General features: G+C 39.8%; 4 gene segments (V, D, J or C); all 4 read left to right on the plus strand.

The window, feature by feature from the left end:
* Positions 1 to 16,285: 16,285 nt before the first annotated feature.
* LOC134477201 (Ig heavy chain V region PJ14-like) lies at positions 16,286 to 16,825 on the plus strand. The segment is given in 2 exon segments: positions 16,286 to 16,343; positions 16,425 to 16,825. Coding segments are annotated over 2 exon segments (447 nt in total).
* A 22,664-nt stretch (positions 16,826 to 39,489) lies between these two features.
* On the plus strand, positions 39,490 to 40,071 carry LOC101787101 (immunoglobulin heavy variable 3-23-like). The segment is given in 2 exon segments: positions 39,490 to 39,597; positions 39,707 to 40,071. Coding segments are annotated over 2 exon segments (411 nt in total).
* Positions 40,072 to 63,490: 23,419 nt separating this feature from the next.
* On the plus strand, positions 63,491 to 64,074 carry LOC134477202 (immunoglobulin heavy variable 3-11-like). The segment is given in 2 exon segments: positions 63,491 to 63,638; positions 63,746 to 64,074. Coding segments are annotated over 2 exon segments (405 nt in total).
* A 7,095-nt stretch (positions 64,075 to 71,169) lies between these two features.
* LOC100732541 (immunoglobulin heavy variable 3-21-like) lies at positions 71,170 to 71,689 on the plus strand. The segment is given in 3 exon segments: positions 71,170 to 71,215; positions 71,322 to 71,365; positions 71,450 to 71,689. Coding segments are annotated over 3 exon segments (330 nt in total).
* Positions 71,690 to 72,089: the final 400 nt, after the last annotated feature.

Raw genomic sequence — 72,089 nt, forward strand, 5'->3', positions numbered from 1 at the left:
AAGATAAAATGAGATTGTTTCATAATATTCACTTTACTTTCTAAACATTCTCAAATCTGTGGCTTTATCCTTTTTTATTTTATGTAAGTTCATTCTATGTTCATTATTCACAAATCTTTTCCTAATTTTTGCAAGATAGATACACTTCTGTACTGACTAACACCATCCTTACAGTCATGATGTTCTGTGAAGCATGTGTCTACTGAACAGGAGGAAAATATTTGAAACACCCGATCCCCGCACATGCAGGCTTCCTGAAAGCAGAGCTGAGATGAACACTTCACACATGGATGTCACACATATCCGTCATGTGGCTGTGGCCTCATGGTCATCCTGGGAAGCTAAATCACCTCCACCTCCTCACCCAGCATTCACCTCACCTGGGCCATCACCATCACTGCCTCGCCTTAGTTTCAGGAATGAGAGTTTCTGTTTCTAATGGGATTCCACATGCACCTTTTGTTTCTAGCCCAGGTGAGAACACCTTTCAGAACATGGTTTAATTGGTATGTAATATTTTTTGAGATTCAGATCTTACACATGTTTATCCTTGAGTTCATTAGGGTAACATTAAAGGTTGTAATAAACCAAATTTTGGAATTATGGCATTTAAAAATATGATGTTTTAAAACTAACTAGGCAACATTAGATATGCTGCCAAATTTGTACCCACAGTTAGATTTAGCTCATTAGCATCAAGATAACATGGCACAGATAATAAAATGTAAGACATTAACCCAGTTGTCTCCCCTATATTTGCATACTGCCATGTGACTGAGTCACATGCTCAGGCTTTTTCAAGAGAAATGAGCTGATATTATTTGACTAAATGACCATGAAATAAAACAAGGCTCTTTCTATGCTTTACACTTATTAAAATATAAAAAAAAATGAAAAAGAAAGACAAAATGGCTGTTTTCATCTTCTGTTTCTAGATAAGCACCTGAAACAGTCATTTAATGACAAGAAAGATGTCTTCTTCATTTTTTTGTTTAATAATAAAAACATTTTCTGGTCCAGAGATCGAACTCACAACCTCGTGCTTGCCACGCAGGTGCCTGTGCAGCTGAGCTAAGTCCCCAGCCCAAAATAATAAAATTTCACATTTCCAAATATCTATATATTATTTCTGTACTAGAACCCTCATTTAGTAAAAACATCTGCTATTAAACATTTCTTTCTATACACTCCACTTTACCTACAGTTTCATTCCAAGTCCTCAGCCCAAGAGCACACATAAAAGAAAATGAAAGGTAGTTTTCTGTCAGTATAGGGGATCTCTCCATATAAGACTTATCCCTGGCACTCTTATTTCATGTATTTTCTCATCTCTGAGTCTCAGCTAGGCAAGTAGATTTTGAGTAGAAGAGCCCATTCTCAAAGGACTCCAGTTATCACTTGTGTCAAAATGACTCTTCTGTGCTCATCTGGCCCAGGTCCCAGTGAAGCTCAGGGAACCGGGTAACAGTCTGGATGGAAGCTGGAGCCACAGTGAGGGGCAGGCAGTGAAAGCCCAGCCACAGCCCTCTCCTCTGCAGGGATCAGGAACGACAGACCCTGCTCCTCACAGCGCAGATGTGTGCCGACCTTCAGAGGAAGCTGAGGAGCACTCATGGGGATCGTGTTGCCCAGGAGCCAGCCCTTCAAGGTCCCAGTACAGGAACACCTACACAGAGACCCTAGGGGGACTAGAGCTGTTGAGGCCTCAGATGCTGCTCTCTCTTCATCCTTTTGTGACCTACTTCCTTCTATGTGAATTGAGTAATAATTGGGCCTTTAATTCTGTCATCTTTTTATTTTAAAGAGCATAAAACAGAATAAAATCAATCAAAACAAAGCAGTGTAAGACATACAAGACATCAAAACATTATGAAATCGAAAACAGTTACCACAATGCCTTTTGATGTCTTTAAAATAGCTGCTTTTACTATGTCTTTGAGCATAGTAAAAATCAAACAAAACAGAATAGAATCAAAACAATAAAAAATAAATAATGAATACCGTAAAAGATTTCAAAACAAGCCAGTAGTAAATGTAAAATTGCTGCCATAATATGTTTTGCTATCTTTGAAATAGCTGCTCCCGTTATTCGATTTTACAGAATCAAACAAAACATGAGAATAAAATGCAGCCTAACAAAGCAATGGAAATGATATAGGAGCTTGAAACAAGACCATAAGGAATCATCAATGGCTACAACGCTCAGAAGCAGATCCTCCCTAGATGCCACATTGTGTACCGCTATCCTCTGAACCTATGATGAGAGCACTGGCCCTAGCCCCCAGCCCCCAGTGTTAGTGAAACACCAGAGCACCACAGGCAACCTGTTGCATTTCACCTCCGTAGTTTGTCACAGCCTGTGTTTCTCCAGATAAGTTGGTCAATTACAGGGTTGATACCCCTTGCTTGCCAGCCCACTAACTAGAAGGGGGCTGGGGTCCAGCCATTCCCAGTCTGGTGCTGGTTCCCACACATAGTGCTGGTTCCCAGACTGGGCTTGTTTGCTGGTGTGGCCATTGTTCTTTGCCCTCCTCTTTCATTATATCTTCTTCATACAAATTTAACTGTATATCATTTTAAACTATAAATCTGTGAAAATTCAAAAACTTATTGAGATAATTTAGATATCAACAATTCAACTAAAATTTCAAGTGCTCATGTTTTGTGAGTATGTGCCGTTAGACCTGCAACCACCAATACGATGTCAGTCTAAATCATTTTCCTAAATTTTAAGGGATACAAACATTTTTTGCTGACCTTTTGTATTCCTGACATTCCCAGACACTGACCCAGTCACAGTTAGCACAAATCAATTACTAAACTATGGACTTGCCTGTTGTGGAAAATTTTCTTAAGTTTTAAGGAATAAAGAACACTTCTGTCTACATTCAAGGCTTAGCCAAATAATTTTAGATGTTTACATTTTATGCATATTGTATGTTTTGGATAAAAGTGACAGGGAAGAGACATACCGATGAAGATGTGGTAAAATTAGAGCCCTAAAAATGGTGATTGTGTTGTTCAATTTCTCTGCAACTGTACAAAGAATTTAGTATCCTTTAAATTCAGCAAATTAATTTTTCATATGATTTATGTCAGTGTATAATTAGTAGTGTTGAAAGTGCACATTTGTGCAAAATTGTGTGAGGTGACATTCCTATAAATTTTCTTCACAATAACTAAAATAGAGAAACTGCCTAAAAGCTGCTAGAGAGTTTCATCAAAGAAATTGCATCCACATATGGGATACATTTCCTTCAAGAAATAAGAATACTGTTCTTGTTATTGTGTGAATATGCATTGAAATTTACTAGTGCATGAAAAAATCACTTCTTGTATGACTCTGGTGACAATATCATCTTCATTGTTCGTATCATTGCACACAGGATATAGAGCTATGGCTTCCAGGGACTATGATGACATGAATTAGACAGTGAATTGTTAGCAATAGTCACCAGTATTTTATGGTGAGAAACATGCAGTTTAAGTATGGAATGGTAGAATCACAAATGATTTAATTCACGAAATCTCATTCAGTTTCATATTTCAACATTGATCTTACTGCATGAGGGTAAAATTCATGCAGAATTCATGAATATTAAAAAAAGATAAACCAAAAGCTATGACACACAATACATTTCTGGAGATAAGGAACAGTGCAAAAACATAACTTACAGTTCAAGACATATTGCAAAATCTCAATAATGCATTGATGTGGACACCATGCAAAGGTGATAAATACAGTACAGCAGTAAAAACATGGTCTGCAAAAACAGCCCAAAATAGTTCATTTCTCACAATATAATGGTTGCAAATAGCAGCAAGATAAGGTACAATATTATCTCAAAGGAAAGGAAAACTCATCAATTTGAAAATTTCCCAGACTGACCAAATGACAAATGGCACTAAGACTTATTAGCGTGAACACTGAAGTCAACTGAAGGGAACACATGGAAAGGAGAGCAGCAGAGACTGAGAGAAGCCAGATGCTGCTTGACAGAAAAATATAAAACTGACAAAAATGGCACTGAGAGCCTTTCACTCCCATCACAGGCTCAGGGTGCAGGGATATGAGAGAAGACAGGTCATTGATTACTGACATGTGACCACAGTCTCACTTCTTGAGAGTCAGCAGCAGGTCTTGGGACATCTTATCACACTAAACCACAATGGTGTCTCCTGTGTGTTCAGGGAATGTGTGGGCTCAACTGCTGCTACTGCACAGACCACATACGTCCAAGCTGTCCCCCAACACTCACTCCACAGATGTGAACATTCCAAGAGGTGTGGGCATGGATGCCACCATCTGGCATTCAAAGCAAGCACTAGACATCTGCAGGCACAGACAGGAACCACTGCAGGAGGGAGGACACTGCAGAGACCCCACAGAGGCAACCCCAGCACAAAGGTGGGGTAAGAGCCAGCACAGAGAGGTGCTCAATCACTGTGCATCAAAGACCCCTGTTGCTATATTTGGCACAAGACCCCTGACCCGAAGAGCCTGAGCATGAAAGCTGGTGCAGGATCCAGCAGGCCTTAGATCATACCAATATGAAGTCAGGTGACAGCTGCAGCCACAAGGAATGTAGATGAGACTGCCAGGCCCTTCTCACCTAGTAAAATAAAGTCACAGTGACAGGAAGTCACAGAGGACTCCCATGGTTATTAAGGATACCTGCTGCTCTAGCAGGGTTTTGGTGGTGTGTGGGACTTGTTACTCCTTTCTGTCACCTCTGTAGATTGGGAGTGTCCACCCAATGCCAGGGCCGCCACTGTATTCAGAAAGCACTTAACATGGCTAAGTTTAAAAGTACAAACTGGGACAGTCATACCCCAAAGCTGATGGAATGTTTAGTTGATGCTATTTATTTTTTGGTAGTGGAGATCGAACTCATGACCTCTCGTTTGCCAGGCAGACACTTATGCCACTGTGCTAAATCCAAGGCCCCCTATCGATGCTATTTATATCAGTCTTTTTAATTGCTACAAGAAAGATCTCAAACTTTGGGGTCACTGTAAGGGAGTGAAATCACTTTAATAAGAGAGATGAAAACAGGATGGGGGTCAGGATAGAAAGCTGTGATTTGAGAGCATGAGCCCTCAGTGTTTCTGTGTTGGAGCTCATGCGCTCCCTGGAGGATATCATTAACACCAGGTGACTTTTTGGCAAATTTTCCAAAGGGTTCTGAGTTCCTCCATGAGATCAGGGCTCTTGAGACCTGAGCTGATCCCTTATTTTGCCTCCCTGCGATGGAGGGACACAGCATGCATCTCTCCTGCTACCTGAGCATTCAGAAAGTTGAGAATATTTGGAAGCATAGAGCTACCTCTTGTAGAGACCAACTCTATGACTGCCTGGTTTAAGACTCTTGGGGTAGAGAAATACAAGGAGAACTGTATTTGATGGAGGTTTCTCCTTGTGAGATATTTTTACAGCTTCAACAGATGTGTACCCCCAAAGTATGCACATCTGTTATCCTCACACTCTGATTCTCTAGCAAACTCAGCCTTCAGTAATCCATAAATTTCTTCCAACTTAATTTTCTGATCACATGGCCTAGGGTAACTTCACCGCAGGTAGTGAGTCTTGGTCCTGTTTTATTATGTCAGTTTGGTACCGCCAGATTCCATATTTTTATTGAAATGTAATGACATTCTTTGATGTTCTCATGAAAAATTATTAATTTACACGTAATCTAGTGTGGTTTTTTGTTTATGGTTGCACTGTTTATTGTAAAGAAAGAACAACACATGCAATAAATTCAGACAAAACAAAATGGTATAAAAGCAATAAAAAATGAAAGCATTATGGGCCTTTGGACCAGACAATAGGAAATCAACAATGCCTGTCACAATATCTCTTGTTCTTCACTTTTCATTTGCTTTTAGGCATTGTTTAATTTCTTCTTTAATTTCACCTGTGACCCACTGATTAATCAAGAGTTGCTTTTCAGTTTCCATGTGTTTGTGGGATTTTTGCAGTATCTTTTATCATTAATTTCTAGTTTCATGGCACTATGATCCGATAACATGCAGGGGATAATTTCAACTCTTTTGCATTTAATTAAATATGTTCTGTGAGTTAATATATGGTCTCTTTTAGAGAATGACCCATGTACTGCTGAGAAGAGTGTGTATTCTGATGCTGTTGGATGGAATACTCTGTATATGTCTATCAAGTCAATTTGTTCACAGGTGTGATTCAGTTCTGTTATTTCCTTGCTGAATTTCTGTCTGGTTGACCTGTCCTTTGGTGTAATTGGTGTGTTAAGGTCTCCTGTTATAATTGTGTTACTGCTAATTTGGTTTTTTATTACTGTTAATACTTGTTTTATACAACTGGGTACTCTAGAATTTGGTGCATATATATTTAAGATTGTTATCTCTTCCTCCTGAAGTTTTCCCCTGATCAGTATGTAGTGATCTTCTTTATCTCTTTGTATCATTTGAAGTTCACATTGTCTGCAAAGGGAATAGCTATCCCCACTTTTTTGGGGTTTCTGTTGCATGAAGTATTGTTTTTCATCCTTTGACTTTCAGTCTATGATTTCCTTTTGGGTTAGATGGGTTACTTGTAGACAGCATATGGTTGGATGTTGTTTCTTGATCCATTCTGCCAGAATTGAGACCATTTGCATTAATGATTATAAATATTATATATTGTTTTTTTGACATGTTATATTTCTGCTATTGTGTTTTTACCTTTCCATTCTGTTTGTCTGCCTTGCTTAGTGGTTTTTCCCTATGTGTATCTAGAATGTCTGTCAGTATTTGTTTCAGGGTTGGTTTGGTGATCATGAAGTTCTTCAGCTGTTCTTTGTGATGGAAGTATCTTATTTCTCCTTCCATTTGAAGGATTGTTTTGCAGTGTACTTCAGTTTGGTTTGGCTGTCATATTCCTTTAGGATCTGAAATACTTCACTCCATGCTCTTCTTGACTTCATTGTTTGTATTGAGAAGTCTGCTGTGATTCTTATAGGTTTTCCTTTGTAGGTGATCTATCTTTTCTAAAGGCTTTTAATATTTAATATTTTAATTTAATTAAATTTTAAAATTTAATATTCTGTTCTTACGTTGGCTTTCTTAAGCTTTAAATAAAAGAGAGTGCTTATATTTACATTCAGAATTTAGCACAATATTTTCAGTTTTTGGCATTTTATGCACCATGTATGGTTAGTGTAAAAATGACGGACACAACACATACTGATAAGGATCCACTGACATTAGAGCCCTCAGCAATGTGGATGAGATTGAGCAATTTCACAGCTGCTCTGCAAGTAGTTTAGAATCTTTTGAAATCCACAAAATGAATTCTTCATAAGATTTACATCTTTGGGAGTTAATTAAGAGTGTTGAAAATTCATATTTGCACAAAATCATAGAAGCTCACATCCCTATAAAAATTCTACATGGTAGCCAAAACTTAGAAACTACCTATAAATCTACTAATTCAAAGATGATAATCAATGGAATTTTACCCAAACATGAGATATTCTTTACCCTTCAAGAAATAAGTTTAATATTCTTGTTTCTGCATGAATATGCATTGAAACATCCTAATGAATAAAAAATTCTCCTCCTGTGTTCCTCTGGTGACATATAACATCTAAACTTTTCACAGTAATTGCACACTAAAAATACACCTACAGCTTCCAGGGACTATGAGGATATGAATTATGCAATGAATAATCAGACATAGTCCTAAGTTTCCTTATAGTGATGAACACGCAGATTAAACATTGTTATAGTAGAATCAGAAAGGAGTAAATATGCACAATTTCACTCAGTTGTACATGTAAACTTTGATCTTACTGTTTGTGGGTAAATTTCAAGCAGAGTGCCATTAAAAAAGATAAACTAAAATCTGTAACACTTAATGCATTTTTGGAGAAAACAAACAGTGCAAAAACCTAATTTACATTTTAAAACTTACTGGAAAATCTCAGTGACTCATTGATGCTGACCCAATGCATAGATTTATAAATGTAATACATCAGATAAGACCTGATGTGTAGAAACAGTACAATAGTGTTCATTTCTAATAATACAGTGATTGGAAAGAGCAAAATGACAAATGGAATAAGAACTCAAAGGAAGGAAAACTTAGTAATTAGGAAATTTTCCAGACTGGCCAAATTATAAATAACACAAGATTTACTAAAGTGAACACTCAAGTCCTGTGAAGGGATCATGTGATAGTGAGAGCAGCAAAGGCTGAGAGCAGCCAGATGCTGATACACAGGAAAATAAGAAACTGACCCAAATGGAATTTAGAGCCTGTCACTCCCACCACAGGACCAGAGTGCAGGGACTTGAGAGACAGACAGGGTCATTGACAGTCAACCTTTCATCTCCTTTCTCATTTGTCTGGGTTTTCTCAAGGGTCAGCCTAAACATTTTTGGGCCACCTTCTTTGCTGCCCTCATGTGTGACATCTGTATTTCCAAGAGAAATGTTTGCCACACGGAAAGACACAGCAGTGTACACAGACCACATCTCTTCATGGAGTCCATGGCACATTCCCTGTACAGGGGAACAGATTCTAAGAAATTTGGTGCATGGATGCCTCCATCTGGCTTTCAAACCAAGCCATAGACTTGCAGGAACAGGCTGGAACCACTGTAGGATAGAGGACACTGCAAAGACCCCACAGAAGCAACGCTATTACAATGGTGGGGTGAAGGCCAGTATAGAGAGGGGCCTGTGCACGCTGCCTTGTACACCTGTGTTGCTTCATTTGCGACAAGACCCCTGGCTTGCAGAGCCATCACTTTAGAATGCCGGTGTGGGAGCCAGCAGGTTTGAGCTTATACCCATATGGAGTCAGGTAACAGCTGTGTTTATGAGTTTAACAGAACTATGTTAAATTGTGACCTTGTATCACAGTGTCATGACATCAAAGAGGATAACTGTGGTAATGAAGTACAAATGTTGCTCTAGCGGGGATATTGTGCTTTGTGGAAGTCGTCACTCTGTTCTATCAGCTCTGTGGATTGGGAATGCGCACCCTATACCAGGCCCAACACTGCATTTTGGAAGCACTGACTACCATTTATTTTATAAGTACAAACTGGGCAGATTCATCCAAACCTGATGCATAGTTCATTCAGATGCTATTTATTTCCGACTTTTAAATTAATATTTCAAACTCTGGGGACATTGTGTGGAAGTACAATGGCCTTAGTAAGAGGTAATACAGAATGGGGGACAGGACTGTGATTTGAAAACCGGAGGCCGGCAGAGCTTCCATATTGGAGCTCATTCGCCCCCTGGAGGATACCCTGACTAAGTGATGTCTTCTTTGAGAAGCTTTACTGGGATCCTGAACATCTAGATAAGATCAGGGTTTTTGAGACATGTGCTAATCTCTTGTTTCACTCCCCTGCAGTGGAGAGACAAAGTGTGTATCTCTCTGGACAACTAAGGGTTCAGAATGAGAAAAAACATTTGGAGGCACACAGCTGCCTCATGAAAGACACCAATTCTGTCATTGCCTGTTCTTGAAATTTTAGGGTCCAGAAATACAAGAAAAAAAACTCCCATTATTTCATGTAAGTTTCTCTGTGTGGTGCATTTTTACAGCCTCACAGTAGACATGCTCACCCCCTATTATGCACATCTGTTATCCTCACACTCTGATGCTCGAGCATGGACAGTCTGTAGTGATCCACCAGCTGCTTCCAAGTGCTCATCTTCTGATCCCATGGTATAGAGTGACCCCAGTACCAGGTAGTGAGTCTTTGACCTATTTTATTATGTCAGCCAGGTATACTTAGGTTCCATGGTTTTATTGCCTTGTTTCTTCAATGTTTTAACAAAATTTATTAATTTACTGTTAATCCAGTGCTTTTGGTTATGGTTATACTGCGTATTGTAAAGAAAGACCAACTTTTTCTGTGTCTACATTTGCAAGATGATGAGCAGCTTTCTTTCACCAGAATCTTAGCATATTTAAATAACTACTAACAAACCCATTGAAGAATTAAAATCAAATGTTTTATATCTGATATTTATTTGATTTTTCATTTTCTGTTTGTTTTTGCCTTACTGTGGATGGAAAGTCCTCAGAGTGAATAGTCCAGAAACCTGGCACTGAGCTGTATCTCCTGCTCTGTTTTCATGCATTGGGAAATGAATCAGCATAAACCCCCATGAGTTCTGACACATAATCTTATGAAGATATTTATAAACAAATGTTTTGTTTCAAACACGACCACAGTTATAGGGTGTGCACTCTTTGTATGAATGTTGAAGTAGAAAAGCAACACAGGTCTGCTCATGAGCTACCTGGGAATGGGATGCAGGAGGGAAGGGACAAGAGGGAGGGATTGCAGAGGAGCCTCAGGACACACTAAGTATGATATGTGTGCTCACTACTGAGGCTGGGTGGAGGTTTTGTGCAAGTATCCATATGTATTAGTATTTCTCTGGTGTACACTTTATCAGCACTTTATGTATTATATCTGTCACAGATTGGCAGTATCTAACTATAGAAAAAGAGAGAAAGCATTAATGACATTTGAAAATAAGATTCATTATGAAGCATCCACACAAACGCTGTTTTTTTTTTAATTTCAGCAACCCCAGAATGCAGCAAAGTCACACATGATCTCCCTGCATAAAGAGGGGAATAGAATTATGACTAGATGTGTGTGCTCTGTCCAGGACCTGGAACAAGAAGCAGTTTGATCATAGCTTAGGAGAGCATAGGCCAGACCGTAGGGAAGACATTTATGGCACAGCAGCTCTCCTGTAGGAAAAGTAACTGTTTCTGACATCCTTAACTTTCATGAAGCAGATAAATTGAATACAAAATGGATTTTATGTCCATAGGAGAATCAAAATGACATGAAGAGATAGAGACAATATCTCACGATGAATCATCATATTGTGTTGAATGAAATCATTGTTGCCAAACTCCCTCACTACAGTCACATCTGAGGTGGGCACAGCCCTGTGTGAGAGTTTTCATGCCCAGAGCTGTCTATATAGCAAGATGCCAAGCAAATAGGGCCTCCCTGTGCTGATGAAAACAAGCCCAGCCCTCATCCTGCATCTGTGCTGAGGAGCCCAGTCCTGGATACGCAGCTGTTCCCACTTGGTGATCGGCACAGAGCACAGATGGCTCACCAAGGAGCTGGCCCTGAGCTGGGCTTTACTGTGTGCTGTTTTAAAAGGTAAATTATTTAGAAGAAAATATGTGAAGGGCACCAGTGAAAATGCATGGGTTACACACTGGACCTGTGGGACAGTTTCCTGTGCAGGTCATCCCTGTGTTTGCAGATGTCCTTCTGTGAGGAGCAGCTGGTGGACTCCGGGGGAGGCTTGGTGTAGCCTGGGGGTTCATTGAGACTCACATGCATATTTCCGTGGTTCACCTTTAGTAACACTGTCATGAACTGGATCCACAGGCTCACGGAAGGGAATGGAATGGATCTCAGCTATCAGTAACGGTAGTAGCACATACTATGCAGACTTCATGAAGGGCCAATTCATCATCTTCAGAGACAATGGCAATCACACGCTGTATCTGCAGATCCCTAGCTTGAGACCCGAGGATAAGGCCCTGTATTGTGAGAGAGACAAAAGGAGCAAAACCTCAGTGAGAGTCAGTCATAAACCTCCTGCAGGGGCGCTTCGGACCAGTAGGCGGCGCTGGAGATACAAAACGCAGAATCTACCACAAGAAGACATGTATTTTGCCATTTTATTTTTTAAGGTTAACGTTATGGTGTTTTAAAAAATGATGCTATTGGACAATAGAAATATCAAAGAAACATGTTTTAAAGTCAATATTACTTAGAATACCAAGTAAAACTCAGAATAATGGATTCATTTTCTAAAACCCACAAAAGACAAGAAATCCAGTGCAACAAAATAGTGTAAGACAGTTAGTTATTGTCTGCTATTGAAACAGTGGGTTTTGCATTTTGTAGCCTTTCCTCAAAATGTAGAAAGTCTTTTTCAGAGTTTTATAACGTAACATAAGACAAGGTATTAAAATACAGTTTAAAATGTAAGAATGTGTATAAATAGATCATGTTATATGTCTCTCACAAATAGACAAAAAAATCTGTCAGATGTATTATTACATACAAGTCTGCCTACTCACAATGAAAAATCACATAATACCTTCAGAAAAGGGTCTTCAAACTAGTCTTTAATTAAAATTTAATTCAATAAAAGCCATGATACTATGTAAAAGTAACTGAGATATTTAAATAACTATCAATTTTTTTCAGTTGATCAAAACTTCTGATAACTACCTTTTATAAAGTATGCTCTAATCCATTGTTAGTAAAAATGGCACACATTAATATTTACTTTTTTCCCCATGAAATCGCTCAAGGATAATCATCTAAAAATGTCTGTATAGCAAAGTTGAGATTACACTGATTCGTTTGCATCATATTTATCATCTGAAGTGTTTCAATGTTGCAAATTTTTTCAATGAAACAAATAGCATAGAAATGAGAATACTTCTGTGTTTTCAGGTGTCCAGTGTGAAGCACAGATGGTCCAGTCCAGGAGGGCAGGCTTTGTGCAGCCTGGAGCATCCCTGAAACTCTCCTGTGCAGCCTCTGGTCTCACCTCCCTTCACTGCTGGATGAACTGGGCATATCAGCCCCAGGGAAAGGGCTATCAGCACTTGCTGTGATGGTGACACACACTGTGCTGACCTTGTGAAAGGCTGATTCACTATCTCCAGAGTCAGTGCTAAGGAACCACTCATCGACAGATGAGCAGCCACAGATCAGGGGACACAGCCATATGTTAGCAAGCAAGAGATATGGTGAGGCGATAACAGTATGAACCCAGACACAAAGCTTCCTGCAGGGCATGCAGTCTCTCTCTCTCTCTCTGATATTTTGAGACCAGATTTCTTGTTTTACTGAAACACTTGAGATGATAACTCAATTTGTGTTGAACTCATTTGGTAGCCCAGGCTGGCCTTAAACTCAAAACAATCCTTTACCTTTAGGCTCTCCAGTGTTGTTCTTATAGGCACATGCCACCATGCACATCTCTTATCCCTTTGCAAGGGACACACATCCATGCACTCAGCCTGACCCAGGGTACGGTTTTGCAACCACTGTCCCACACCCATAAAATCCATTTCCCACTTTCTTATTAGACCTCTGCTGATAGGAGCTAGAAATCTAAGATGTTCTTTGCGAGAATAGTAGGCTGCTTAATGGCTTAATGGCTGTATTGCTGCCCTTTACAAACCTTTCAGGATTCGAACACGGTTACAGGCCTAATGGTCTGAGTGGATGTTGAGTGTGGGACCTGAGGAGTGTCAGCATTATCATGCGTGGTAACACAGGTTGAGTTTCCTTGGTAAGAGAGGGAAGGCCAACATCACAGGGCATGTGTGGGAAAACCTTGGGCCCTGTGATGAGGGAAATTTCTTCAACTGGCAAGGTAATCTCACTAGAGTTCAGGAGTTCAGTATCCTCCACCTCTTTAGGGTACTCACAAATATCTCCATTCCAATGCAAGAATCTAATTCTTTCTTTTCCCTTTTCCTTCAATTTTCCTTCAGATATCTTTGAAGACTGAGTATTAAAATTATAGTTAATGGTGTAGTCAGATGTCATTGAAGGCTGAGCATTAAAATTATAGTTCATGGTATAGTCAGGATTTACCAGGAAATAAATTTAATAAAGGACACATAATTTATAGGATTGTTTTATATTATTCAACTGAAGAATAAAATGCAGAAGAGTGCAGGAGATCTGTGTACATACCAGAGATGCAAAGAATCCAGCTAAGGAAACGGAACTCATGTCAATATCCTCCACAACTCCAGCTGGAGACCTGGAGCCCAGGACAATGTGTCATGCAAGTGTGTGTCAAGGATCTTCACTGGGAAGGCCAAAAGTTCGGTGCTGGAAGCTAGAAATTCTATGTCAGCAGGATGAAGGATCTGAGCCAACAGGCTGAGGGACTTGCACTCGGTGCAGGAAGTGATGCTCCAAATAAGAGTCTGAGCTCCACCAAGAAGAGCAGAAGCCATCCTTCTGTGACTGACAGGATCCGATCTCTTCCTACAAGGAGAATAGCTTAGTTTCTATCATGAAAACTGCCACAACAAGCTTCTCCAGGAGAGTTAGTATCAAGCCATTAGAGATAGATATAGGATGTAGATATAGAGATAGATATAAGAGTAGAGTGTGGGTGCAAAAGAAATGAGGCACTGGAAGGGCCATTTGAAGATGCAGTTACAGCAACAATCAAACAGAGAAACACCTTGCAGGGCTGGTTCAAACCTCTTCAGAAGGTCCTATGTGCTTTTATACAGCTTGCAGCATATAGTATTTGTATCCCATCACCACAATTCATGGAACCAGGAAACAGCAGATGGTGTTGGGGCACAGTTAAATTATTAGTAAAGGCACAGTTATAAAATAACTAACTTAATATGCATGTGGTGGGTCTCAACTGTAATCCCAGCACTCAGTAGGCTGAGAGAAGGATTGTTAGGAGTTCAAGACTAGCCTGGCCTACAAAGTGAGCTGAAGGTGAGGCTGAACTGCATAGCAAGACCCTGTCTCCCAAAAAACCACAAAGCAAAAACAATAACAAAAATCTATTTTATTGTCATGTTACAGCAAGTTAAAATCAAACAGGAGCCTCTGCCTAGCTCCTGATTCCTGTCAGGTAAACACCCTGCTGAATACAGGCAGCCTTGATATCTGGGTCCAGCTGCTTTTCTTCTGATACTGTGCATGGCCAATTTGATTGTTTCAGCTGATGTTTCCCTTAGTGAAAAAATATATTGCTCCTAACTGGCTCAAGGACTTTGGTAGGGGAGAAGTAACCCAGTCAGAGATACTTTTTCACTCTGCTTGCGCTACTTGAACTCAATACCCTCAGCTCCAGGATGTTCCTATGTTATAATAAACAATTCCTTTTAAGCAAATGTATGCAGAGTTAACTTACCTGACAATATGTGACTTAATTCAATCCATGTAAAAGTCATACAATGCCCTTTACTTCCTGCTTGTAAACTGTACTTAAACTGACCCTAAAAATACTGCCTCAGTGCTGATGATTTGGATCAGGGATTCCCCTCAGCCTGGCAGCACAGTAAGCAGGTTCCTTCTTGATTCCTCAGTGCAAGATGTCTTCCATTCATTTTTATATTGGTTTTCTGTAACAGTGGAACTGGGAAAGGTACCAGTCACCACTTTCCCTGGTGAACTACAAGCATCATTTCTGCTTCCCATTCCCACAATCATGTGTTCCGCCAGCCTAGATTTTGTAGTTCTGAGGGAGAGGGGCGGCTTGCACCATGCAACACAGTGATGATTTCATAGAGCCGGAAGCCTGGGATTTACCCTCATCATTTTGAGCTCCTCATACCTCTGAGCAAACAATCTAAAAGATAAATGGGAGTGTGGCAGGTGTGATTGATTTAGACTATCGAGTGCAAACTGGACTGTTACTCCACAGTACAAAAAAGAAAGTAAAATACTTAGAGTGCAGAAGGTCTCTTAGGGAATCTCTTTACCATGCCCAGTTTTTTGTTGTTGTTGTTGTTTGTTTTGTTTTGTTTCGGGGATCGAACTCCAGACCATGCACTTACAAGGTAGGTGCTTATGCCGCTGAGCGAAATCCCTGGCCCCATGACCTGTTCTTAAAGTCACACTACTTGTTAAGCTCCTAGAAGTTTTCCTGGAACATATTCCATGGTTTCACTTCCACAACCTCTAACCGTTAGTCCTCCCTGAATTAGGCTACTGTAGGTATCTAAGAAACAAGGCCCTGACATTGTCCATGAAGACTATATGAAGAATGAAACAGGAACTTTTCAAAAGGCAGTCATGGACAAGAGCATAGGTTCTGCATCAAGAAGAAAATCATTTAGTTAATTTTACAAACAGTTTTTTCCATCTCCAGTAAAAGCCCCTCTACAAACCCTGCCATGGAAAGACCATCATTAGTAAATGCAGTCAGCAGATCAGAAATTAATCTGGGCAGAAATATTCTAATGTTAACGATTCCCATATACACTGTGCTCAAAATCAACAAATCCTTCAGCGGGTTCAATTTCACTTAGTGTGGAAGAGTGACTACACCAGAAGATGCAGAAAAGTATCTCAGTGTCAGGAGTCAGCTTCTGATCACCCTGTAAAAAATCCCTCTCCCTGGGAATCACTAAAGCACTCTGCCCTGGGTCCCACCCTTATACCATCAGGACTCCTCTATGCAAAGCAGCCCGAGGTTCAGGATGAAAAGCCTGTTCTGGCTGAGCAGTCCCAGTCTCCTCCCACAGGAACCTTCACTGACCATGGAGTTCTTGGCTCTGCTTCTCTGCTTAGTAACAGCTCCCTGCAGTGAGTGTCTGAGGTTCATGAGAGGGATCTGGGCACAGGGAGCTGGGTGGTCTTGACTGATGGTGATGCTTTTGTCCTCAGGTGCCCTGTCCCAGGTGCAGCTGCAGGAGTCAGGACCGGGCCTGGTGAAGCCTTCAGAGACCCTGTCCCTCACCTGCATGGTCTCTGGATTTTCTTTAAGGAGCTATTATGTACACTGGGTCCCTCAGTCTCCAGGGAAGGGGCTGGAGTGGATTGGTACTATATGGAGTGATGGAAGCACAGATTATAACTCAGCCCTTAAATCTCGAGTGGGCATCAGCAGGGAAACTTCCAAGAGCGAAGTCTCACTCACACTGAGCAGCCTGAGCCTGGAGGACACGGCCGTGTATTACTGTGCAAGGGACACAGTGAGCAGACATCAGTGTGAGCCCAGACAAAAACCTCACTGTAGAGGCACTCAGGACATCAGGGGACGCTCAAGACACACTGAGCTCTTGTGAGGCTCAGGACCAGGTTCTGGTTCCTGGGCTGCTGTGGTTTTGCGTCTGTGGTTTTCCCTTCCTTCCGTGACTTTACTAAAGACACTGAAGTTTTGGCTTTCTAAAATTTTAATTATATTTATTTTTATTAATGCATGTTTGCAGTGCATGAAGTTTACAATCATCTTGGGGAGTGTTTGCAAGTGTGTAGCACAGCTTAATTCTTTTCTAAATCCTCTTGCTCTTCTCTTCTGTCTCTCTTCACTCTCTTCTCCATCTCCTTTCCCCAGTTTTATTAATGTTAATAATCATTATTGTATCTCACATGTGTGATGCATATTACTTACAGTCATTTAGGATATTAGACTGAAGGGAAGTCGTATCTGTGTTCTACATCATTTCCTTCCCTTCTTCTTTTTTTCACATAGGGTGTACCAGACTCATTCCCATTTGCAAAAGTTATGCTCCTCTGTCTTCTTCTAGCTTTCCTTTTCTGTTCTCTGTTTGCACTTTTCCTTACTCAAATAAGAAGTCCTATATGGTATTTAGGCTTCTGTGTCTGATTTATTTTTCTCAACATTGTGTTTTCAAGGTGCGCACATTTTCCTACAAATATCTTGCATTTGTCCTTCTTTGTAAGTGAGTAGCATCCCATTAAGTATGGACAGTACATCCATTATCTTTTACTGGACACAGAGCATTGTATACCACACATGGCCCTTCCTTTGGGGCATCCATGACCAGAAGAAGGTGAGGAAGATCCATAGAGTATACAAAAGGTCCCAAGAGAAAGTGCAAAGAAGGAAGTTGGGGAGCAAGTTTTTCCTGTCAGCCTGTGTGCTTCCTCTCTGTCCTACACCACGTGTTCCAAGGGACCCTACAACACAGAAATTGTGAGTGACTGATGAAGTAAGCAATTTACAGGCAATGATTCTTTCAAGTTTAATTACATAAATATATAGTTGCAAAATAGTTTTTATTTCTTAACCTGAGTTTTATTTATTATTTATTTTTGTCTTTTTGAGACAGGGTCTCGCTGTGCAGTTCAGGCTGACCTTAGGCTCATTTTGTAACTAAGGCTTGTCCTGGACTTACAATGATCCCTCCTGCCTCAGCTTCCCAAGTGCTGGGATTACAGGCATGTGCCACCACACACAGCTAACATCAGTCTGATTAGGTGAGTAAATTGGCTTGCATGAATCTAAAAGTACCCTGTACATTTTGTGAGTTTGGTTTCTTTTGAGTGCCAAATCATCATCATCTAAAAATGAATCTGATAATTATATGCCCATGACAATGTGTTTCTCGTGCCAAATTAAATGCTTCAGTATGGATATTAAATCCTTTACATACCTCTCCTCAGGATCTGAGACCACACAGCTCTTCTCTCAGCCAGGTCACTGCAGGAGACTTTGTCCTCTGGATCAGCACCAGCACTGTGTGCAGCAATGTGCTCAGGGGAGGAGGGAACAGGGCAGCCTGGCTGCACTCAGGATGGTGCTCAAGGGCTTCCTTGAGCTCTTTCTGCTCATGGTGGTTGAAAGAGCAGGCTGCTCTTTCCTTATGGGAGTTAGAAATAGGGATTTATAAGACACAGTGGTTACTCTCTATTCTTTGGATATCTAACTATCTATCTATCTATCTATCTATCTATCTATCTATCTATCTATCATCTACCTAGACCGCATCTCTACTTTGGCGTGGATCCCCACATCCTTTCAAAGCCTCATGTACTTGAGGTAAGATTTCTCAGAGGTGCATAGACTTAAAGTATATGGATATGTGTACGGGCACGTGTTAATTAGGTGGCTTCATTATAGGTCTGGGACAGGACAGTGGAAACACTGCCCCAGCTTGCTCTCACCACATGTGCTTCATCCCTATATGAAGATCAGGCACAAGTAAGTTTTCTCTTTATTAATAAAGTATTGCAGTGCTGGGGTTCGTATTTCCAAGACTTAAGCATTGAGTTGAAGTTGCAAAATATCGTGCCAAATATTCAGTGTGAATTTTCTGCCAGACTTCCATTTTTGTTGTGTCAAACTATCTCTCTTTCTCTTTCCACTAAACAATAAATATTATATATTCTACAAAATAAAGCTACAAATGCAATAAAATGAGTGAGAAATCTCAACATAGTCTTCAGAAAATCAAAGATAGGAAAGGGAAAAAATAATTGAAAATCAGGCTGGGGAATTAGCTCAGTGGCATAAGTTCCTGCCTGAGAAGTGCAAGGTCATGAGTTCAATCCCTCGTACAAAAAGAAAAAAAAAGATTGAAAATCATGTTCTCTTATTAGCTATAATCAAGAAAATTAAACAATCAACAGAGATTTCAGGAAAAAAGGAAGCTTAAAAAAGGACGAATATTACAAGTAATTGGGAAAGTGAAAAGCTGAGGAGGGTAAATGTAATTGAAGTATGTTTATGCATGTTTAAACTCTAATAATAAATTAAAGAGGTTTAACTAACAGCTCCCTCATGTTACAATGGGTGAATGAAAATAGCCAAATTAAGTTTTAGTGAGGATACCAAGCATCATTGTATCTTAATTATCCCTGAGAAAATGTAAGCAGTGTGACAATTCTGACACCTATCTCATTTGTTCTTTTAAAGAAAAATTAGCCTCAGCCTACACCCCCAGCACAGTTCCAGAGTGAAGGCAGGTAAAAGATGGACACCTGTGAATTGCTTCCAGTTTACTTTCCTAGTAACATATCACAGTGACCTCTTTCCTAGGTGGTTGAAGCTCATTTCTGTTTTTAGGACACAGCCCTCCAGCTCTAGATTTCATAGTTTTATTCGCTTTGTAACTTCAGTTGTTTGATGAAGTCAGGAAACGTCATTAATTTGCAGTTAGTTCAGTTTTGCTGTTCTTCCTTCTCTTTGTTTTTTAAAAAAATATCAGATCTACTCTTTCTCACATAGTTACATTTACAAGATGACATGCAGCATTTCTCGCAGTAAGTTGAAACTTAGAACATTCTATTACCTGTTAACAAAACCACTGAAAAAGTTAAATGAAAATGAATTTTCTTGTGTATTTATTTTTGTGGCTCCAGAGATGAAAGCCAGGGCCACACTCTGGGTAGGGAAACAGTCTACCATTGAGCTGTGGCTCCAACCTTATTTTTATATACTGGGATATTGATTGACATAAATATCCAAAACTTCTGATTCCTGTATTCACATGGAGGAATTTCCAAAAAGACCCTGAGTTACATATAACCAAACTCAGAGTCTATGTTCAAATTCCATAGTTAAGGTAAGTTAAGGTAAAGTAAGGTAAGTTAAGGTAAGTTAAGGAAAGTTAAGGTAAATCAGCGTGATGAAGGACAGGAGCTGCCTGGTGTGAGGATGCAGGAGGGGAAGAGCAGGAGAGAGGGCCAGCAGAGCAGCTGCAGGGATCACTCTCAACCTTTTTCTGACTTCATATAGTTATGTTTTTAGTTCTTCTGAATTTTTAAAAATCGGTACTGGGGATAAAACTCACGACTGCACGCTTGCAAGGCAGGTGTTTATGTCGCTGAGCTAAATTTTCCTATTCATTAGAAAGTGAACTAATACCAAAGTTATGGAAGGAAAAACAGAAAATTATATATATTCTACATTTTTGATATAGTTATCCTGCTAGTTTCTTTTAGTTCCTTGAAGAGAGATTTGCACTGATATTATGAGGATGCTATCTTGTGCCTATGTGTTGTACCCTGAATATGCTACAGATATCAACACACAGTATATTAAAATTGCTACTCTCCTCTTATCTTGTTTTGAAAATCTGTTTCATTTTTCTTTCTTTTTAAAATAAGGAATACACCGAATAAAGAACTAAAAAATGTAGATGATCTCAAAAGAAAAAATTGGCCATTGAAATGATAGACATGTTTCAGAAGTAGATGTAAAAATGGCCCATAAATACATCAAAATACTTTCAGCATCTCGCAACATAGGAAAATGAGGTTTAGAACATTTGGAAAATGAAGTTTAGAGATGGTATTTGCAAATACTGTTCATCTGTGACATCTAAGTAACACGTAACACATAAACCACCTATGCACCAAGTGTGCTCCTGAGAAGTGTTAGCTCACATGGACACTTGCACAATCACTCACACACAAACAAAGCAGCACACATATGTGTCATGCTGCAGTGATCCCTGAAGCTGGTCTGTGGTAACAATTTCTATATGAGTCTCTTTCTGTCTCTCTCTCCCAAATACCTCATTTCTTTATTTCTGATCACTCATGTTTCAGTCTACTTATCAGTAAAATAGTGGAGAACAATAAGGGACAACCTTCCAGTTTGACAAAACATTTTTTTCCTAAGAAGATTCTCATAATTTTTCCATTACACATTTTCTTTATTTAAGTTAATTTTGTATTTACCAGTCACACATTTATTAGTAAATTTTCCTAAAGTAATCAAATATACCTCTCTACTTAGGAATGCCATTTCTATGATTACAGTTTTCAGTGAGCAGTTACCGAATGAGCAGCATGAAAACATTTTCACACACATGCACGGCTCCTGAAGGAAGAGCAGAGCTGTCATTCTCACACACAGACGCCATCTTTTAAATGCGACCGAGGATTTCATCCCCACATTTACCCAGGGAAGGTAAAGGCTCCTTCACATTTTCCCCTCCTCTGTTTCCCATCTGGACCAGCTTCATCCTGGATGTGTCCTGGGTTTAAAGACTGAGATTTCCTTTTGCTGATGTGATGATATCCCATTTGCATCTGTTGCTTGTGGGAGAGGGCAAGGACATCTTACAGAAAATGACCTCACCTGATACGTCTCTGTTAGACTTTCTGAATTTCAGCTACCAGCAGATATTTGAAAATGCTGAAGGGTTTCATGAATTTCCTCCTTTCCTTCTTTTCTGTTTTCACTCCTCAATGATGATTGTGCAAATGTCATTTTCAGTTATTGATCTTTGATCCCTGATTCATGGAAAAAATTCAAATTTGGCCATTGAATGTGCTGCTAGCTTTGTTCCAACCTCTAAAACCACTGAAAATTATCACATACATATTGAAATATACAAATATTTGGAAAATAATACTATCACATATGTTGAAAGGCACAGGAATGAAATGAAAGGCAGACTGACTGATTACAGAGAAACCTGCAGAGACAGGAAGATCCAGAGTCACAGCTGAGCCTCACTTCCTGTGCAGGAGGAGCATCAGGTGCATAGTGGAGGGAGCACTGAGGGGAGATGCGTGGGGGGACTGGAGGAGAGGGAAGCACCAGGGTGAGGTCACATCATGTTTCTTAGGACCGTGAACCCCGCATGATGCCTTCAGAAGCCCCAGGCTTTCAAGAGCAAGATATAAAATGACTACACGAGGCTCTGCCAGGGGAAAGGGAAGTCTGATCACTGATAAATGGACACAGAACCTGCTCCAGACAGAACACAGGGAAGGATAAGAACTGAAAATTATCCTACTGGGAGGAAAAGTACTCTGCTAAGAACAGAACTCCATCCATCCCTTTGTGGTTGATGTAAAGATGTCAACATAGTTCACAGGAGAAAGAAAGAAAGAAAGAAAGAAAGGAAGAAAGAAAGAAAGAAAGAAAGAAAGAAAGAAAGAGAAATTCACTTTCTCCCAGTAAGGAGCAAATGTCAAATGGAAAATGAGTCAAACTCTTCTAGCTTCCTGGCGATGGTCACAGGAACAGAAAATCAGAGAGAACACAGAGTCCCACATTGTCACACACATCAGTGAGAAGGGAGTGGGTTAGAGCTGAAGGAGCTGCAGGACCAGGTCCACCTGAGCCCAGAACTTAGTGAAGCCACAAACAGCAGAAGAGAGCACAGGACAGCCCCACTGCCTCGCCTCCACCTCCTGTCAGACGCAGCTCAGGGCCCTCAGGACATCAGATACTATGATTCTCTCCCATTGGAAAATCATGCTTGTTTCTGTGATGAACTCAGATGCAAGAGGTCACCTAGGACCATCTTAGAGAAAAGCCCTGACTTTCCTTTACAGTGTCTACAACAAGCTCCATAGAAACTCCTAAATAAGTCCATTATATAATCACAATTCCCTAGTCTCATTCTACCAGAACAGAAATTAATATGCTTTAGTTACAAATGTCCCACAGTCTATACTTAGTTCTTCCTAAAGTTTACCTACATTTTCACTACAATATACCAGGTGTGATGCAGTGTGTCTGCATTCATGTTCTAAACTGTGCTTCAAATGAATCTGAGGAATGGTAACTTGAGGCTCTCAGAGCTCCTGTGTGTTTATCTCTCCCTGCACCCCTGACCTGAGTGTCAAGCAGCAGCACTGCTGCTCCCCTGTGGCACTGTCCTCACTTTCTTCGCATAACTGTAGTGAACAGCTTCATTTATGATAATGCATCTCATGAAATTCACCTTCCACCCTTAGTTCACACTCTCAGTGCCTAAAGGAAGTGAAGAAGCATCAGCTGATCCATGCCTGCTTCCTAAACATTGAACCCAGCACCATCACAGCCCCTGGTTATCACCCTCTCATCTCTTACATCCTCCAGGTATTTTACTCTTGTACTTCACGTGCTGATGTTTGTTAATGCTTTGGTTCTTCCACTCAGAACTGAAACATGACATAGAACTTAGGCAGCTGTTCTTAGTAACTAAACTCACAAGTGAAATATGCACTTTCCTAAGTCTAGCGACTAAATCATTCCTGAAATTTCAAGGACTCTCAGACTCTGTGATAACCTCTTTACTTCATAAGTATGTGCTTAAATGAAGTGTTTTGTTCTTCTTTCTGTATATATATATATATATATATATATATATATATATATGATTTTCTACATGTCCATCGCTGCCATGAAATTCAGAACAAAGATAATTCAGGATGTAGAAGTAATACTAAGTGTGACCTCACAGAAGGGAGATAGAGATGACTAGTATCAAAGATATGAACCAGTGACATCTCAGAAAGTAACAGACATCCCTACTTGTGAATGGCAGGGTTCAGGTGCTCTCCTTCTTGGCCATAGAATAGCTCTGCCCAGTTGTCTAAATAATATGAAAGAGATCATTTTCAACCAGTAAACCTATTAGTCCTTACCATTGTTAACTGAGCTGTTATCTGGATTCAATATTAGATCTAAATAATATTAGATCTGAGGAGGGCAGGAAAGAGAGAAAAGAGCCTGGTACCATGCACGTGTGCTAACAACTGTAATGAATGCAGTCAGTATGTGCTGCAAATGCATACCAATAAAAAACTTAAAATTTGAAATAAAGTAAGAATGGAAACAGATTACTATATGCTGGGGTGAATTTTTTGTTCATGACATGCTATGGATAAAAATCAATTTTAAGAACATGGATACACATAAGCCCATGAATTGAAAGGGCACAGGACCTAAGCACAGGGAAACTGTCCCAGTCACAGGTGTGGCACATTAGTGCACTAGAGTAGGTGTGCAATGGATCACTGGGAAGGATTCCCATGGCTCTTTTTCTGTCTCTTATGTAGACAAGCAACACAAATGTCTGTGGCGATGATATTGGATACTTGTGTCTCTTATTTAAGGAGATCTAACTAATGATACTGGTTGATTGCATCTTTCCAGGCTTCCCTTAGATAACTTGTAAAGCTTTTCTATGGAGCTCAGAAGCAAACAATCATGAGGGCCCTTGCTGCTTCATAGTGGAAAACCTTTCAATGCACCAATAGTTAACAATAACTGGGCCTCTCTCTCTCTGAGTGAAAGTCATCTGAAGACCAATTCCACCTACATCACTAAGATGGGATCCTTTCAGTGGCAGATTCTGTGCTCACTTGTGTGAGTCATGTGCAGCATTGGTCTGCACCAAGTGGCAAATTGACAGCTTGACGTGTCCTCACAGCAATGCACCTTGCTATAGAAAGAAAAAATATATATATTCCTTAAACAATAGGTTGTATTTCATCAAGATTAGGAATTACACTGCACAAGAGTAAACATCTACTGTGAGCTAGAAAAAGGATAAGTAACTTTGAGGTGAAAATAAAAGTATCATAGCATAAACCCATGAATACATATTATTATGAGTACATTTCTCATGCACAAAGAAAAATACAACCCGATGAGTGTTTAATAGTCTACAAAATTTATGACAGCTTTTGTGTCTGAGACAATTTTTTCCCAATTCAATGAGATGAGAGCATTTAGTTGAAAGCATCCAAACCTTGGAATATGTGAATGATGGTATGAGCAGATCAGTAATCATAATGGAGAATGCTGGCTAATTTGAGACAGGATCCTGAAACAGATGTGTGTATATGCACATAATGTGAATTGATTTTTTGTCTTGTACACACAGCCCTCTATGCTCATGTGCTGTATGTATGTCACAGCCCCGATATCCAGGGGATCGGTGTTCTAGTTTTCATATGCGCAAACTGAAACTTTATCTGTGAACACAGACAGTTCCCTGATCAGCTCTTCCATTTTATATATATATATTATATATCCTTTATGGAGTAAGTGGTTTGGAACAGGAATAATGGACCCCAGGGACATCACTGAATTCTTCTAGGTCTCAGTCAGAATTTTTCACAACGAGGCAATCTCAAAAATGTGCACATTCTCCATATCCTTGTCACCTTCATATACAAGAAAACTGAGAACTTGTAAATACTTCAGCTAACAGGTAAACTCACATAATACTCTTTACTACATAGTTAATTTCTTTGTATCTAAATATTAAAGTTGTTCTCAGATATTTGTAAACCTGGTCTTCAAGAACGTAGAACTATGCAGGTTCATTCTCTTTGTGGTGCTGGCTCCCAGATGTCTGCTCTAGAAAATTCACACAGGACGACGTGGAGATGCTGCATCTGACCTCAGGACTCACTGTGTTCTCCCACTGTCCAATCTCAGCTGCTACTGCAAGAGGCCTGGTCTGGCCAGGTGAATTCCAGACAATGCCCTTCTCCCACGTGCACGTTCTCTGGTTTCTCCAGTTCTGGGACGCTGCCACTGCAGTTGGATGCTTCAGCCACCCGCAAGGAAACACAGTGAATGTGTCAAGATAACTGGTAGCAGAAACACAGCTTGTACTCAGCATGTCAAAAGACACAGCCAAGAACCGCTTCTCCGTGCAACTGATCTCAGCATCCACGGAAGACACCACTGTGCAGTACTGTGCAAGAAGGTTTCTGAGGGGAGAGAAATGGAATCCCAGACATAAAGCTAGTACACAATAGCGTGGACCAGTAGGGGGCGCTCAGGACCAACCGCAGGTGCTCTGCAAAAAAAGAGGTGGCTGTCTGAGTTAATGAGGAGACACATAGCATCAGTAGGGAAAACTCTGGACTAGTGACAGAGCCCTGGGGATCTGCTGAGATCCAGGAGTGGCTCAGGAGGAGGTTCAGAGAAGGAGGCTAAGACTGAGGACTGCCTTTTAGTGTCGGAACATCCCCTCTGTCTTAGCATCACACACACTGTGGAGAACATACCGTGTGTCCTCCTACCTCACATATGAATTCTCCAGAGTCCAAGCAATAAAAAGGACTTGGTGATGACAGATTACATTTACACCTGCATTTTTGTCTTCTTCACATGAGTTTCTGTGTAATTTCAATAAAATATTGAATATACTGAAATGCAGACCAAGAATGTGATGATATTAGATACTTTGCAATACACAATACTCATGTTCATCATCATTGAATATTAGAGTGCTAATTTTGCCACCAAGAAAAATGGACAGTCTCATGCAGTAATAAATGTTTAAGTTGAGGAAAATCTACAATAAAGAAGACTTTGTGAAATACAAAAGCAGAATTTAGGAGTACTGAACCACTGCATATCTTGACAATGTGCATTATTTTGTAAGTATTATCATATTGGTAGTTTCTGTCAAGATGCATCTCATTTATCCATCATTAAAATAATACATATATTTGTAATATATGTATTGTAACTTACAGTGGAAAGCTTAATGCAGAGATAAGTAAATGAGACACCTGATTCTTGAACACATGCTTGAAAAAGATTCGCTTTTTATATTCATCTATCAGTCTAATGCAACACAGAAAATCCTGTCATGTTCTCTGATTAGAAGAAGTCTGGTGACAAATGTTATGAAGCATGACCACTCTGTCTTGGAACTGCTCCATCAGCAGTTAAGAATTGTGGCAATGTTTGTAGGGTCAAATATATGGGAAATTTTATAAAATATAACTCACATATAAAATATAACTCACATTGACTCAGGGCAGTGTCCAGGATCTCACTGAGCTCTTTCTGTCAATATTATCTGGCTGGAATTTTAGTTAAATAACTTCAAAATTAGAAATTTATAAAATATACTTTGCTATTCTTCAGTATTCCTGCCCCACTTCTGTTTTTATCTCTCTCCTTCTTTGAAATGCACATTCACAGTTTTGAGCTGCTCCTCAGGATTCTAATAGGTAATATTAAGACAAAATAATGCTGTTTCATTTTGCTTTCTAAACATTTATTTTACTTTCTAAACATAATCTCAAATTTATGCATTTATATTTTTAATTTTACATAAGCTTATTCTGTGTTCATCAGTCACATATACTTGCTAATTTTTATAGGATGGATACACCTCTCTACTGACTGCTATCGTCCTTATTATCATGGTGTTCTGTGAAGCAACTGTCCACTGAACAGAGGGAAATTAGTTGAAACACCAATCATTGCACATGTAGACTTCCTGAAGGCAGAGGTGAGGTGAACTCTTCACACATCGATGTCACACATACCCATCATTTGGCTGTGGCCTCATGGTCACTGTCATCCTTGGAAGGTGAATCAAGTCCACCTCCTCACCCAGCTCTGCACCTCACCAGGGCCATCGTTGTCTCTGCCATGCCCTGGTTTTGGGGATGAGAGTTCCAGTATCCCTTGGTGTCCCAGGTGCACCTGTTGATTCCAGCCCATGGTGAGATCACCTTCCAGAACATGCCATCTCCTGAGATGGAGCTGGATAGGCACTGTTGAATTTTTTCAATTATACTTTCTTGAAGAACTTTTGCTGACTTTTTGTTTACCTCTTCTCTGTTTTTGAATCCCAATGTCATTTTTAGATAGTGGCAATAGAACTGTGAGTCAAGGAAGAGGCCAAAGACGTCCAGTGAATTTGCGTCTGGATTTTTGTTTTAACACTGAAATATAGAATAAGACATTTCTCATATTTTATAGTTTCCAAAAATTTGGGAAAAGCATTATTGTCTGTGGAGAATCTCCCATACTCTTGTGCTCCATTTTGGTATACTGGATTTGAGATGCAGGAATGGCAGGGTCAGATACACTTGCTTTTTTAAATTTTTTTTTAAGACAGTAAGACAAAAGAGGGCATGACAAACCAGATCAGATCAGAACAATATGAGCAACAGTATTTTATCACAAGACAAGGTGTAGTTAACAGTAACTACTAGAGTGTCTCTTTCTTTGAAATAGTTGAATAAAACTTCATATACAATACTATTAAACATAACAAAAATAGTATAAAACCATTCAAGAGAATGAAAGTATTACAGGGCAGTCAGAACTAAATAACAGAGAACAAATAATGGCGACTGTATTATCTCATTTTCCACAGAAAATTTGTTTATACTATTACACATAATAAAATACAGTATGATAGAAACAAAGGAAACAGAAGAACAAAAGCATGGTAGGACTTCAGAGTAAGATGATATTAAATCAGCACTGGCTATTCTAATGTCTTGTTTTCTTCAAAATACTTGTTCATACTGTCACAGATCATGAAATCAAACAAATCGGGATAAAACCATTCCAGTTAATGAATGCAAACATTATAAGGCTTCAACATAATGTAATGGGGAATCATGATTACCATAAACTCTTATGTACTCTTACCATTTCTTACACTAGTGGGATTATACAGTATTTATACATGTGAGTTTGACTTATTTTGCTTATGAATATGGCCTCAAGTTGCATCCATTTATTTATAAATATTTCAAAGTGATCATTCTTTAAAGCTGAGTAGTACTCCATTGTATAAAAATACTACAACATTTTTATTCATTCCATATTTGATGGATACTTAGGTTGTTTCCAAGATCAAGGCCAGATCCACTTGTAGCCAAACTCCAAGGTAAGTGTCAAAGATTCTCCACACATTTCCATGGTTCATTAGAGGAAAATCTTTAGTATTTTATATAAAATACAAAGCATGCATTAAGTAAGCTTCAGTGGCAGCCTACAGAGAAAATGTTAAAATTGCAAAATGCTCATGTGTAAACTGTCGAGCTGGAGATTTGATGTGAAAATCAGAAACTTGGGGCTCCTCGCCAATCCAGTGAGTTTGTGTATGGGGAACTGTGTTTGAACTGTAAGGCTTCAGAGGTCATGTCAAAGGACAAGGAAAAAGCATCCAATATCAATAGTGAAGACTGCATCCCCTCCGAAGAAGAAAGGGCCATTTTCCTTCTTTCCCTTTTGATTCCTCCAGTCCGCAAGCTGATAGGTTGGTGCCACCTAAATCAGAATGCAACTTCCCCTCTCAGTTTGGGGAAAGCCTGACAATAATCCACAGACACATGCCAAGCTCTGCTTTACTAATCTCTTAGATATTTCCTATTCTATTTAGGCTGACATACTACAATTTAGGATCACATGTGCGGCGGTTAGGAAAGCAGGAGACTGATGGGTCTGTCTGACTCTTCTTGTCCCTGGGGATCCAGTTCTAAGTGCAGACAAAGAAGTTTGGACCTGGCCATGTGAAACTCCCACAGACCTTGTCCTTCAGCAGCACAGCCACTAGTTACTCCATTGCCTGTGGTAACTGCTGGATATGGATGCAGCAGCACCCAAGAAAAGGATTGGAGTGGATGTTGCGTAGAAGACATAGTGAAAATTCTAAGTACATTCTACCCCTCAAGAGTCGCATCTCTATCTGCAAACATGTCTCAGAACTGGTTCTCTATGCATCTGAGCGCTGTGATGATTGAGTATACAAACACACTACTGTCCAAAGACAGTGCCAGGATATCAGTGTAAGTCCAGACAGGAATTTACCTTCAGGGGTGCACAGGGCAAGTAATTAGGTCCAGAATCAAAGAACTCAGGGAACCAACATTATTGTGAATGCAGAGTCATAACTGGAGGGTTTCCTTTCTAGTTGACTATCATGCATCCCTATCTGGATCCCTCTATGCTCAAAACCCAGATGCACTCAATGGTTCATATTTTGAGAGTTGAGTGTATCATGGCTGTGTGATGCTCATGACTGAGTTAGTGCACTGAAGGGGCTCATAGCTGGCTGTGATTTTGGAGATAAAGCCTCTCGGGTTGAGAGGAGTCCCTCTGGGTGTGGCCTGGGAAGGAATATGTACTTTCTTCTCCCTGTTCCCGTCCACTTCTCACTGCCTTACTATAAGAAAGCCTCCTCTATCATTTCACTATGGCATGCCATCCTCCCTTGGAGCCAATGACCATGGACTGAAAACTATAAAAACTCTATCAAAAAATGAGTGTTTAGAGTGGGTCCTAAGGAATGTCCCATTATCATGCTTGGTCAAACACAGGATTGGCTTTCTCATCTAAAGCAGCAAAGCCAACCTCACGGGAGGGTGTGTGTGCAAATCTCTATGGCACTGTAAGTAGGGAAACTTCTTCATCTGTCAGCATAATCATACAAGACTCCAGGAGCTCAGAGTCCTCAGCCTCCTTGGGATACTCACAAATGTCTACATCCAAGACCTGGATGTCACTGATCCACTAAGTCTTATATTTGTAAATGCACAGCCACAGCTCATTATGAAATGGAAGAGGTGTACACATGACCACCAAGGGAAGCACCACTGTGCACAAGCAGGGCAAGTGAAAAGGCTGAGAGATTGTACACAGGCTACTATGCATGCTATACATCTTTTTAATTGACAGCAATATCTATGGCCTCATGGAATGTGCTATATGATCAAATGCAGAGGATGAGAAGACAAGGGCCTGTTTTACAGATGACTCTGAACATTTTGGTACAGCACAGAGAGAGAGAGGGAGAGAGCTGCAGAATCACATCCTCCTTCCTGGATGTCCTTGATGGACAGAGGTGAAGGGAAATATTCACAATGGGCAGAACATTAAACAGTTCATGATGTGCACTTGGTAGTACATTTTGTTGGGAAAACAACATGGCCATATTTGTGACTCTATGCTGATTCTTAAGCTGTGGTCAGTGGTTTCCATAGTGAATTCAAGAGCAGTCGGAACTGGATAGTGAAACCCTGTCTCACAAACCATATCAGCAGTTAAATTTTTCAGACCCCCTCTCATTGCCAGATTGCCTCATGAACAAAATGTCTATCGTGGCAGGGATGGAGTTCATGAGTGTTAGACCTATTTTGAAACTATTGCTTTGATAAGCATTTTCATTTGTTCCACAGTCAGCTAAATTTCAGCTAAATTTTCTGGATAATGAATATTTCCGAAGAATTTCTATTGCTTTTGTGAGCTGGTATTGTTTTTTGCTGGGTTTTTGTTTTGCTTTGTTTTCTGCTTGGCATATCTGGGTGGCTTGGATCCCCACAGGAAGGATTGCTCAGGACTTTGAAGTGTGGACAAGCATATGTTTTAGAGCACTGGTCTTCCTATTTTGTGTGCAAAGCAAGTAAAAATTCTTAAAAGTCCTGTACTGTGAAGTTGTTTCTTAGAAAATTTAAGCTCTAACTTTCTGTAGTTGTTAATTTTACCTTCTTGTTGGAGTCAAACACAGTGTTGTCTGTCCTGATGATAATCATGTCAGTTACAATTATAGCTGGCTGTCTCACATCTGTTGGCTTGGGTTGAATTCTCTGTAAAGATGAAAAGTGTGCTCTGCATGACCTGAAGGTACAGAATTCAGTGTATCTGACCATGAGGAATGGCCAGCGCGGCCCATGGGTCTTTCTCCCTACCATCAGGGTCTCCTCAGAATGACTTCCAACAAAACTCTGCAGCCCTCAGTAAGATTCTCATTGCCTGATTCAGCTGGCTTTGTCCCATCAGGGCACATGTGTCTTTGTAACACAGTTTGTGAGTCACTTCTAGGAGGCCAAAGTTCTCTGGAGCCTCTTTCCCCTGCTCTGAGATGCAGCAGCTGAAGAAAGGTTTCTTTTTCTCTCCTTATCCAGTTCTTCTTGGGAACCCCAGAAGAGATGTACATATATGGCTAAGCATGCACCATACCATTCCAAATATTATAGAATTCCTGCTTTTTAAAAGTGGCAAAGTCTCATATATACCAGAAGATGGAAAAATACAGAAAGTTTGGAAAAATAAATGGGCTCAGAGTAATTTTTGGTCTTGTAAAATATGATTAAAAGAGTAAAATTAAGTTTCTTGCAATGCTTGGCTGCCTCTGAGAGTCTTGGGCCTGACTGTGCCCTCAATCCTGGAAACTGGGAAGCTGTAGGTGAGTGTCCCTGCCGCTCTGTGAGCCCCGAGAGTTTAACATCATCACTCCCACCAGCCAAGGAACTTCACAGCGTCATGCCACACTTCACTGGTTCTACAGCTTTTGGACCTGTGGGCACCACCTGCAGTGATTCTCTCTCAATCCAGAGCACTGGATGCCTGGAGTCCCAGGAACAGAGGGCATAGAAAATGATTTTCCACAGGCCCAGTGAAGCCTTGGACCAGCACTTGAAACCCAGAAATATAGGAAAATGACAAAATGAAAGACCAAAGTACAATCTCAAACCTCCATCCTATCTCAAAAAAATGTTAGGAACTATGTACATAGAATAAAATATATGCCATATATCTGAAATCCCTGAAATATTAGCAACTGAAATACAAAAGCAACTCTGGGAAGCTTTAAAGGAATTGAATCTAGAAGTAATCTCTCAGGTAAAAGAATAAATGATTAAATAAATGAAAGAAATGCTGAACACTTCTAAAGAAGACACAGTTAAAAATTATAGGGACAACACAAAAAGATATAGTCCCTAGATGAACAACTTAGGAAACAAACAGAATACATGAACCAGATTCAAAGATATATACAGGAAATTGAAAATCCCATTCAATGTTGTCAGAACCACCTCCACAAAAGAGAAGATAGAATTTCACAACATAGATACAAGATTGCAGCTAGTGAACAGGAAGGAAAAGATCTCTTAAAAGTAACAAGGTATCAGGAAATAACAATTCAACAGCTGCAAGATAATGAAAAGAAAAACATCATAAGATTGATAGGGATAAATGAAAAAGAAGGGGATAACACAAAGGATGTCAAGAGGTATTTACAGAAGCAATAGCTGAACATGAGAGAGGAAACTGACCTTATGATTAGTGAATCATATAGAAACACAAATAGCCAAAACCAAAATAAAACTACACCCAGAAATATACTAATCACCACGACAGAAATCCAAAATAAGAACAGAATATTAAAAGTTGGAAGAGAGAAAAGACAGGTAACTTATAAAGCAAAATCTATCAGAATCACAGCAGATTTCTCAACACAAACAATGAAGTCAAGAAAAGCATGGGGCAAAGTATTTCAGATCCTAAAGGAAAACGACTTCCAACCTAGACTGAGGTTGGAAAAACTCTCCTTCAAAACGGAAGAAGAAATAATATATTTCCATGACAAATAACAGCTGAAGAACTTCATGACTACCAAGTAAACCCTGCAAAAAATACTGAAAAAAGAGTTTAAATCCACCTAGGAAAAAACCACTAAGCAAGGCAGATCAACACATTGGAAAGATAAAAATTCAGCAGCAGAAAGATAACATGTCAACCAATATAACAATTATAACCATTAATGTAAATGGTCTCAATACACCAATTAAGAGAAACAGACCGGCAGAATGGATCAAGAAACAAAATCCAACCATATGCTGTCTACAAGAAACCCATCTAACTCAAAAGGATATTCACAGACTGAAAGTCAAAGGATGGAAAACGATACTTCATGCAACAGGAACCCCAAAAAAGTGAGGGTAGCTATCCTGTTTGCAGAAAATGTTAACTTCCAACAAAGAATGATCAGGAGAGATATAGAAGGCCATTACATACTGGTTAGGGGAAACGTCAAGAGGAAGAGATAACAATCTTTAATATATGTGCACCAAATTCCAGAGCATTCAGTTATACAATGTAAATATTAATAGAAAGGAAATATCAAATTACCAATAACACAATTATAACAGGAGACCTTAGCACACAGTTGACACCAAGGGACAGATCAACCAGACAGAAAATCAGCAGAGAAATAACAGAACTTAATCGCAACTGTGAACAAATGGACTTGATAGCTATATACAGAGTGTTCTATCCAACAACATCAGAATACACATTCTTCTCAGTAATACATGGCATGCTCTCTAAAACAGACCGCATACTAGCCCACAGAACACATGTAAATAAATGCAAATAATTGAAATTATCCCATGCAAGTTATCAAATCATAGCACCATGAAATTAGAAAGTAATGTAAAAGAAACTGCAAAAATCCTACAAACATATGGAAATCGAATAAAATACTCTTGAGCAATCAGTGGGTCACAGAGGATATTATAGAAGAATATTAGTCACATATCATTTAATAAATTTTTATAAAAGGTCAAATATATGTATATTGTAATTAATATTATTCATTTTATCAGTGCACTATGTGATGCAAGTGTTTACAAGATTATTTGAAACACACATTTGCACACATGCACACTTCGTGAAAGCACAGTTGAAGTTATGTCTTCACCCATACATGTCACACATTTTCCCCAGTTGTGTCCATGGAAATCATAGTCAATATCATCCAAGGGAAAAAAATATCTCTAGCTCCTCACCCAGCTCTGCACCTCACCTGGGCCATCATCAGCACTGCTGTGTCTGGTTTCAGGGATGAGAGTTCCTGCTTCTCATGGTGTTCCAGGTGCACCTGTTGTTTTCAGCCCCAGGTAAGGTCATCTTCCAGAACACGCCATGTCCTGAAATGTAGCTGGGTCCACACTACTCAAGGAAATTTCATTTTCCTGGAGATCTTTGAAATGTCTAAAATTTGTCTTTAGTTTTGTAGGAGATATTCGAGTGATTCCTCTTGAATGCAGAACAATTCCTGCAACACTGATTTTACTGAGGATTAGTTCCATATGCTGATATGTACAGATCTGACTATGGAATTTCCTTCTGTCTTCAATTGGATCTACCCATTGCAAATTAGACCAGCCGAGGTTCTGGTATGTAACTCTAGAGCCATCAGACAGTTTCCTGTTTCCTTGCATAGTGCTCTCTGTAAAAGATACGAGCGCAGTGGATGGCAGAGCCAGTCAGCTCCAGGAATGCCAACTGGGATGAGCCTGAAAATAAAGAGGCTCTGAGTCTCAGGGCACAAAAGTTTGCAGATGACAAATGGGAGAAAGAACCTCCAAAAACAATTCTACTTAGTTGGATTATGCAGACTGATTCTTCTGTGTGTCATTCTCTGTGCAGTTTGCAAAGATATTTTTCTTCCTAACTGGCTAGTCAGCTCAAGTTACATAGGTCTCATACTCACTGTCACACATCCTCAAGCCACCTCCTCCTTCACAAGCTAATAAATTCTAGGACAGTTCTAGGATCAAGGCCTTTTTCCATACATCCTCACAAGGATTGTACTTAGAACTCCTTGGATGTCCTTAACTTTGAATGTGTCTTGGTGTCTTTACATTCTCTGTGAATTGCATTGGAGATGATAGACTGAAGTTAACTTCCTAGGTTTCCAATAATGCCTCAGTGGGATTAAAATATAACTTTTTGGATTGTGAGGAAGACTGCAAAAATTACTGCAATATTTGGATAACAATATTCAATATTTCGGGTTTCAGTGTTTGGAGCTCAGTGTAGACAGAATACACAGCCGTTACATCAGAACTACAGATCATCAGCCAGGAGACAACTTGCTGAATACTGTATGATTAAGTTGCTTAGAACTAGTTTTTTAAACTTAACATTTATGTATAATGATCATATTTTTCTTACATATGTTTTGATTAAACTTGGTTTTTGCCTATGGGATTCCAAACCTTAAGACATCATTCAGATAAACACAAGAACAAGTATACTAGATTTTTTTCAGATTCCTTATACTGGGACCCACCAGACTCAGTCTACAGAAAAGTTTCTACGATCCATATCAAGCCCTTAGCTAGCTATATCCAATGGGCCAAAAATGACTCTGAAGCTGGTCTCTCTCTCTCCTAAATAAAAAAGATAAAATCAGTAAAACAAGCCATCCTCCAAACTCAGAAGCCATGAGATAGGAGGTACTTAGCCCAGAAGGTACTTGTGCAGTTGTAAAAATGCAATGCTTACATTCTTGATCTTTCTGCTAATGTCTAAGTAGCTGTTCAAGATATAAGATGACAACTCTGTGATATATAAGATTGTAAAATTCCCTGGACTTTGTCCTTGCAGAAAGTCATTACTAGTTATTTTGATGAAAATCCTTGTTCAACGTACTCATAATTACCCTAAGAATTGTATTATTTAGACAATGCATACATAATTCTTTCTTTTTGGTTTTCTCCAGATTTAAAGCTGTATACCTCATCAAGATAAAAATATTTGATATATATAGTGGTCATTAGATAACACTCTGCGGAGTATCTCTTACAGCTGATCAACTATGAACCCTTCTGCCTGTAGAAGCCAGATCCATCATTGCCCATTACTCCCGCATGGCAGTTTGTGTTATGTCTTCAGAGGAGGGCTTGTTATAGGCAGCTCAGTTAGATAGAAATACTATAGACAGTCAGACAGGTCTAAGCTCTCAAAGGATACAGTGTAGAAGCCCAGATACCTTGTACCTAAGGTAGAGATAGACGCCTCCCACTGTGGGCTAGGTATCAAGAAAAAAGATCAAACACATACACTGATATTGCACGTGGGCCTCTGCCACTCTCTAATTCCAGGAGACACCATTCCAATGCTCTATAAGAAGAGTCAGTGCTCTATGTTCCTGCCTGCTTACTATAAATTGTTTCCCCTTTGTCCTTAACTTAATCAATTTTACCTTACAGTTAATCTTATTGGTGATCACAGTTCTGTCCCACTTCATGCCCACCCTGTGTGTTCCCATGTTTTCCCCTCCTTGCCCCTGCCTCACTTTGTTGTTTTGCTATATAGAAGTCCCTAGAAAAGACAAAGTCTCTGGCCACCCACTCAGAACCACTTCTGTCTCTCAGAAAGAAGCTTTCTTTCTCTCTGTAACTATATTCCGTTCTTAATGTACATTGTTCCTAAAATTCATTCATCAATTTTAGAGAACATGAACGCATACTAGATATCTACTAGGTTGGGAATTTTTTTTCCTCATATCAAGATGATGTGGGTAAAATAGTTAAAAGAACATGGATTCTCATGTCTCCATGAATTGAGAGGGCCCTGGGCTCAAGTTTAAGGAACTGTTCCAGCCCAGCTGTGACAAGCAACACACAGAATATCTGACTTGTGTGGTCACAGGGTCAAGTTCCCCTAGGATTAATCTGTCTCAAAAGTAGAAAAACAGCACTCGTGGCAGTGGAGATGACATTGGCCCCTTTTGTCTCCCTGCTGAAGCGATCACATACAAAGTGACTCCTCCATCCAACATTTGCTGCTCTTAATACTGAAGGTCAGAACGTATAGTTTTCATTCTCAGTGTCTCCCTGTGAGGAGGGATGGAGCTGTGCTCAGCACTCTATCTTGACTCACTCAGGAATCCTCACCCCAATTTCCTGACTCAGAGATGAATTAATAAGGCTGTCAGCATTCTCTACCCAGAGGCAAACACAAAAATTTGTCCATCCTCTGTCTCCCTCTGATCTTCATGTGCAAGACTGCATTGCAGATACAAATGTTTTTCAAGCTACCAGATAAGTTCATATTGCACATTGCTTTAAAAAGTTTTGTTGCTCGATATTTAAGATGTTGTCAGAGATTTGTAAAGTTAGTCTAGAATAACATAGTATAATGCTGGTTCCTCCTGTTTCTGGTGACGTCTGCCATATATGAGTCTAGGAAAATTCAGACAGAAGGATGTGGAGATCCTGCATCTAATCTCAGTGTTTGCCCTGTTCTCTCACTGTTCCATTTTAGCGATTGCTGCAAGAGACCGTACCAGAGCCCATGACTCCCTCTCAGTCACCGTCTCTGAGCCTCACATTCTCTATTTGGCGCAGCTCTGGGACATTGCCCCTAGAGCTGGTTCCTTTAGCTGCCAGGCAGGAAACTGAGTGGATATAACAGGACGGTAACAGTGGAGGGACAATTGGTCAATAATCCCTGACAAGTCAGCCTTTCTAAAACCAATAAAAAGTTCTCTGAGTAACTTTCCTCAATGTCCGTGGAAAATTCAACCGTATTGCAATGTGCAATACATTTTCTGAGGGTATCTAAGTGTGAGCCCAGGTACAAAGTTATGTACAAGGTGGTGCCGACCAGCAGAGGGCGCTCAGGATCAGCAGCAGGTGCACAGGACCAAGAAAAGGGATCTGGTGCATTGGACCTGTGGGGAAAGCTGTGCACCAGCACAGTGTCCTCGGGATCTTCAGGGAATCAGGAGCGACTCCATAGGTGGTGCGTAGAAGGAAAGTCCAGACTAAGGACTTCACAACGTTTAGTGTCTGAGTTTCCCCTCTCTGTCTTAGGCTCACACACACTGCGGAGAGCATACAGTGCACCCTCTCCAGTTCACTGGTGAGGTCTCCAGAGTGCAGAGAATGAAAGGCATTTTTGGCGTTGACAGAATATATTTACCCCTGTGTATATTTACCCCTTTATGTGAGCTACTATGGGAGGGCTGCCAAAACCTGCATATTCTAGAAAAAGTACTGTGAATCTGAGGAACATAGATGCTTGGGAATACACAGGTCTCATGATCATCATGCAAAAGTAGCCTGCTATTTTTGTCACTATGAGAGGGAACTGTCACATACAGCAATAAACATTTCAGTTTACAAAGGTATAGAATGCAAGTGTTTATAGGAAGGGAGTTTTATGAAAAAATGACTGGGGAATTCATGAGTAGATACATGAGGTATCTTGAGAATGGGCATGGTTTTGTGAATAGTTAACTATTTGTATAATTCTATCAAAACGTGTATCACTTATTCATCATTAAAATAAAGATGGAATGTTTATTTTTGGCATAATATATATATATATAGAGTGTATTTTTAATGATATATTACCTCTCCAGAGGTAAGAAAAGCTGTCAGATCCTTGAACATATATTTGAAAAAGATGCTGGTTGTCGACCCATTTATGAATATAATAGAATACACAATAATAATGTCATAATCCCTCATTAGAAGCAGACACGTGACACTCATTGTACAGCTTGAACAGTCTGTGCTGGAAGTCCTCAACAAGCCATTGTGTTCTGTGAGAAGACTGTGGGACATCACCGAGAGCATGAGTTTATAGCCTATAATGTCTCATGCCACAGAACATTATGCTCCTCATTCTATGTACACATCTGCACTCCTGCGAAGTTACCCAATCCATTAATAACATATTGGTAAGAATAAAAAAGCAGGAAGAATAAAAAAGAAGGAACCATGAGTTCCGTATACTAGGGATATTACAAAACAAATCTCAAAACACTCTCATGTGCTTTGAACTATTCCCTCTCTGAGACTTCAAGAATAGAACTGGCTGTATTATACAAGATGGCATGCAAATAGGGCCTCGCTGTGCTGATGAAAAGCAGCCTAGTCTTACAGCTCTGTCGAGGAGCCCAGCCCTGGATACTCAGCTTTTCCCAATTGGTGATTGGCATTGAGCACAGAAGGTTCAACATGGAGCTGGCGCTGAGCTGGGTTTTGCTTCTTGCTACTTTAAAAGGTAATTCATGAAAAATAATAAATACCAAATGAGTAAGTGAGTGGCATTAGTGGGATAATCAATGGGCATTTGTGACAGCTTCTTGAGCAGAATGTCTCTGTGTTTCCAGGTGTCCTGTGTGAGGAGCAACTGGTAGAGTCTGGGGGAGGCTTGGTGCAGCCTGGAGGGTCCCTGAGACTCTCCTGCGTGGCCTCGGGATTCACCTTCAGTAGCTATTACATGGCCTGGATCCGCCAGGCTCCAGGGAAGGGGCTGGAGTGGGTCACATGGATTAGCAATACTGGTGGTAGCACAGGCTACGCAGACTCCGTGAAGGGCCGATTCACCATCTCCAGGGACAACGGCAAGAACACGCTGTATCTGCAGATGAACAGCCTAAGAGCCGAGGACACCGCCTTGTATTACTGTGTGAGAGACACAGTGAGGGAACATCAGTGTGAGCCCAGACAAAAACCTCCGTGCAGGGGTTCTTAGGACCAGCAGGGGGCGCGCGGGACACGTGGAACTCAGAGTGTGTCCCAAGGGTACAAGTATTAAAGCATTTTGTTTCAGGCAGGCTTCATGACATTTAAAAAAGTAAGTATACAATTAGTAGAAAGGGCAGAGAAACAAAGAATTAAAATCTAAACTATGTAAAATGCCACATAAAAACCCAAATAATTCATTGTCCACTTAAAAATACCCCAAAAGCAATTAACATAATAAAATACTGTAATACAATTAGGAAATCCGTTATTCAGAGTGTGAATTTTGCATTTCCTATTCTTTGCATAGTAAAGAAAAAAATTAAGTGTTTCATATCATACATGAACAATTTAGAAAAATACATTGTATACTTGTAAGAATGGTTATAATACATGACTGTATTTATATGTATTTATGTATATATGTATGTATATATATGTATATATGTATATATATATGCCATAGTCCATAGGTTGGGTATGGTATACACATAGCCAGAATCTACTAAGGTAATAAGATAAAAACAAGAACTATCTGTCAGCTGTATGAAAACTAAAAGTGACATTCCCTTTAACCCACAGTGAAATATTACATCATGTTGTATGAAAAAAATTTAAATCTACACACTTGAGTGAGAAATTAATTCAATAAAATTGATGATACCGAGAATCAAGGCCTTTAAAGATTTAAATATTCGTGAATTTTTAGTTTGATTTCATAATTTTTAACTTTCAAAGTTTGTTTTGGGGCAAGATCACTGATAAAGTTCACATACTGATTATTTAATATATTTTATTTTTTCCATTAAAGATCATTAATAAATGCCTGAAATATGCAGTTATATTAAAGTTGTGATGACACTGGATCAAATCTTCATGCATTTTTAAACTACCACCTCAAGTGTTTCAGTGTAATAAATTTATTCAAACAAACAAATAAAATAAAACTCTAAATGGCACATATTGTAAATAAATCGAAAACAATTGTACATATTTGGGGAAGTGAAAGCAGTGGCCTTTTAAACCAAGGCCAGCTGAGTACACAACAATGACTGTCACCTGCACATGAAATCATCTGACAACTATTCCAGGTGAGAAGAGACAGTGAAAAGGATGCTGTGAGGACCCTAAGCTTAGTGCTGACCTTCACTGGCCTTGACTATGGGGCTGTGAAGCTGTGGGAGAGGGAGCAAGTTGACAAGTTGGAAGTCCACTGCCCCCTGAGATTTGCCACATCTGGCACTGAAGGGTAAATCTGATTTCCTCACATGTTAGATGGAGGCTTTACACACACATTTTTTGAAGTACAAAACTGATTGAACTGCATGAGAAACTGGAAGCTTCAACTCAAATAAGTTTGAGTGCTTATGTATTCAATGCTGCTCATTTATTATACTCGAATTTAAAACAGACAACAAAATTTGTTTATGGATATAGAGGCAATTACTAAAATCTGTAGAGATATGGACTATACAGTTATCTAGTATGATATCAAGAGGTCTCATTAAATGTGGTGCATTAAAAATAATGATTTCCATCATGAAATTCACAATGATTTACCATGGAAGAATTTTTCCACATATACTCTTATCTGCCCATTGCAGAAAATGCCCATTGCACAGTCTTCTCCAAGTAGAATAAATGTCTAATTTTGTTTGTAATATTTGTTGTAACATTGAGGCCTTACATAGGTTTAATTTTGCAGTTATTTGGATTATCATAAAGGTTGTAATAAATTAAAGCACTCAATTATGATATTGAAATGTATGACATTTCAAAACTACTCAGACATTAGAAAAATTGTCAAATTCATTATAGCCTGTAATTTTACAAATTTCTATCAAGGTTATGTGGCACAGATAATAAAATTTAAACCACTGATTCATTATTCTGTCCTTCTGTCCTTGTTCTCAAACTACTGTGTGACTGAGTGACACGCATGGATTTTTATTTAGAGGGTGCACTGATGTTACAGGACTAAGTGCCCATTAAGGAAAATAAGGATCTTTCTGATCTTTAGTCATTTCAGATTTTAAAAAAGAAGGAAGGAAAAATAGAAAAGAAAGACAAAAATGCTCCTTTGGTCTTTTCTTTCTTGACAATCACCTCAAAAGATTGTTTCATGAAAAAAGTGTTTCTTATTTTTCTTTAAAAGCAGTTGAAAGTATAAAATTCTTCATCTCCAAATATCTATCAAATTTTTCTGTACCAGTACAGATATATAATAAACTACCTTCATCTATTTTTTCAACTCAATATATTCTATCTCCAACTTTGTTTCATGTATACAGACAAAGAGCACATTTAAAGGATGGTGGATGTTGTTTACTGTCAGGTTTAGAAATTTCTGCATATGATTCTTATCCCCGACACTGTGCTTTTATGTCTTTGTCTTACCTCTGAAGTCTCAGTTTATTTTTAAAGGAGAACACATTCTCCAGTCCTCAGGATCCCAATCATCACTTGAGTCAAATAAAATTCTGCTGTGGTCATCTGGCCCATGTCTCAGTGAAGGTCAGGGAATCTGGTAACAGTCTGGATGGAAGTTGGAGCCACAGTGAGGGGCGCTCAGTGTGAGCCCAGTCACAATCCTCACCTCTTTATCGATCAGAACCCACAGATCCTGCTTCTGATAGCGTAGGGTTGTGCAGTTCTTTCTGAGGGACCTGAGCATCCCTCAGGGGGCTCAGGGTTCCCTGGAGCCAGCCCTTCCAGGTCCCAGCATAGGAGCAGCTTCATGGAGACTGTTGGTGCTGAAACCCTGGTCCTCCTCACTCCTCATCCTCCTGTGATCCGCTTCCCCTATGGAAATGTAGTAATGTTGGGCCCTGTGTGCCTCTCATTACATCTTCTTCATGCAAGTTATACTATGTAACATTTTATATCTATCAACCCGAATCATTGACAAACTTACTGAAATCTGCTAGATATCAGCAATGTCTCCAATTCAAATTTTAAAACGTCATTATTGATGAGTACATGCCGTTAAGCCTGCAACCAACAGTACATTGTTAGTGGCAATTTTTTCCTAAATCTCATATTTTGCCATCACTTTTCATTCTTGCATTCCCCACACCCTGACGTGGTCAAAGAGACTAGAGATTTCCCTATTCCGTTTGTGGATTTCCTTTCATTGGAAAATCCTCTTAAGCTTCAAATAAATCACAGTGTTTATATCTAAATTCAACGTTTGGTTAAATAATATCAGGTTTTTGTTGCTTTATGCTGAACTGTAAGATTAGGGTAAAAATGGCAGGCAGAACACAGAATGATGATTATGCACTGACATTAGAGCCCTCAGCAAGAGGATGAGGTTGTGTGATTTCACAGCTGCTCTCAATAGTTTAGTATCTTTTAAAATTTACAAAATGAATTCTCCATCGGATTTATATCTTTAGATAATTAATTAAGAGTATTGAAAATTCACATTTGCATAAAATCATAGAAGCTGATGTGCCTACAAAATTCCTCATGGCAACAAACTTCCTAAAAGTTTACTAATTAAAAAGGATAATCAAAGAAATTTTACATAAACATGTATATTCTTTACCTTGAGAGAAATGAGTTTAATGTTCTTGTTGCTGCATGAGAATGCCTTGAAACAGCCTAATGAATGCAAACTTCCCCTGCTCTGTGACTCTGGTGACATATAACATCCAAACGTTTCACAGTAATTGCACTCTGAATATATACCTACAGCTTCCAGGGACTATGGGGTCATGAAATACACAATGAATAATTAGAAATAGTCATGAACTTCCTTTTATCATGATGAACACACAGATTAAGCACTGTTATAGTAGAATCAGAAATGGTTTAATACGCACACTTTCCCTAAATTGTACATGTAAACTCTGATCTTACTGTTTGTGGGTATAATTCAAGCAGAATGCCATTAACAAAGACTAACCAAATCTATAACACCTAATGCATTTCTGGAAAAAACAAACAGTGCAAAAACCTAATTTAGACATCTAAACTTACTGGAAAATCTCAGTGACTCAGTGATGCTGACATCATGCATAGATTTATAAACATAGTACAGAGGACAAGACCTGGTGTGGAGAAACAGCACAATAGAGTTCATTTCTAATGATAATGTGATTGAAAGTAGCAACAGGACAGTGTAGAATAAGAACTCAAAGGAAGGAAAACTTAGCAAGTAGGAAATTTCCCAGACCTGCCAAGTTATATATGACACAAGAGTTACTAAAGTGAACATTCAAGTCCTTTGGAGGGATCACGTGATAGTGAGAGCAGCATAAGCTGAGAGAAGCCAGATTCTGATTCACAGGAAAATATGAAACTGACTCAAATGGCATTTAGAGCCTGTCACTCAAATCACAGGGCCGGAGTGCAGGGACTTGAGAGACTGCAAGGGTCATTGATTGTCAATCTGTGATCTCCATTCTCATTTGTCAGGGTTTTCTCAAGTGTTAACAGCAAATATTTTGGAAGGGGGGGCATTTTCTTCACTAACCACATGTGTGGCACTTGTGTTTCCAAGAGAAATGTGGGCCTCAGTAACTTATATGGCAGTGTTCCCAGACCATGTCTGTCCGTGGAGTCCATGGCTCACTCCTTGTATAGGGCACCTAATTTTTTTTTTTTTGTCTTTTTCCTTTTTATCGGTACCGGGGATCGAACTCACGACTGCCTGCTTGCAAGGCAGGCACTTATACCACTGAGCTAAATCCCCAGCCCCCCCTCCCTTTTTTTTTGTCTTTTACCTTTTTATCGCAGGGCACAGATCTTAAGATTTTTTTTTGTGCATGGATGCTTCCATCCTGCTTTGAAACCAAGCTGTGGCATTGCAGGCACAGGCAGGAAACACTGCTGGAGGGAGGACACTGCAGAGGCCCCCAGAGGGGCAACACTAGCACAAGGGTGGAGTGAGGACTGGCACAGAGAGGCACCTGAGCACCCACCCTTGCAGACCTGCATTGCCCCATTTGCCATAAACCCTGGTCTGAAGAGCCATCCCCTGAGAATGCCAATGTGGGAGCCAACAGGCTTGTGTTCTCACCCATATGGAGTCAGGTAACAGCTGTGTGGATGAGTCTTCCAGAACCTTGTCAAATTCTGACCTTGTGTTGTAGTGACATGAGGTCAAAGAGCATAACTGTGAGTAATGAGGTAGAAATGCTCTAGTGGGGTTTTTGTGCTTTGCTCAAGTTGCCACTCCATGCAATCAGCTCTATGGACTGGGAATGTGCACCCTAGGCCAGGCCCAACACTGCATTCTGGAAGCACTGAGCATGGTAAAGTTTATAAGTACAAACTGGATAGAGTCTTCTAAATCTGATGTGTAGTTCATTCCGATGCTATTTGTCTCAGACTTTTAAATTAATACAGGAGAGGTTTCAAACTCTGAGGCCTCTGTGATAGAATAAAATGCCTTTAGTAAGAGATAAACCAGGATGTGGGACAGGATGGAAAGCTGCAATTTGAAACCATGGGGGAGAAATAAAAGGACATGAAGAGACTGAGATACCAAGACATTATCTCACAGGGGGTTCTCAGATCATCTTGAATGAAATCATTGTTGCCAAATTCTTTCACTACAGTCAAATCTGAGGATGGCACAGCACTGTGTTAGTTTTTCATGCCAAGAGCCCTTTATATAGAAGAAGGCCATGCAAACAGGGACTCCCTCTGTTGATGAAACCCAGCCCAGCCCTGATCCTGCAGCTCTGTAGAGCAGCCCAGCCCTGGTTCCAGCTTTTCCTGCTCGTTGAACAGTAAGTACTAAGCACAGATGCCTCACCATAGAGCTGGCCCTGAGCTGGGTTTTTCTGTTTTCAATTTTCAAAGTTAAACTATTCAGAACAAATATGCCCAGGGCATCAGTCGAAATGTGTGCATTACACAATGGACCTCAGTAACAGTTTCCTGAGCTGGATGTCTCTGTGTTTGCAGGTGTCCAGGCTCAGGTGCAGCTGGTGGAATCTGGGGTAGGCATGGTGCAGCCTGGGGGGGGGGCTGAGACTCTCCTGCGTGGCGTCAGGATTCACCTTCAGTTACTACTGGTTGAGCTGGATTCGGCAGGCTCCAGGGAAGGGGTTGGTGGATCTCAGAGATTAGGTACCATGATAGTAGCACAAACTACGCAGAATCCATGAAGGACGGATTCACCATATCCAGAGACAATGGCAAGAACATGCTGTATCTGCAGATAAACAGCCTGAGATCCGAATAGTCGACCGTGTATGACTGTGTGAGAGATACAGTGAGGGAAACCTCAGTGGGAGCCAGTCATAAACCTCCGAGCAGTGGTGCTTAGGACCAGTAGGCGGCGCTCGAGACACACAGCACAGAATCTACCACAAGAGGACATGTATTTCACCATTTTATTATTATAGGTTGGTGTTATGACATTTTAAAAAATGATACTATTGAGGCTGGGGATTTAGATCAGCGGCATAAAAGCCTGCCTTGAAAGCGCTCAGTCGTGAGTTCGATCCCTGGTGCTGAAAAAAACGCAAAATGATGCAATGGGATAATAGAAACAGAAGAGTAACAAATTCTAAAATCCATACTAGATAATATATCACCTAAAACGCAGCATCATTGATTTGTTGTCTAAAGACCACAAACGACAATAAATCATGTTAACAAAACTGTGTAAAATAGTTTCTTATTTTCCATTTTGTCCTTTTTTTTGTTACCGGCTATTGAACTCAGGACCAAGTGCTTGCAAGGCAGACACTTATGCTACTGAGCTAAACTCTAGGCTTTATTGTTCATTATTAACACTGTGCATTTTGCATTTTATAACCTTTTCTCAAAGAGGAGAAAAATCTTTTTCAATATTTCAAAGTAGAACAAGGTAGTAAAATACAATATAAACTTGTAGAGATGTCTCTAAGTACCTCATCTTACGTGTCTCTCTCTTGTTCTTCTTGCTATGCCTCCCTGGACCAGCATGGTTTTCACTGGGCCATGGGAAGACTGAATTTGGCTTGTTCTCCTTCCAGGAGCTACATGGTTTGTGCCAGGTCATGGAAAGGAAAAATTGGCCTCTTTTTCTTCTTGTTTCTCCTCCCAGGCCCAGCATGGCTTCAAAAGTGTTCTGGCCTTTAATAAAATAGATCATTTAACAGAAGTGTGGTGACACCGAAGTGCATGAAACTCTTTCAAGTGAAACGTCACAAACAAAATTGCAGGAAACTATCTTTGTCTCGCAAGTGCATTAAAAAAAGATCAGCAAAGTTTTAAAACATGAAACAAATAGAAGAAATATATAATTGGTTAATTTTGTTAACAACTGTTATATTTATACATGACTGTGAATCATGTTTGATGATGCAGTATTAAAGTCATCATATTACAGTGATACATATTCACAATAGATAAAGATGCAAATGACCTATTTATATTCACAAAGGCTAAGCAAAGACAGAAAGTGTGGTATACCTACAAAATAGAAATAAACTCGAATTATTTTTAGGAAAATAGTTGAATCTTGAGACAATAAGAAAAAATTAATAATTCAAAGAAAGTTAAATATCATATGATCTGTCTAAAATAAGAGACACACATTAGAAACAATTTGAAGAACAAAATAAACTTGTTAAGGAACTGAAAAGTCTCCTCTGCAGAAAGGTGAAGAAATCTGGTGCCGAGGGAATGACAGAAGGAATATGTGACATGTAACCATTACCTACCACAAACATACAGTGATAAAAATTTATAAAGAATGTTGGATAAAAGTAGATGATAAATAAATGTGGAAAGGTTTTCAGGTGACATTGATGGACTAGAATATTGGGAAGAAAAGGAAGAGGCATCTGTGGCACAGAGTAAAAACAGGGTGTTTACAATCCAGTGTATGTAAATGCAGAAAATTAAGAAGCACACACCAGGATATAATGTAGAATAAATATTCAGGTAGGATGTTGAAGGTTTGGGATTGCTTCCCTTGATTGCTAACTGTTGAAAATATTTCATTTTTTGACCTTTTCTACTTTTGCCTCAGAAAAGCATCTCTTCATTTCAATTGCCCTTTTCTTATTTTGAGGGGATCTAATTTTTTGAGGTCTCTATTCATATATTCTTGATAGTAGTTAAATGTTAAACTGATAGATGGAAACATTTTTGCACTATGTGGGTGAAATAAATTAGAAAAGCGTAAATATTTCATGGTTAATTTTATACAAGAAAACTTTTATATAAATAGGTCAAAAAGCAAAATAAAGGAGAGATAATAAGAGCAAGAGTAAAGGGACCTAAGAAATGGAGGGATGTTAGAGAGAATCTGATGAATCAAGAAGTAAAGTATTTTAGGCACACAGATAAGTGTCTACAAGATACATATCCATTATATACTGTAAATGAAATTGATAAAAATTAACAAGAACTAAAAATTAAAAATTAAAGTAGAAAAAATGGAACAGAGGAAGATAATGATAAGTAAAATGAAGAATCTCATTAGCAGGCTCCACATGAAGGCTGATGCTGTTTCCTTTCAGAAAAGAGCAGAACACAGCGCAGTCACACATGGTCTCCCCACAGGAAGAGGGGTCTGCACTTGACAACGTGAGAGTCCAGTAGCTGGATGGGGATTCAGTCTGCTTACAGGCCAGGAGAGCAGAGCCCTAGACAGTGGGGGTGACATTCACGCAGCATCAGATCCTATATGGACAACACAGCTGCTCATGGCACTCAACATTTCACACGTTTACAAAGCAAGGGCCATCCATGTGAAAGGCATGATCCGTGCATATGGATAAAAATCAAATCTGATGTAGAGTTGAAAACACAAAAATGCTATTACTTGAGGTTTTTCATTTCTCTTTTTGTCTGTCTCTGTCTCTCTCTCTGTCTCTGTCTCTCTCTGTCTCTGTCTCTGTCTCTGTCCCTCCCTCTCTCTCTCTCTCTCTCTCTCTCTCTCTCTCTCTCTCTCTCTCTCTCTCTCTCTCTCTCTCTCTCTCTCTCTCTCTCTCTCTCTCTCTCTCTCTCTCTCTGTAGGGACCCTTGGTAGGAACCTGTTGTATATAAGCAATGTGGTAAAAGTACTTAATGAATAGTTTTTATCAGGTACATGAAATGAATTACACTGGTGAGAAAGCCTATATACTTAAGTTTTTTTGAAAATTTCTCATATATTAGTGACGAGCAAATGAAATGAAAAATTATATACCATCATTTCTTCACAAATTTTGCAGAAAATACACTCCTGGATGAAGAATCCTAGAATATATCCCTTCTATGTTTTTCAGTAAATCACTTGTAAATATCTCAACTAAATATCTGTAGTCTTTATTATAAAAAATATTGATATGTATATTTTATTTTTTGACATAATATATTTTTGATTAAGCCATTATCTTCTAACTTAATATGTAGTATCTTTAATTAAACAAGGGGAATTGAAATGTATTTCTCACTTCTAAGTAGGATTATTGTTTTCATAGTTTTGATTTTGATTTTTTTTTACTATTGGAAAGTATAGGTCATTAAAAAATAAATTTTTTTAATTGATGAGATTTCCCACCAGTTTTGGTTTTAATTTTTTTTTGTATATATGCTTCATAGTCTTTGTAAAAAGTTTTTTCAATTTCAAGTTACAGTATGTGTGTATATGTATATGTATTTAGGAAAATGTGAAATGAGCTTTTTAAAAGTTGAATTGTTTTCACACTACATGGATTTGCAAATGTTTAGCTTTTCATATCATCACAGTGCAGCTTAATATATCCCAACATAATTATATCAAGTATAAAATTTCATGTAGTTTGCTTTCATGTCACTGTCAGTATTGGAATTTACATAAAATTTTGTTTTCTTTCCATCCGCATTTGACTTTTCATTTATATATTGCTATGACTTCAAATTTCTGATAATTTTACCATGACTTGTACAAAAAACTCATACTCCTGTTTTTGATTGTGCAACATCAAATGGACTATGACTTGTCTGCAAAAGGATATCATGATTTGTAATAATGTATCAGCACTTACTAGAGAAGTTTAATGTGGGGCATACATAAAAATGTGCAATATTGGCTTAAAAGACTGCCCACCAATCAAATGTGCAAGAGTGCAAAAGGAGTACTTTGCACTGCATATCAAAAAACTCCAGTTGAAGGCCTGGCGCCCATTGTAGTACCCTGCGGGAGGCCATATCACAAGATCAAAGGGTCTGTTCCAAAAAGTTGAATGGTGTGAACTGGAGACTGAGGGGTCTGCTCAGGGAGACTAAAGAGTCTGTGCTAGAAACTTGGAGATGGCTTCCAAGGTGACAGTGAATACCGGAGGTCCTTCAAACAAACAAATAAACAAAAAAACTCTTCATTTTTTAAAATAACATTCTGGCAACATTCGACCATAGAGTAGGTCTTCCACACCCAGAATTTTGCTGGAACAATTTAGTTGAACATGTAGTACTCAAGATGTCACAATTAACTGTCACAATCCACCCCTTGATATTTTACAGACACATTTCTCTAAACCATACTCCGGATACAGAAATAAGCTCAGAAATACACCTAATTTTTTGACTGTCCAGAATACAAATGAAAACAAACTTGTTTCCTTCCCAGAACAGAAGGGAAGTTTTCTTTGGTGATGCTAACATTTCACAACTTGAACACTATAACATGCGTTTAATAAGACTTAACCAATGTTAAGTTTATTAACACTACATTACATTGGAAGCATATTAGGAGAAAGAATTACAGTTACAATCCTTGTTTCTGTAGCTGATCACAGCACCATAGCTCTCATTTAGATCTTATTTGTACTACCCATTTGGTAATTCCTTGACCCTCAGCAAGCCCCTCTGCAGATGTTGGTTCTTTTCTTGGTGCAGTGACTTATACCTTCATTCTTGAAGGTTCTAGACCATTTTGACATTCTGTCTGGATTGGATTATTACAGTGTTCCCTCGGCAATCTGGTCCATCAGCCCTCTCAACAGTGAAATGCCCTTTCCTGCTTGATTTCTTAGAGTCATAAGAAGATCAAAATGACTATTCAGTGGTACCCTTGTACTTCCAGGACTCCCCATACCTAGAGTTAATATTTCTTTCTAACCCAGCAGAGCATGAGGTCATTAGAATAAGATGCAAAATTTTGCTGGTAGATCATCTCAGTGACGGTGAGTGGTGCCACTGTTACTTCCACCCTTTTGTTCCTGAACCCATGATTGTTAGCTATGGGAAATACACCCTATAGTGGAGGCTGATTCAAAGCATGTACAATTTTTAGGAGAACCTTTCCCAGTTCCTGCAAGCTATTGCCACCTAACTGATGCTGCAAGTGTGTCTTCAAAAGACCATTCCAACTTTCTATCAAATCATCTGCTTCTTTGTGTTGAATACAGTAATCCCAGTGAATTCCATGAGTATGAGCCCCTCTCTTCACTTTATTGGCTATCAAATGTGTTTCTTGGTGTGAGTTACAATGCTGTGTGGAATTTGATGATAGTTGGTAAGGCATCATGTCAATCTATGAATAGGAGTATTGGTAGAAACACTGCAAGCAGAAAAAGCAAATCCAATTTAAGTATGACAGTAAGCACAAAGCATACCTTTTCATGATGAGAGCACAGTTCAATCTGATCAACCTGCCACTCAGTCAAAGGCTGATCATCCCAAAAGATGGTGCCATATTTGAGAATCCTTGGGTGTGCAAAGCTACCGTGATAAAATCAGCATGGTACTGGCAAATAGATAGACCTGAGTATCATGGGAACAAACTAAAGGTTCTCCTAAAAATTGTACATGCTTTGAATCAGCCTCCACTATAGGGTTTATTTCCCATAGCTAACATTCACGAGTTCAGCAATAAAAGGTTGGAAGTAACTGTGGCACCACTTGATCTACCAGCAAAATTTTGCATCTTATTCTAATGACCTCATGCTCTTCTGGGTTAGAAAGAAATATTAATTTTAGGTATGGGGAGTCCTGGAAGTACAAGGATACCACTGAATAGTCATTTTGATCTCCTTAGATGCCCATCTTATCTTTGAGAAAGGGGCCAAACATATTCAGTGGAAGAGATTGACTCTATTAAATGGTGCTGGAAGATTAAATTTCCACATACTGAAGAGTAAAACTAGACACTATTTATCACCATGCACTAAACTAAAGTCAAAATGGATCAAAGATCTAAATATTGAAATGGAAACACTAAATCTAATGGAAGAAATGATAGATAGAAATCTTGAAGATATAGGGGCAGGCAGAGAGTTCATGAACTAAAAGCATAATGCACAGGAAACATTTCCCAGAATCAACAGCTGGGATCTCATCATTAAAATGATTTTGCACATCAAAAGAAATCAATAGTGCAAAGAAAATCCAAAGAATCACACACACACACACACACACACACACACACACGCACACACACACACACACACACACACACACACACAAAGAATCGCAACTGTTCCTCAAAGGATTTATATCTAGAACATATAAAGAACTGAAAAATTCAGGCTCCCCAAATCCAAAAATGGGCACATGAGATGAACACTCACTGCTCAGATGAAATATGAATGGCAAAAAAATACATGAGCAAATGTTTAATGTCTCTGATGACTGAAGAAATGCAAATTAACAACAGTGAAATTCTGTCTCACTCCAGAAAGAATGGCTGTCATCAAGAAATCAAGAATAACAAATGCCAGTGGTGTGGTAGGGAAAAAGGAGCTCTTTTCCATTTTTGGTAGGAATGTAGATTGGTACAACCACTGTGGAAATCAGTGTGCAGATTCTTCAAAAAGCACGGATTGTAGATTCCATTCAATCCAGTTATTCCCCTTCTGGGTATTTTCTCAGAAGAATTGAAATCATCACGCTACAGTGATATATGTGCATCAACATTTAAAGGAGCGCAATTTGTAATAGCTAAATATTGCAACCAACCCAAATGATCATCAAACATGGAACAGATCAAAAAGACATTGTATTTTTTTCTTTTATTTTCTTTTGGTCCTGGGGATTGAATTTATCATCTCACACTTGCCAGGCAGGTGCTTACACCACTGAGATAAATCCCCAGCCCGAGACAATGGAGTATTAGCTACAAAGAAGGATAAACTTAAGGCTTTTATAGATAAATTGATGCAACTTGAGTCCATATTCATGAGTGGAGCAAATCAGACTTAGACGTATGAATATAGTGTTCTCACCCTAGTGTTTAAAAAAGCTGAAAGAGTAAATCAGGCCCAAAATATACAATAGATATTGTGAAAATGAAAGGGAAAACAAATGTTTGAAAGGAAAGAACAACTGGAATGGGAAAAGGAGAAAAGAAAGAAGGGAAAAGCTGTGTGTGTGTGTGTGTGTGTGTGTGTGTGTGTGTGTGTGTATCTGTGTATATAAACATTACTACACTACTGATCTGTTAAAAAGGAACAGCTTTTTGTTTTCATTGTTAGATTGTGTGAATCATCTTTTTAATGCTAAATCCTGTGTTCTGAACAACTACTTTGAAGATAACAATATGCAATATATTAACTAATGTCTGTCCAAAATTAAAGAAATCAACAGCTTTCCTGTACATGCCTAATAAAGTTATTGACTGAGTCATTGTTGGAGCCACACCTTTTGTAATACCATGCAAAAAATTAAATAGCAATCAATACAATGCAGGAAGTAAAAGATCTACACATTTATAATAACTACCTTCAAAAAGGCAATCAAAGAAGATATCAGGAAATGGAAAGATACACCTTGCTTAGGTAGAAGAACCAGCCTAGTGAAAATGACCATACTCACAAAGTTGCTATACAGATTTTACCCAATTTCAATCAAAGTACCATTAGCATTTCTCACAGAACTAGAGAAAACATTCATAAAATTAATTTAGAAACAGGCCTAGAATAGCAAAAACAATTCTCAACATTAAAGGTAAGGTAGCAGGCATTGCAATCCCTGACTTGGAATCCTACTACAAACTTCTATGATAAAGTCAGCATGGTATGGGCAAAAATGTCAAAATAAGTGGAACAGATTAGAAGATGCATAAACTATTCCACATACACTCAACAAACGTTACCTTTGACAAAGGCGCCAAATTTATTCACAAGAAGAAAGTATCTAATAAATAGTGCTTGAAACATTGATTTTATACATATCAAAGATTAAAATTAGTGTGTGGCTATTTCCACACACTAATCTAATTAAGAAGGATCAACAATCTAAATATTAGAAAGGAAATATTAAATATACTGGAAAAGAATGTAGGTAGAAATCCAGAAGACATAGATGTAGGTAGAGTGTTCAAAAACAAAATCCAGATTGCATGGGAAATACTTCAAAGAACCAACAACTGTGATATCATGTTATTACAAAGCTTTGGTGCATCAAAAGAAATCAGCAATAGTGTGAAAAGGAAACTAACACATTGAGAAAAAAATTTAGTGAGTTGTCCCTTAGGCAATGAATTTATATCCAGAAGATATAAAGAATTGAAAAAATCAAACCCCTTGCCTTGGTTATTTTTCTCTCCTTGCTAGGACAAAACACCCAACACCCACAATGGATGAAGAACAGATTTATTTCTTACAGGTTGGAGGTTTCAGTCCACATTCAGCTGGCTCCAACGTAACATGACATGGTGGGGCATCCATTCATGGCCAGCTGCAAACAGCAAGCATGAATGGGCAAGAGAGAGAGAGACACACTTTCTTCTGGCTGATACATTGTATCCTGGCTCCACCTCAGGGTGGGTGAAACACTCATACCATCCGATCACAAAGGCTAGATTTGGTCCAGTCCATAAATGCGTGAGACTTGGGGGCCACTGACATAAACCATGGCACCCCCCTAATTCAAAGACCAACCTAAAAATGAGCATCTGCAATGGATACATAATTCTAAGATGAGGACATAAAAATGGCAAAGATATATATGAAAAATGTTCAACATCATTATAATATGAGAGACAAAACAAATGTGATAATCAAGAAATCAACCAATAACAAATGTTGGAGCAGCTGTGGCAAAAAAAGGAATTCTTTTCCACCTTTTGTGAGAGTTCAGACTGGTGAAACCTGTGGAAAGCACAATGGAGATTCCTCAAAAAACCTAGGATTAGAGGTGTCAATCTACTGAGCTGTTCTCTCTTAGATGTCTCTCCAGAATAAATGAAAACATATTACGGTGAAAACATAAACCCATGTTTACAGTACTATTTGTAATAACTTAATCTTGGAGACAACTCAAATGCCAATTACCCAAAGTGTGAAACTGTGAGGGTGTGTGCGAGGGGAATGAGTTGACGAGCTGGAAGACCACTGTCACTTGAGATTTTCCATGTCTGGTGTTGTATAGTCAATGATGATTTCCTCAAGTGTTCATATGAAGGTTTTGTATGCAAATTGTTTCAACTACAAAACTGATCGAACTTCATAAGAAATTGGAAGCTTCAACTGAAACATAGTTGAGTATTCACATAGCATAGTTGATGCTAGTTTTTCAAATTATTTTAAATTTAAGATAGGGAACAAAAATGATGTGTGAGCAAGGAGGGGCTGTTACTAAATTCAGCAGACAAATTGACTATACAGTTACCTGGTAAATCTCAGTCTAGTACTGTGTGAAGATTTATTGGACCAAATAGGTGAGATATCCTTACTACACCTGAGTTTATAATTTCATAGGATTATTGTGTTTCTTGCTGTGTACCCACCCAAGTGAAACAGTGACCAAAGCCATTAATTGTGTATATACATATCTGAGAAAACTAGTGTTTTTCACAACATATAGTGACAAATTATATCCTTATTGTTATTATGACTGTTGGAAAATCATTTCCAATAACATTCTGTATCTTCCCTATTTGAGGCTTCCACAACACAGGAGTCTCTGTAGCAAGGGGACCAGCCCATCCTGGACCCTGCAGCTTTGTAGATGAGCCCAGCCCTGGATTACAGGTGAATGTGCTGCAGGATCAGGCTTGAATACATATGATGCCATGGAGTTTTCCATGAGCTGGCTTTTCCTTCTCATTTTATAAGGTAGTACATGGAGAACAAGCAATACTGAATGTGTGCGTGAACATGATTGGGAGAAACAGTTAATCTGTGTGACAGCTTTCTGAAGAGGGTGTCTGTGTTTGCAGGTGTCCAGTGTGAAGAGCAGCTGGTGAGGTCCAGGAGGGCAGGCTTGGTGCAGCCTGGGGCATCCCTGAGACTTTCCTGTGAAGCCCCTGGATTCACCTTCAGTGATTACTGTATCATCTCAATCCACTAGTTTCAGGGAAGGGGCTACAGTGGGGGTCAAGCATTAATAATTGTGGTAGCACATACTATCCTGAATCTGTGAAGGGCTGATTCACTATCTCCAGAGATAATGCTGAGGACACTCTGTATCTACAAATGAACAGCCTGAGATCTGGGGACACAGCCATATGTTACTATGCCAGAGACACAGTGAGAGGACATCAGTGTGAACCCAGACACAAAGCTTCCTGTAGGACCAGCAGGCAGCACTCAGGTCACAAAGAGAACACAGAATCTATATGAAGTGAAGATTTAGAAGGTGAAAGATGGTTTTCATTATGATCAAAAACTTCTCCATGTGATACATACCCCTGGATATTCCAATTTCATGTGTCTGTCTTTACCTCAGAAATCTCTCAGACATGATTGTTTGCCAAGAATGTATTCTTCTTTATAGCTTAGTAGTAGCCCATGATGTATAAATACTATATTTTCTTTATCCAGTAATATGTTTATGATATATTGGCTGCTTCCAGGATTTAGCTGTTACTAATTGTGCTCCTATATACATTGCTATGCATATAATGCTGTAGTGTGATGTTTGGGCTCTTTGGCAAAGATCAAGAAGCAGAATAGGTAGGTAATATGAAATTTTAATTTTAGTTTTTGAAGAATATCTACATTGATTAAAAATGTTTGTGCTAGTTTACACCCCCAGGAGCAAGGTTCATAGGAAGTTAACGTGAAGCCACATGAGGATGGTCACAAGCTGCCGGGTGATGGGATGTGGGAAGGAAGCAGGAAGGGAGAGATAGCAGAGCAGCCTCAGGACACACTGAGGATGACACATGTACTCCTTGCTTCTGGTATGTGTAGCTGTGCAAGTGTTCCTGTGTGTTAATACTTCTTAGGGGCACACGTTATATATGGGCAGTTGATGCCTTATATCTGGTGAAGATTTACAGATAAACAACAGGTGAAAACAGAAGAAGAGAGAGATAACAACAGTCAACAATGAGAGAGCCACTAACAGGCACCAACACAATCACTGTTTGGTTTCCTCTCAGCAAGCAGCAGAATGCAGCAAAGTCACACAAATTCTCACCACAGGAAGAAGGAACATGAACCTCGGGAGATGCATTCCTGTGTCCAGGAGCTGGATCAGGAAGCAATTTGTTCACAACTTAGAAGAGCATAGGGTCAGATGGTGGGCATAACCTTATAAGACATGGAATCCTATGGAGATAATACAACAGTTTATGACACTTTTATTGTTTTGCATGATTACAAAGTAAGCAATATCAATAAAAATCCATGATTTGGGTACATGGACAAAAGGTAATGATGCTCAATCGATACATACAGAACAAGACAATCATATAACTATCATAATTGTTTTTCACTACTACCATTGTTACTAAACTTCCTCAGGACACTCACAGCTGCTATGTGCCATGCCATTTCTGAATATCCAATCCCAGAGCTGTCCATAGAGCAGGAGACCATGCAAATAGGGCCTCTCTGTGCTGATGAAAACAAGCCCAACCATCGCCCTGCAGCTCTGCAGAGGACCCCAGCACTGGTGCCCAACTGTTTCCAGTTGGTGATCAGGACTGAGCACAGACGGCTCACCATGGAGTTCACAGTGTGCTGGGTTTTCCTTCTTGCTGTTTTCAAAGGTAATTCATGAAAAACAAGAAATACTGAGTGTGTGTCTCATGCGTGGGATAAACAGTGGACCTGTGTGACAGTTTCTGAGCAGGATGTCTTGTGTTTTCAGGAGTCCAAGCTGAGAAGCAGCTGGTGGAGTCTGGTGGAGGCTTGGTGCAGCCTGGGGGGTCCCTGAGACTCTCCTGCATGGCCTCGATAGCTACAGGATGAGCTGGATTCCCCAGTCTCCAGGAAAAGGGCTGGAGTGGATCGCATACATCAATGGTGATAGTAGTAATATAAACTACGCAGCCTTGGTGAAAGGCCGATTCCCCCATCTCCAGGGACAATGGCAGGAACACACTGTATCTGCAGATGAGGAGCCTGAGAACCGAGGGCACGACCATGTATTACTGTATGAGAGACACAGTGAAAAAGTTCCATGTAAGCCTGGAAATTAACCTCTCTGCTGTGGCGCTTACGACCAGCAGGTTGTGATGGGGATCCATGGAGCAGAGACCAGGGCCCCAGCAGGTGCAGAGCAGGAAGCTGGAGATTGAGGGTTTCCTTTGACCTCTGGGGTTTCCTGTCTGAACATCATATAATGGGAAGAGACCCAAAATACGTTTGCTTTAGATGACTTATGAAATATTCAAGATACAAGTAAAACTTTATATATATGTATATTTATTTATTTTTTGTTTCATACAAATTATCTTTTGAATGTCAAATCACTATTATCTAAAAATGAAATTGTTATTTTTGTCATAATGAGGAGCAATTGTCTGTTGCAGGAGTAAATGTTTCAGATTAGGAAATTAAATTATTTCTGTCCCTCTGCACATGATCTGAGACCTTGCAGCTTTCTCCTCTCCTTGGCCACCCCAGGAGACCTGGTCCCCAAGCTCAGCCCCAGCACCATGAGGAGCCCTGTGCTCAGGGGAGGAGGAAGAGGGGCAGCTGGACTGGGCTAAAGAGTCTGACTGGGGGAAGAGAAAGTTGAACACTGCAAAATGGACTAGTAGCCTCTCCAGAAAGACACTCAGGGAAAGATATTACCAGAAACTTATCCCACTTGTTGGAAATGAATTCCCCTAAATATAACCAATTACTCATTCTTCAAGTATGCCCATAAATTGTTAATGTTGTCTGTATGAGATATACATTGAAGGAAGTGCCCTGCTGCTCAGAGAGGAGGACAGTTCAAGCAAAAATGAGGGAAACATCCCAAGTTTCCTTGTGGGACAAACAGGATAGATCTCACCACGAGAACATGAGAGTCCCCATAGACAGGCACAGCAGTGTGGTGAGCATGGATTAGTTAGTGGAGCTCCAGGACCAGGTCCATCGGGAGCAGAACTCTGAAGCTGCAGACAACAGGGGAGACAGAGGAGAGGACAGAGGAGCCCTGTGCAGCTTCCTCCTCCATCACCTGCCAGACCCCACTCAGGGAGCCCAGACCTTCAGGCTCAATTCACTTTCTCTCTCTCCTTGGTGTTCTTTGCATGACATGTCTCCTGATGGGGTTTTTGGGACATCTGGGTAAATCCATGAGGGACAGCAAGAATCGCACAGTGGACTCACACATTGATGCAGGGAGAAGGCCACAAACTTGGGGAGACTCAGAGATGGCTCTGTGTCCATGCCTGAGCTGGGTCCTGAGGTCCAAAGGGGAAGGATCAGCATCTGAAGCCCATCAGGACATCACTGTGCCCTTCTTGGGGACAAGGTATCTGAAGAACTCAGATGTCCCTCGTGGAAATAAACCAGTTCACCAGATACCTGATTTCCAGACAACCATGTGATCAGACATCACATCACCAGCATCAGAAGGGAATGCTTTTGCCTGCCCATCTGTCCCTTCTGGGAATCCATTATATAGGTGGAGCTTCTGAGAATCCTGAGTGGACACACAGCCTCTGGACTCTGTCCTCTGCTGCATTCTTCTGCTACCAATCCTAGTGGTATCTGCAGCACAGGGTCCTGATTTCTAGGCATGGGCATATGCTGCAAGTGAATCCCTGGGCTCAGCCAGGGTGTGGGGACTCATAGACTCCATCTCTTGCGGGTATGCTGGATGCTACACTGACCAGACCCATCTCCAGGATGCACAATTAGAGTTGCACTAGGATTACGCTTGGCCTCCTCATAACGCATGAGGGAAAGAACTGGAGATCCTTCCGTGGGATTGAGTATTTTTTTTTTTTTCTGTAGCAAGGTGACTGTCAGTCAGAGGGGTGCAGTTCTTATTTATTTTTGGTGCATTGAAATGCTTTCCAGTAAGATGCAGCAAGGACCCTCATGATTCTTTGCTACTGAGTTCCACAGAAAATGCTTTACGCATTACCTAAGGTATCACGAATTCATATGTGAGTGGAGAGGATACACTGTTGGTTTTTCCCAATATGTCTGATGCTAAGACAGAGGGAAAATTCAGTAGCAGGTTCTGTGCTTACCTGTGAGTTTAATGTACAGCATTGTTCTCTACCATGCAGGAAGCTGAGAGCTGTAGGTGTCCTCACAGAAATGCACCTTGCTACAGAAAAAATGCATCACTAAAACTACAATGTATTTCAATAGGGTACAGATTACACTACCTAGTGTAAATATCTACTGTGAGGTAGAAAAATATGCATGGAACTTTGAGTCGAAAATAAATGTATCTTAACATAAACCCATGAAGACACATTATTATGAGTACATTTCACATGCACAAGGATAAATACAATGAGTGTCTAATAGTCCATAAAATTCATGAAAACTTCTGTGTCTTAGGCAATATTTGCCCAATTGAATGAGATGACAGCATTTATCAGAGTGCCTTAAAACCCTGGAATATATGAATGATGGTAAGAACAAATACAGAATGGAGAATGACAATTGATTTGAAGCAGGACCCTAAAACGCATGTGTACATATGCCCATAGAATATGAACTGATGTTTTGTGTTATGCACATAACTCCTATGCTCATTTGTTGTATGTGCCTCACACCCATTATCCCTGGGACCTGTGTTCTAGTTTTCATATCTGCAAAGTCATCCTTCATCCTGCAAAGTCATCTTAAACATACACAACTCCATTAGCGGGAAAACAAGGACAGATATACATGTAGAGGCTTACACGTACCTAGAATTTCTCCTAAACAGTTGATGAGAAATGATTATATTACATGTGATGAAATTAACAGCTACTTTGAAGAAAAACATATTATGATATCCATTGCTTATTCCATATCATCATGCTGTGAAATCTAGTAATGCTTCTATTCTTTGTTCAGAGTGGTTTTAGTCTGTTTAGTATTATTTAATTTCAACATACATGAAGGTATGGACAGCTATTTTGAAGAGAACAGAGACTTTATGTCAGCCATTGTTAATTTTCATATTGTCTGGATTTGAAGGCCTGTAATGCCTTTTTTCTCCGTTCTGATCAGTTTTATACTATGTTGTTTTGTATGAATTCATTGTGTGTAAAGATATAGACAACCATTTAGAAGAAAACAAGAGACATGGAAGCCACTGTAGATCCCCTATTGTCTTGCTTTGAATTCTGTGTCACTTACATTGCTTTCTTCTGATCTGCTTTGTTCTGTTTCATTAGGTTTAGTTTTACCCTTTAAAAAAAAACCCAACGGAACAAAAACATACACAACTCCCTGACTAGCTCTTCCATTGTATATTCTGTATGGAGTAGGAGGATTGGGCCTAGAGCAATAGACCCCAGGGACCTGGGACTTTTTTGAGGGCTCAGTCCACTCTTTCACTTAGTGGCAGTTTCAAAAAATGTGTGCATCCTCTGTTTCCTTGTGACCTTCATGTACAAGATAACTCCCCACATGCAAATACTTCAGGAGCTAACGGATAAACTCATATTTCATTCTGGCTTAATTTCTTGTGTATCTCAATGTTTAAGATGTTCTCAGAGATTTGTAAACCTGGTCTTCAAGAAACTAGAACAATGTAGGTTCCTTCTCTTTTGGTGCTGGCTCCCAGGTGTTGTGGAAATGCTGCATCTGATCTCAGGACTCACTGTGTTCTCTACCATCCTGTCTCAACTACTGCTGCAAGAGACCTGATCTGGTTCAGCAAAGGACTCACAGTCAGTCTTCATCTGACTTGCCATTCTCTGGTTTCTTTCACTCTGCTATGCTGTCTCTGGAGCTGGATACTTCAACCACCATGAAGGAAACTGAGTGAATGTGTCAGGATGATTAAGAGCGGAAGCACAACTTGTAATTCATCCCTGAAAGTCAGTATATTTAAAGACAGCCAAGAACCAGTTCTCTGAGCAACTGTCCTCAGTATCCATGGAAAACACCATGCAGTATTGTGTAAGACAGTTTCTAAGCCGAGGCAACTGGTAACCCAGACACAAAGCTATGTACAGAGTATCGCGGACAAGTAGGGGGCGCTCAGAACAAAGAAGAGGGGAGTGTTTGAGAGCAGGAGAGGACTCATAGGAGCGTTAGGGAATGCTCTGACTAGTGAAAAAACGGGATCTGCAGAGAACCGGAGTGGCCCCAGAGGAGGTACATAGAAGGAAGCTAAGGACTGAGGCCTTCCAGAGGTGCAGAGAAGGAAGCTAAGGACTGAGGGCTTCCTTTTAGTGAATGAATGTCTCCTCTGTGTGAGCATCACACACACTGTGGAGAATGAATGTTGCATCCTTGCTACCTCACATATGAATTCTTCAGAGCCCAAGCAATGACAGGGACTTGGTGGTGACAGATTACATTTACACCTACACTGTTGTCATTTCCTTCACCTGAATTCCTGTGTACAGCAATAAGAACGTGCATATACTGAAAAGAAGACCAAGAATCTTAAGAATTTAGTTGCTGTGGAATATACGATAGTCATCACCATCATCATCATGGAAAATTAGAGTGCTAATTTTATCACTAAGAGAATAAGACAGGCTCATGCAGTAATAAATGTTTCAGGTGAGGAAGAATCTAAAATAAAGAAGGAGACTTAGGAAACACAACAGGAGAATTTAGGAGTACTGCTCCATAGCATATCTTGACAATGGGCATAAACTGTAAGTATTATCATGTTGGTAGTATGTGTCAAAATACATCTCATTTATCCATCATTAAATTTAATACATATATTTGTAAAAGTTACCTTACAGTGGAAAGCTTAATGCAGAGGTAAAAATATGAGACACCAGATTCTTGAACATATGCTTGACAAAGATACTGCTTATCTATTCTTTTATGAGTCTAATGCAACACAGAAAATCCTGTCAGGTTCTCTGAGTAGAAGACCTTTGAAAAACATCATGAAGCATGGCCACTCTGTCTTGGAACTGCTCCACCATCAGTTGAGAACTGAAGTTTTATAAAAGATTGCTCACATCTCTTAGGTCATTATACTCCTCATTCTATGTACATACCTGCAAACATAGTAAATCATCAAATCCCTTAATTACATATATGTAAGAATTAAAAAAAATGATGTTATGTGTTTATCATTACACAGACATAGGAATAAACCAAATGGTCTATATATTAGGGATATCCCAAACACTTTTCACAGTACTCTTCCCTTTCTGAGGCTTCCTCAATAGAACTGGCTATATAGGAGGAGGACATGCAAATAGGGCCTCCCTGTGCTGATGAAAGCCAGCCCAGCCCTCACCGTGCAGCTCTGCAGAGGAGTGCAGCCCTCTGATGATCAGGCCTGAGCACAGGCGGCTCACCATGGAGTTTGCAATGATCTGGATTTTCCTCCTTTTCATTTTAAAAGGTAATTGATGAAAAACAAGTGATAGTGAGTGTGTTAATAGACATGAGTATGATAAATAGAGGACATTTTGTAATATTTTTCTGAACAAAGTATCCTTGTGTTTGCAGGTGTCTTGTGTGAGGAGCAGCTGGTAGAGTCCGGGGGAGGCTTGGTGCAGCCCGGGGGGTCCCTGAGACTCTCGTGCGTGGCCTCGGGATTCACCTTCAGTGATTACTACATGAGCTGGATCCGCCAGTCTCCAGGGAAGGGGCTGGAGTGGATTGCAGGCATCAATGATGATAGTAGTGATACACAATATGCAAACTCGGTGAAGGGTCGATTCACCATCTCCAGGGACAACGGCAAGAACACGCTGTATCTGCAGATGAGCGGCCTGAGACCCGAGGACACGGCTGTGTATTACTGTGCTGGACACAGTGAGAAAGTGTTACTGTGAGCCCAGACACAAACCTCCCTGCAGGGGCGCTCACGACCAGCAGGGGGCGATGGAGATGCACTGAGTGAGACTTGGCTAGGGCCCTGGAAGCTGGAGCAGAGCAGGAAGCAGGTAACTGAAGGTTTCCTGAAGGCCTCTGGGGTTTCCTCTCTGTCTTCACATCACAAGAAGAGACCGGAGTTACACAAGCTGCAGATGACTTAGAGGGTAGTTAAGATACAAGCACAGTTTTCGTTATTTACACATATTATTTTCTTGGTCTCTTAGGGCAATACAACCCAAAATACATTTTGAGAAGTTAAGTTTCTTTTGAATACCACATCATCATTATCTAAAAATGATATTCTTAGTTTTCTCCTCATAAGGAACCATTGTCTATTGCAGGAGTAAATGTTTCAGGTTAGAAAACTAAATTATATCCATTCCACTGCACAGCGTCTGTGACCTTGCAGCTCCCTCCTCTCCTTGGCACCTCAGGAGACCTGGTCCCCAGGCTCATCCCATCACCATGAGAAGCCCTGGGCTGGGGAGAGGAGGCAGAGGGGCAGCAAGCTGGACTCAGGGCAGTGTCCAGGGACCTGGCTCAGCTCTTTCTGTTCCTGTTATGTGGCTGGAATTAGTTTATGTAGCTTTAAATTAGGAATTTTTAAAATAAACTTCATTATTCTTTTTCTTTAGTCTGTATCTGTCTCTGTGTCTCTAACACAAATGTACAGGTTTCAACCTATATATGAGTATAAGAAGAGATAATACTTAAGATAAAATGTTCCTGTTTCATAATATTCATTTTTCTTCACTGGTTCTCTGATTACTGGCTTTATACTTTTTTATTTTATGTCTGTTCATTCTGTATTCATTAGTCACATACCCTTTAATAAATTTTTATAAAATAGTCAAATATATGTTTATTAGTAATCTTATTCTTTGTATCATGGCAAGTGTGCACTGAATAGAACAAAATTATTTTAAATACATAATATGTACACATGCACACTGCTTGAAAACAGAGCTGAGGTGATGTCTTCACACATAGATATCCCACATTTCCTTCAGTCATGTCCATGGAAATCATGGTCACTGTCATCCTGGGAAACTAAATACTTCCCCCTCCTCACCCAGCTCTGCACCTCACCTGGGCCATCATCATCACTGCTGTACCCTGGTTTCAGGAATGAGAGTTTCCCGATGTGTCCCAGGTGCACCTGTGGTTTTCAGCCCTAGGTGAGAATGTATTCCATAACATGCCATCTCCTGAGATATAGTTGGATATGCTATAGAATGTCCTGAATTCCATTTTCCTGGAGATCTTTGAAATGTCTAAAATTTGTCTTTGGATCTGTAGGAGACAATTTGAGTGACTCCCCTTGAATGCAGAACAATTGCTGCAACACTGATTTTATTGAGGTTTATTTCCATATGCTGATATGTATAGATCTGACTATGGCATTTCCTTCTCTGTTCACTCGGCTCTAAGTATTACAAATAAGGCCAGCTGAGGTACTGATACGTAATCTCTAAGCCGCCAGATAGTCTAGTTTTCTTGCATACTACTCTCTGTAAAAGATATGAACACAGTGGGATTGAAGAGCAGGTCAGCTCCAGGAATGCCAATTGGGTAAGAGCCTGGAGATAGACACTAAGTCCCAGGGCACACAAATTTACATATCAGAAACTGAAGCGACCCCTCCAAATACAATTCCATTGCTAACTTAATTGAATTATGAAGACTGATCCTTCTGTGTGTCATTCTACCTGCATTTTTTTATATCGGTACTGAGGTCTACCTGCGTTTTCTAAAGGTGCTTTTCTCTCTACCTGGCTTACCAGTTCAATTTACATAGACCATCCATTCTCTCTGTCACTCATCCTCAAGCCATCCCCTTCTTTACAAGATAATAAATTATAGGACAGGCCAGGGATCAAGGCCTTTGTCTCCACATCCTCATGGTGATTAGAACCTCTTGGCTGCCCTTAACTTTGAATATATCTTGATGTATTTACTTTCTTCGATGGTTGCGTTGGAGGTGGTAGATTGCAATTAACTTGCTGGGATTCCAATAGTGTCTCAATGGGATGACAAATATAACTTTTTGTATTGTGAAGAGGACTGGAAAAGTGATTGCAATACTGGTCTATAATACTCAATATTTGGAGCTCAGTGTGACCAGAATGTACAGCCTTCACATCACAACTACTGACCATCACCAGGCGACAAACCACTGGACCTTGCACGATGAATTTCCTTAGAAACAGTTTCTAAAATGACTTTTTAGCTCTAATGCTCATGTTTTGCTTATACATGCTTTGATTAAACTTGGTTTTTGCTTAAAGGATTCCAAATCCTAAGATGTCATTCAGATAAACACAAATAACAAATATTTGAGATTCCTTTTACTGGGATCCACCAGCTCTTGTCCAGGGAAAAGGTTATATGATGCATATCAAGCCCTTAATTAATTATACCCAATGGGCCTTAAATGAAGCTGCAGCTGGTGTCTCTCTCCTAAATAAAAATGCTAAAATTAGTAAAACAGGCCATCCTCCAAACTCAGAAGCCATGAGACAGGAGGTACTTAACACAGGACGTACCAATGCAATTGTAAAACTTAACATGTACATTCCTAATCCTTTTGTTCATATCTCAGTAGCTGTTCAAGATATTAAATGACAAGTCAATGACACAATGGATTCTTTATTTTTATTTTTATTTTTTTATCAACACTGGGGATTGAACTCACAACCACATGCTTGCAAGGCAAGCACTTATGTTGATGAGCTAAATACCAAGCCCCTGACATGACAGATTCTATAATTCACTGGGCTTTCTCTTTATAGAATGTCATTACTAGCTCTTTTGATGAAAATCTTTGTTCACTGTACTCATAATTATCCTAAGGATTTGGCCCATACATACATAATTCTTTCTTTTCCTTGTCTACTCCAGACTTAACCTACACCTAACCAGGACAAAAATGCCTTGTATCTATGGAAATCATTAGACAGGATCTCTGCAGAGTATCCCTGACTGCTGGTCAGCAATATGACCACTTTCAGCCTGAAGAAATCAGATCAATCATTACTCCTTCATGGAAGTTTGGATTAATTTTTCACAGGGAGGATTTTTATAGGCAGCTGAGTTATACAGAAATATTATAGACAGACATACAGGGCTAGGACCTCAAAGGAGCCAGTGCAGAAACCGAGACACCTTGTACCTAAGGAGGAGACAGACACCTGCCACTGTGGGCAAGGCATCAAGACAAAAGATCAAACAATCCCAAGGACTGATATTCTACATAGGTCTCTATCACCCCAAGGAAGCCAGGAGTCATTAGCCCAACCCCCTACAGAAAGAATCGCTGCTCAGTTTGCATCCCTGCTTGCAATGTGACTTGCTTCCCCTCTTGTCCCCGATTTAATCAATTTTACCTGAGTAATTACACTCATAATCTTATTGATTGCCCATAGTTCTGTCCCACTTATGCCCACCTTGTGAGTTCCTGTTTTCCCTACATTAGACCTGCCTCACTTTGGGTTTTGCTCTATAAAAGTCCCTAGGAAAGACAGTCTTTGGCAACCTATTCAGGACCCTTTCTCTCAATAAATATATTCTGCTCTTATCTTCCATTGTTCCTAAAATTCATTTGTCATTTTAGAGAACATGAACTCATACTGGCCATCTATTAGGTTGGGAGTTTTAGTCTCCTATATCAAAATTATGTGGGTAAAAGTGTTAAAAGAGCATGGATTCTCATCTCTCAATGAATGGAGAGAGCACCGGGCTCAAACGGAAAGGGCTCTCCCAGTCCCTATTGTGGCTCATTAAAATAGCAGACTATCTGCATTGTGTGATCACAAATGAACATTTCCATGTGCTTAATCTGTTTCCAAAGTAGACAAATAGCACTCATGGCAGTAGTGATGAAATTGGACACATGTGCCTCTCTGCTGAAGTGGTCACATACAGAGTGACCCCTACATCCAGCATTTGTGCCTCATCACACTGGAGGTCAGAATGCCCAGTCCCCTTGCTCAGGATCTCCTAGTGAGGAGAGATGGAGCTGGGCTCTGTGCTCCATCATGACTCATGCAGGAATCCTCAGACCCAGTGTCCTGACTCATAGACAAACTGATAAGGGTGTCAGGTCATGGAAGAATTCTTGAGGAGATCTAATTAACAGCATCCTACCTTAGTTAATGTGTAGAGCACTGGTTGAATCTAACCCGCATGCTGATCCTAGGTAATCTGAGGAGTGTTTGCTGTGGAACTCTGTAGCAAGGAATCACAAAGGTCTTTGCTGCATCTTACTGGAAAGCCTTTCATTGCACCCATAGTAAATAAGAACTGCACCCCTCTGGTTGACTGAGAGTCCCCTGAAGACCAGTGCCATCCCTATCACAGCTGAACAGCTTTCACTTGAAGGCTCTGTGCTCTACTCTGAATTTCATGTGCAGTATTGTTCTCCAACTTGCAGGGAGTTAACAGCTCCAGGTGTCTTCATAGCAATGCATCTTGCTACAGAAAAAAATATGTCAATAAAAAACTAAGTTCTATTTCAAGACAGCTAGAAATTACACTACACAAATATAAACATCTACTGTGCAGCAGATAAAAAGTGTAAAGAACTTTGTGATTAAATAAATGTATCTTCACAGAAACCCATGAACATACATATGTATGAGTGCATTTCACATGCACAAAGAGAAATACAATCAGGTGAGTGCCAAAAAGTCTATAAAACTTAGTATAACATTTAGAGGATTTGTGCTCACTTCATTGAGATACTAACAATATATTGGTCTCAAATGTTTGGATTACACTATTGAATGAACAAGTAGAGAATGGAGAAGTCAAATTGATTTGAACAAGGACCCTGAAACAGATGTGAATAGATGCACATGGAATGTGAACTGATGCTGTGTGTTAGGCACATGTGCTGTGTGCACCTCACTGTCCTGTTATCTTTGGCACTTGTGTGCTGGTTTTCATATTCCTAGAGTTTTCTTTCATCTGAAAACACAACCAGCTCCCTGACCAGCCCTTCCACTACATATCTGATCCTGGAGTCGGAGGTTTGGGCCTTGAGCAATGGACTCCAGGAACATTGCTGGGTTCTTAGAGGGCTCAGTCAGCATCCTCCACTCAGAGGCAAGGACAAAAATTTGTTCATCCTCTATCTCCTTCTGATCTTCATGGACAAGACTGCATCACAGATGCAAATGTTTTTGAGCTACCAGATTAGCTCATGTTGCACATTGCCTTAATTTGTTGTGTATCTCAATATTTAAGATGCTCTCAGAAATTTGTAAAGATAATCTTCCAGAACCTAGAATAACGCTGGTTCTTTCTCTTTCTGGTGGTGGCTCCCATATGTGAGTGTAGGAAAACAGAAAGGATGATGTGGAGATTCTCCCTCTGATGATATGACTCGCCCTGTTCTCCCACTGTCCCATCTCAGCTACTGCTGCAAGAGACCAGGCCTGAGCCCATGCAACCCTCTAAATCCCTGTCTCTCAACCTCACCTTCTCCGGTTAGCAGAGCTCTAGGATGTTGCCCGTGTATTTGGTTCCTTCAGCTGCCAGGCCAGGAAACTGAGTGGATGTGGCAGGATATTAATAGTGGTGGCACTACTTGTCATTCATCCCTGAGAATTCAGCATCTCTAAAGCCAAGAACTAGTTCTTTGACTAACTGTCATTAATATTTGTCGAAAACTCAACCATATTGCACTGTGCAATGCATTTACTGAAGCGGTCCAAGTGTGAGCTCAGGCACAAAGCTATGTACAGGGTGGTGGGGACCAGCAGGAGGTGCTCAGGATCAAGAAGAGGAGGCTGCAGGAGATCAGGACTGAGTACTCAGGATGAATAAAGGGACCTGAGGATCTTCAGGGAATCAGGAGGCGATCCATAGCTGGTGCAAGAAGGAGGCTACAGACTGAGAGCTTCACAACGTTTAGTGTCTGAGTTTCCCCTCTGTCTTAGCTTCACACACACTGCAGAGAGCTTACAGTGAACCCTCTCCAGTTCACAAGTGAGGTCTCCAGGCTGCAGAAAATTGAAGTGATTCTGGTGTTGACAGAATATATTTACACCTGTATTTTATCATCTTCTTCACATGACTTCCTGTGGCAGGGCTGCAGCAACTTGCATATTCTAGTAAGAAAGACTGAGCATCTTAAGAACATAGTTGCTTGGAATACACAGTTCTCATGATCATCATGCAAAAGTAGTCCGCTATTTTTGTCACCATGAGAAGGAACTGTCACATACAGTAGTAAATATTTGGTTTAGGAAAGAATAGAATAAAAGTATTTATGGGAAAGGAGTCTTATCGAAAAGGACAGGACAATTAATAAGTAGATAAATTAAGCATCTTGAGAATGGCATGGTTTTGTGAATATTTATCTGTATAACTGTATCAAAATGTATACCACTTGTTCATTATTAAAATATACATCTAATGTGTATATATTTTTGCATAATATATATTTTTTGAATAATGTCTTACTTCCCCAGAGGTAAGAAAAGATGTCAGATACTTGAATATATTTTTGAAAAAGATTCTGCTTGTCTACTCATTTATAAATATAATAGAATGCACAGTAATATTGTCATATTATCTCTTTAGAAGAAGACATGTGACAATTGTCATGCAGCATGACCCCTGTCTTGGAATTGCTCAGCAAGCTGTTGAGTTCTGTGAGAAGATTGTAGGATTTCACATCTCATAGGACATTATGCTTCTCATTCTATGTATACATCTGCAATCTTGTGAAGTTACCAAATCCACTAATTACATATTGGTCAGAATAAAAGAAAAAGATGAGATTAAACATAGGAAAGAACCATGTGTTCTGTATATTAGGGATATTACAAAACAAATCTCAAAACACTTTCATGTGCCTTGAACCCTTCCTTCTCTGAGGCTTCCAGAATATAACTGGCCATATATACAGGAGGCCATGCAAATAGGGTCTCCCTGTGCTGATGAAAACCAGCCCATACCTGACCCCGAAGCTCTGCAGAGGAACCCAGCCCTGGATGCCCAGCTGTTCTCACTTGGTGATTGGCACTGAGCACAGACGGCTCACCATGGAGCTGGCGCTGAACTGGGTTTTGCTACTTGCAATTTTAAAAGGTAATTCATGAAAAATAATAAATACAGAATGAGTGAATGAAATGAGTAGTATAAACAACTGGACATATGTAACAGCGTCGTGAGCAAGATGTCCTTGTGTTTACAGGTGTCCTGTGTGAGGAGCAGCTGGTGGAGTCCGGGGGAGGCTTGGTACAACCTGGGGGCTCCCTGAGACTCTCCTGCGTGGCCTCAGGATTCACCTTCAATGATTAATACATGAGCTGAATCCGCCAGGCTCCAGGGAAGGGGCTGGAGTGGATCGCAGGCATCAGTAGCAGTAGTAGTTACATAGACTACGCAGACTCCGTAAAGGGCCGATTCACCATCTCCAGGGACAACGGCAAGAACATGCTGTATCTGCAGATGAGCAGCCTGAGAACCGAGGACACGGCCATGTATTACTACTGTGCTAGACACACAGTGAGACAATGTCGCTGTGAGCCCAGACACAAACGTCCCTGCAGGGGCCCTTAGTACCAGTAGGGGGCGATGGAGATCCACCGAGTGGAGGCCTGAGCTCCAGGAGCAGGTGCAGAGCAGGAAGCTGGGGACTGAGAGCTTCATGTTGGCCTCTGGGGTTTCCTCTGTGTGTTACCATCACAGAACCGGAAGGGACCCAAAATACACAGGCTTCAGATGTCTTATGAAGTATTGAAGATTCAAGTTCAGTTATATATGTATATATTTTTTCTTTTTTGTTGAATTCTATCATATGAATTTTCTTAAAAAGGCAATAACCACAAAGTAGCTTGTACATGTTGGGAAGTTATGTCTTTTGAATATCAAATTATCATTATGTAAAATGAAGTTGTTATTTTTCTCATCATGAAGAGCAATTGTCTATTGCCAGAGTAAATGTTTGAGGTTAGGATAT

This window comes from Cavia porcellus, unplaced genomic scaffold (assembly GCF_034190915.1).
Source record: "Cavia porcellus strain 051 isolate PalLab524CR breed Dunkin Hartley unplaced genomic scaffold, mCavPor4.1 scaffold_8, whole genome shotgun sequence".
Taxonomy (NCBI): domain Eukaryota; kingdom Metazoa; phylum Chordata; class Mammalia; order Rodentia; family Caviidae; genus Cavia; species Cavia porcellus.